General features: G+C 31.6%; 2 protein-coding genes across 2 annotated transcripts; both read left to right on the plus strand.

The window, feature by feature from the left end:
* Positions 1–2038: 2038 nt before the first annotated feature.
* On the plus strand, positions 2039–42120 carry LOC139527755 (uncharacterized). Its single transcript, XM_071323394.1, has 34 exons — positions 2039–2266; positions 4266–4572; positions 5767–5857; positions 6504–6713; positions 8957–9134; positions 10135–10238; positions 12377–12535; positions 14039–14091; positions 14689–14830; positions 15778–15884; positions 16663–16756; positions 17571–17683; positions 18279–18516; positions 19006–19040; positions 19705–19833; positions 20241–20325; positions 21745–21845; positions 22732–22835; positions 23522–23792; positions 25490–25575; positions 26434–26482; positions 26824–26952; positions 27297–27542; positions 28106–28280; positions 29677–29836; positions 31058–31311; positions 32568–32649; positions 34266–34299; positions 37213–37290; positions 37538–37615; positions 37970–38047; positions 39124–39177; positions 40309–40390; positions 41928–42120. The coding sequence occupies exons 2-34, from the start codon at positions 4270–4272 to the stop codon at positions 41981–41983; spliced, it is 4158 nt and encodes a 1385-aa protein (XP_071179495.1). The 5' UTR covers positions 2039–2266; positions 4266–4269; the 3' UTR covers positions 41984–42120.
* Positions 42121–53136: 11016 nt separating this feature from the next.
* Positions 53137–56563, plus strand: LOC139526421 (flavin-containing monooxygenase 5-like). Its single transcript, XM_071321568.1, has 6 exons — positions 53137–53707; positions 54047–54102; positions 54390–54577; positions 54837–55189; positions 55559–55659; positions 56210–56563. Exons 1-6 carry the CDS (start codon positions 53140–53142, stop codon positions 56561–56563), a joined length of 1620 nt encoding a protein of 539 aa, XP_071177669.1. The 5' UTR covers positions 53137–53139.
* Positions 56564–72089: the final 15526 nt, after the last annotated feature.

The following is a 72089-nucleotide window of genomic DNA, read 5'->3' on the forward strand; positions in this document are numbered from 1 at the left end:
AACGCTTATCTAACTGACTATCTTAGCATGTGAAATAAAGACAAGTGATCCGGCTTTTTAAGTTAGCAAGTCTTGAATATAAAGAACCCACTGATATTGGTCTATACAAAACAAACGCCAACAATTACATTTTGTTTTAACTTTAAGTGTTTTTTGCATTTACTCTTAATCGTTATCCTCAACTCCTGCGAATGTTTTCGAGTCGAAACGTTTCAAATTGTTAATGTTATTTTACACGTATTTTATAAAAGGACGTACTACTGCTATAAAACGTGTATCAAAATACTTAAATACCCACTTTTAAATATACCCGGTCTCACCGTGTTCGCTTTTAAAAAATGAATATCCTATAAATTATAAGAGACAAGATAAAACTAAATAACTTGTTAACTTTAAATCATTAGATAAAAGAAGATGTGGTGTGAGTGCCTATGAGACAACTCTCCATCCAAGTCACAATCTGCACAAGCAACCCTTTATAAGTCAAAGTACGACCTTTAACACGGAGCCTTGGCCCACACCGAACAGCGAGATACAAAGGGCACATAAAATGACCAGTGCAAAACCATGCTAACAGGAAAATCAACGTTCAAATTTATACAAAAAAAAACAAGAAACACCTATGAACAACAAATACAGACGACACCCACTGCATGAACATTGGGCTCTCTACCCAGGACAAATGCAAACAAATGCGACGGGTCTTGACACCTCAATAGGCTCCGATCTTCTACCCGACCCGAAACAACAGTGTAACAACACAACATAGAAAGACACACTATAAAACACCGATTGAAATGGCTGAACCCAATAAAAATCTTAGCAAAAATCTATCGTAAATTCGTCGTGACCACTCTGTTTCTTTTAGATGAAAAGACGAATGCTTCTTTTTTGAAAATTTATTGGAGTTTAAAAGTATACCGGAGTACATTTTGTATGAAACGTGGAAGTGCTTTTTTCGAAAAATGAGCGCATGCACATGATCAACGCTTTTATAACCCTATAAAAGAAACATTCATTACTTATAATAACATTTTTGCTAGGATAATTAAAACACGATTTCAATCAAGTTTTTGTTATATTTACTTGTGCACTGTCTTTTTGTGGAAGCTCTTGTCGTCAAGAATGTTAAATTTACAGAAGGTTAATTTCAGAATGACGCGAGCTTACTGTTAGCCAATCAACATAACGTATTATGATGAAACATATATATGCAATGTAATTATTTAATGAATGGCTTTTATCTATTTTGAATTTATTGAACTATAAAACTAATTTTTGACTCTTCACATTGAATAATCCGCGAAGCGGATTATGTAAAATGAGAAGAATCAAAAATTAGTTTTATGGTTCAATAAAATCGAAATAAATTATTGCTATTCATTATAAATAAATTTCTATCAAAAATAAGGCGCAAAGAACTTTTTATATAATTTAAATTAACAAAAAACATTGTACACACATGTTGGCGTATGAATACTCAACGTCAGAGTGGGCGTGTCGCCATCAAAATTGACAACATTCAAAAATAAAACTAATAATTTTAACCAATTAGAAGACAGTAAATACACCAAATTTATGTATATAGTTATATTCGATATTTGGTTTTTCTTGTTAAAGCAAGTGACTGTATCAGGTCAGAATAGGATATGGGTACTTTTAATCCCTTTTAGTGTATTTTTCATTGATACATCATTTTAATGCGATTTGAATATTCTTTATGTGACTTACATCAATGAAAGGAAGTATCTTCATAGGTTGCCATATTCAATATGTATCTTATTTATGACAGAGGTATTTCTTTTTTTGGCAATGTAGTGAAGTCATTCTAAAGTCATTTAATACATTACTGGTATTACAATGACAACAACCCTATATCATAGATAGATAAAACATAAGATAACAAGTCGAAATATTAATTGAACGGTAATTATTTCATTATAACAATTCTTTAATTCAACCTATTAGACCATTGTATTTGATATATTGAGTCAATGGTTTTTAAAGGTACTGTTTAAATTATTAGTCATGCTACATATGTTAATAGCTGATAAAGTAAAAATTGCTCGCAGCTATAATGAATTATACACAACTTTAAAAAATGTTCAAATATAATATCAAAAGTGATATTTAGTTTTTAAATTTTGTTGTAAGAAACATTCTCGGGGAAGTCTGTATGCAAATGTGATATACTCAGTAGCCTAGTGCTAGTGTTATTCCATATCATACGTCCATCACGAGGAGATACTGATTAAGGTCGCATAAAGTAAGTTACTTTCAAATAATGTATTAGTATATTAAGTTCAGCTTTACAAGAGAGTGTGGATAGGGTTTACAGATTAGAGAATAATTGGCAAAAGATACATGTATAAAAAATAAGGAAAAATAGACCATAAAATAAAGAATAGTGAGGTGTTAAAACATAAAGATTAGAGAATGATTGGGAAAAGATATAAAGAATAAGAAAAATCGGACCATAAATTAAAGAATAGAAAATAATGAGGTGTTAAAACATAAAGATAAGAGAAAAATGACTTCAAACATTGAGAATACAGAAATGAAGGACCCCCCCCCCCCTAAACCATTACAGACCCTCATTCAAATTAAGACGCACGATATATTGATTGCTCTTGATGATAATCGATGAAATATAAAACAGTCTCATGTAACGAAATAAAAACGAACTAAAATTATAAAAAAAACGTTCTGTTTTATATATTGTTATTTGGAACCCTTATTGAAAATCCGAATAAAATTTCCGTTTTCCATTTCATTTTTTTTAGAATATCGAATTTCCTTAAAGGAGAGACGAAAGATACCAGAGGGACAGTCAAACTCATAAATCGAAAATAAATTTACAACGCCATGGCTAAAAATTAAAAAAAGACAAACAGACAAACAAAAGTACACATGACACAACATAGAAAACTAAAGAATAAACAACAAGAACCACACCATTATGGCACGCCGTTATCATGGTTATTATATTTTAAATTATTCAATTTCGAGATATCTTGTTTAGTTAAATAAGATATCTTATAAACTAGTTGAGATATCTTAATAATAAAATAAGATATCTTATATATTAATTGAGATATCTGATTTATTAAATAAGATATCTTATATATTAAATAAGATATCTTATTAAAATGTTTATACTTTGGACAAAATCATGGAAATTTTTATTGTTGAAATCATCAACTTATAAAGACAAAATAAGAAAGTTTCCAAATTTTATATAATTTTTTTTATTAGGAATTGTTTGGTAAATATATACACTTATCCGACAAAAACCTTAACATCTTTAAAATAACCTGCATAAATAAGGCCGATAGTTTTCTCGTTTGAATTGTTTTACATTATGTATATACGTATGCTGTACCAACTCGAATCATCAACATCATGAAATTAATTTAACTGACATTATCAAATATATATTACAGTACCTCAATATGAAATTTCACCCAAATGACTCTGATCATATTTGTAATAAATTGTAAAAAAGCCGGAAATGACATATCTTGATTCATTTCCCTAGTGGGTACAATTTGTTGCTGTTATTTGTTCTGAAAATCATTGATTGATTGATTGATTTGTGTTTAATGTCGCTTTCGGCACAAACACTACTTCATGGCGGTCAATTTTTATCGAAGGTGGAAGCCGGAGAGCCTCAAGATAAATTCGACCTTTCGTAGGAAAACTATAATGGGTAAAGTCTGTAGGGAAAAACGAACAAAAAATAAAGAAAACATACTTCTAAATTTGTAATCACTTGACACGTGCAGGATCCGAACTCACAACTGAAGTGCTGTTAAGCTAGTGATACAGAGTTCGACTTCTTGAATAAAATCAAATTGGCATATTATTTTCTACAATCTATCATAGAAAATATATATAGTCCTATACTATTGGGTTATTTCATTTACACAACTACCTTTCATATCAGTACATTGTACTATCATTTACTGGAAAATTCCACAGAAAGACTACTTGGTCACCGAGTACCCTTCTAAAAAAATCGGAAAACTAATGTTGCACATATTAAATTCAAGCCAAAATTATTATGAAAGTTATTTATAACTCGGATTATTGGTATCGTACACGGATGTAACATACTATGTGATGTATAGTTTTTTGTTTGTGTGCATGTTGTTTAGTAGTCATATCATTGTTTTATCACTACTAAATATTAAAAAGTTGGATGGTTTTACAATGCACAAATTGTAATCTGTATATTATTTTTATTTCTATTCCATTTTGGTTAGAAAGATGACTGCTGTGTCACCTGACAAATTAACCCTTAAGAAAGCTGGAGAGTTAGTTATACTTGCTAGACGCTCTCTTCCGGAGACACGTTCGTCGTCACCTGATTTTTCAGACCATGAAAGTTCCTCAGATGAAAGTTTAAATAACGATCAGGAAAGAGATTTGTTTCGACATAAAAGTGTACTAGTGTCACAACCCCCAATAAAACACAGAGAATTGAGCAATTCAATTAAAAGTAAACCTACGCAGGATAAACAGACTGTTGAAAACATAGAAGATAGTAGGAATGAATGCAACGACGTAGAGGTAGGGAACAATACCTGGTATTCTAGGTAGCTCATACAAATGATAAAACGACTGATACTCACATGACACGTGTTTCCATAATAACTTATGCTAGATAATAAATTGTCCTTTCTTAAAATAATCAATACAACTGCGGTATACACAAACATTGTAAAAGAGGGGCGCAATATACCAGAGGGGCAGTCAAACTCAGAAATCAAAAAACAAACTGACAACGCCATGGCTTAAAATGAAAGAGACAAACAGACAAACAATAGTACACATGACACAACATAGAAAACTAAAGAATAAGATAGAGAATAAGCAACACGAACCCCACCAAAAACTTGGGCAGATCTCAGGTGCTTTGGAAAGGTATGCAGATCCTGCTCCATATGTGGCACCCGTCGTGTTGCTCATGTTATAACAAATCTGGTAAATAGTCTTATTCGGTAGGTCACATTCATGAAAGGAAAGGTGATTGCAGTTACGACGTAAGGAACATATCCGATATCATCTGTGAAACGGTTATTCCATAACGGCCAACCAATCCCTGATGGCGTCTATAAAATTTACGAAGGGATGATTTCAAACTTGTAAATCAACGACCACGAACCAGTCTAACTTAACATTTTGAAAGCAAAACGTTTTAAATTCTAAATCTCTTGATCATGAAATTACTGAATTGTATCCGAAACTATCTTTGTAATGATCAATGAAAACTATGCAAACTTGATGAATATTAAGCATTTAAAGGGTTTATGTCCATGGATCGACAGATGTCTTAATGGCAACTGTCGTACTCAACATACGAGAATTGCATGGCTTCGACGCCCTTTAAGGATTTCCTTTCGTCATTATACTCAAAGGTGAATATTTATAGGCCAATGTATTTAAGAACCAAAAAATGTTGCAGAGCTGAGAAGAGTTTCAGAAGGTTTGTATAAATTATTTACTACAAAAATATGTATGCTAATGTTGTTTCTACTCTTGATGTTAATGTGTTTCGGTTGCCTTCTTTTTATTTAGGTCGGGGTAATGACGTAAACAAACTCCTAGTTCATTGGCTATACAATGTACTATCGAACTCTGGTTTGTATTTTTAAAAACATGTATATGTAGTTGTTTGACTTCTGTATACGTATTTGTTCTATTCTGTTCATGTTTTTATTTAATAAAGTGTCGTATCACATATATTTTTTTATCTGTTTGCAGGCGGATATTCAAGGTCATTCATCCGTGAAGGATGAGTTAAAAAGGTTTAAAACCTTTGCAGGTCATGAAATAATTAAGCGTTATGCTGGAGGTCAGTCATTTATTTTTGATTCTACTTTTTAATGTCACACCGTGCATGAACTGCATACTATAATTCATATGTTAATTTTCATCACAGTCATATTTAAACGTTGTTTTATCAGTCATATCAGCGAAAACAAATATCATATGTTTGTAAATAGCAAGGTTGGTATAAATGTATGCCAATGAAACATAAAGATATGTTGAATATTTTGAAGTACAGAAACAAACACATAATTTCAAACTACAACTCGTGTAACGACTCCAAATTAATGAACATATTTCATGCAATTTCAATAAAATGAATTCAGTATACAAAATATAGATGTCACTAATTAGAAACCAGATGATATTAAACATCGGTTCATCTTCGTTTTATAATCTTGTCACTATCTTAAACTCAGGAAAGAATGCGAAAGGAAACTAAAAAGGGAAAACTATCAGATCGTTAATTGATAAATATAACAAAATATGTTTATATAATAAAACATTTATTCAATAATTTCCACTTTTTGTTTGCTCTATAGAACATGACCCATTCAAAATATTTCATATGCTAGTTTTTGTTCTTTGTATTTCAAGATGCCTGTTATGATTTGTTCTATAAGTGTTTGCAATTCTACCATTTTTATTTTCTTTTATGTTTGGTGTATTAGAGAAGATAAAAGCTGGGTTACGTGTAGTGAGAAATGACAAGAAAGGTGGAAGTTCAAAAGATGAGCCTAATATCTTAGGAACGATTAAAGCGGTAGAGATATCAGGCAAAAAAGTCGATGTTTTATGGGATGATGCTGATGGTATTGTAAAATGTAAAACGGGAAGGGAAGATGCATTTGAACTACTTTTATTCGATAATTCACTAGCAGGTATATAAGTTATATAAATATATGCATCCAAATGTTTTCTATAAGTTATATAAAGATACGCATCTGATAAACAACACTGATGTAACGCTTGTAGACTCGTAGGTCTAAATAAAATGGAACTAAAAAATGGAAAAAATATACAATACTTAAAAATCTATCGGTCTATTTATTTTACAGAAGAAACGAATAAGCCATGTAATTCATATTTAGCAGTATGATCTCTTTGTATATTTTTCGATTTTGTATGTCAATTGGTTCATTTTGTAGAGGCAAATGCAATTGGTCCACTTGTAAGATATACCGGATATGTAAAGTTTCAGACCATTATTAAACAATTTAGAGTATCTAAAGAGCATGTGTCACTCACATTGGTCTATTTGCTGCACTGCATTTTAAACAAAGGACACTCTTCAACATAAAAGACAAGAATAAAATTCATGACACAATTCTCTGTTTTGGTGATTGTGATTTGTTTGTAGATCTTACTTTCCTGAAAATTCTTGCAGTTATCTCTATCAATAATGAACTTGGTCAAGTAAGAAGATTTTGTAAAAGTAAATGGACGACGAGACAACGACGAACACTAAGTGATGAGAAAACCTCACTTCAGTCTTGACCCTTTTTGGCCAGTTGAGCTAAATCTATATTTCAATATAATAATAGACGAGCCTGTGGCGAGTTTATTATTACTATTTGAATTAAATAACGAGAGTTGATATCAAGCGATATCCCATTCTCACAAGTTATTAAACCTAGTTGTCTTAAAATAGTCAATACTTTCCCGCGAATCGTTGTTCTAGTATTTTGCTCACGAAATGACCTAACGAATACCCAGTGGAAATGCCATGAAATCGTCTTATGATGATGTATAAGCAGATCAAATTAACGCAGATTTTCGTATCACACTCCTTGTAGTTTGATACGATAAATTTCTATTCATGCAAGAAACAGATTATAAGATACAACTATGTATTAGAGAAATGAACTTTCAAAACGTGGAAGGTGCATCATGCGACCATGGCAGTGGCGGATACCGGGGGGGGGGGGGGGGGAGGGGGGGTCCGTTAGTTGGAAACCCTTTATTGGCTGATCAATGTATTTGAATGGAAACATATGATTTTAACCCCCTTACCCCACCCCCCTTTTTTTCTATGTGGGAATTGACAAAAAACATTTGAATTAGATTTTATACATAATTAACAATGAAATGAATAGCTCATCAGGAATACAAACTATCTGTATGCAAGTTTCAATCCAAATTATCTATGCTTTCAGAATAAAATTGACATCACGAGTATATACTGCACATGTACTAAATTATAAGATATGACAAAAACAATATATATACAAATGGACGAATGTTTATATCATTTAAGTGTTAGAACACCATAATCAATCTGACGAATGCATTGGCTCGTGCCTGGAAACGTACTTAATTTGAAGCTTTGTTTATTCTTTTGAACGTAAATACACTGACAAATAGCATTTTAAGCTATAGAATATTTTTATAATCACTCGAAAAAATTCGGACACATTCGAAAAAGCCCGGGCCGTCTCGAAAAAACCCGAACATGAAGAAATGTATTTAGTCTCAAAATGTCGTTTTCAATGCAAAAACAAGAATATTTGTAAAGTGTCTGTATTTATAAGGATAAATAGATTCCATGTATGCAATTCCGTCAACATTATCAATGTATATGTGTACAAAAATTGCTTTATTCTGTATTTTGGTATAAAAGCATTTTAAGGCTTATTTAAACTTTTTTAAACGAAAAATATTGTCGGATTAGTAATATCTTTTTATATCAAATACTTGCAAACCTAATATAACTTTGTATATATTAAACTTAAGCGTCTATATCACGTCTTGTTAGAAAGGAAGTCTGTTTGTTTACATTTTTGTTCACATTCACTCGAAAAAAAGTGGTCACACTAGAAAAAGCCCGATCAAATCACTCGGAAAACCACGATCCCAGCCGGACACTATATCTACCGTGAGAAGGGTGATGTATAATATATATATATATATATATATATATATGTGTGTGTGTGTGTAATTTGCAATGACCTTAACTGTATTTAATCATATTGTTCCCATATCGTAGTCACAAAAGATAAGTTGAAAAACCGTTAATACCAAATAGTAAAAGAAAAAAAGGGTAAAAAGTAGCGATACATGGAATTCTTATTTTCGACCAACATGAAATCCGTAATATTGTTTATAACTTTCATGTATTATAAAGGTTCGAAACATACCCTACCTGGTGTTTTATGTGAATCGTGTCAAGCAAATCCACTTCGAGGAATAAGGTGGAAATGTTTAAATTGTGACTTCTACAATCTGTGCACTGTTTGTTATATGAAAGATAAACATGACATCAGTCATATCTTCAGACGGATTCAAAATGAGGATGCCAAAGGGTAAGACATTTATAATTTTCACTATAAGAATCGTATGCTGGTCATTTCCTCTTTGAATTTATATACATAAGACGTTCGGCTCTAAACAAAACTTTTTGTTCAATTTTTCTTTCATTCAACTCACAGACTCGTATTTCACTTTAGTAGACGAAACGCACGTCTGGCGTGCCAAATTTCAATCCGGATATCTATGATGAGTTTATCCAATGGTGGCATAGAGTGACAATAATAACTTAACAAATCGGTCTTATTGAAACAAATACCTTTTTGAGTTTATCCAATGGTGGCATAGAAGGACAATAATAACTTAACAAAGCGGTCTTATTGAAACAAATACCTTTGATATTCTAAATCCTTTCACGTAAGTTTTGGAAACAAACTAGACTATCTTCGTGTTACCTTTGACTCCAGAGTATTATATATATTTTTATGACAGGCAACATTCTCCTTGGTCGAACATCCTGTGACTCGACCAAGTAAGGACAACGTCAAACAATTTTAATAAAGATTTTAATCGGTACAACCTTTTTGGGAATCTAAACTGTTGTATGTTTTCTTTACTCGACAAAGTAATTGAAAGACTGTAAAAAGTTTATAATTTAATACGCCAGACGCGCGTTTCGTCTATATAAGACTTATCAGTAAGGCTTAGATCAAAATAATTATAAAGCCAAACAAGTACAAAGTTGAGGAGCATTGAGTACCGTAAATTCCAAAAAGTTGTGCCAAAAGACGGCTAAGGTAATCTTTACCACCAAATTGCACAGCTTATATGTTTGATTTTACGTCTTTTGTTTGCCATTACTGAGTACCATGGTGTCTAACCACATATAAGGTAACGTATGAAAAATATATAATCCGGAGTCAGAAGTCGATAATATATAAAACATAGTTTGTATCTGTTGTAAATTTTAATATGAAAAATATATTACAATATAATCGAATGCAACAGAAATCAAAACTGTGTCTATAAAAAAAAAATAGAATACATTTATTACAGCGTTGAAATGCCCCCACGATTAGATATTCAAAAGACAGGCAAGAGGTATGCCAAAGGTATATTACCTAAAGCACTTGTTAGATTGAGAGGAAAACATAAGAAAGGTAAGGAAGTGAAAAAAATAATAATGTCGAAATAAAGGTATATATAAATTAACATTTTTAATGATGTAAGAAGTATTAATAAACAAAAAAATAAACTTCGTACATTACGTTTATTCAAAACATTTTAATTTTGAACCGTATTTAAACCTGCTAAACTCTAAACAAAGGCAGACATTAACAAAACTAAGAATTAGGGACCATGAACTTGAAACAGGGAGGCACAAAAACATCCCAGCTCATGAGCGTATTTGTAAACTTTGTGAGGAGGAGGTGGAAGATGATTTCCACTTTCTCCTACGAGCAAACAATTAGAAACGTATAGAATAACATTTATTAAAGAGGTTTGTATTTATTATCATAATCTAAAGAAATGTAACAATGAAAATATGTTTATATGGGTAATGGGTTGTGAGAATCTAGAAGTTCTAAAACACCTATGTAATATGATAATCTGTCTCCGGACTGAGAGGGATAATTTGATAAAAAAATGTAAATGATGTCAATGTAGTTGCCCAGTGAATCATTTATAGGCCAAATTTGAATTTTATGACACTAATGGTATCCGTAAACAGTTGAATAACATTTTTATATGTTTAATATATATAAATATCTTGGATTTTAATTTTTCTTTTGTGTTTATTTGCTCTGTTCTATATTTTGTCATTATATACCATTAAGAATTAATAATCATTGTGATAACATTGTTTGTCATCATACTGCTCTCTTAGGGCGTCCTTGATTGATACTAAAATATTGTATTGTATTGTATATAAGATATACTAATACATTCTTGAAAAATAAAAATGATAATAGTTTTAATTTAAAATGTGTGACTTGCTTTTTTCAAAGGTTATTGTTTAATTGCATGAGTCGATTATATAGTATCAGTCGATAGTAACCCCTTCCCCCATAAGAACTATTAATTATATGTGTTCACTTGTATAAGATGATAAAAATAGCTAACGAAAAATGCATAACACATTTAAATGAATGAGTACCAATTTACAAATGAAATGCCTGCAAAATTTTTGAAAGTTCTATTAATTAAAAAAATCATCATAAGTTTTACTCACAATGATGCATTGTACCTATGATATTGTCGATCAGATATTGTATATTTTTTTTAAATAAAGGCAACAGTAGTATACCGCTGTTCAAAACTCATAAATCCATGGACAAAAAACAAAATCGGGGTAACAAACTAAAACTGAGGGAAATGCATTAAATATAAGAGGAAAACAACGACACAACATTAAAATGTAACACACACAGAAACGGACTAAATCCTATCAGAATAACAAATATAACATTAAAACCAAATACATGAATTTGCGATAGATAAGTACCGTGACACGTCTTATAGTAATGTGAATTCACACTAAAAAATAAGAGAAAACAAACGACACAACGGAAACACACATTAAAATGTAACACACACAGAAACAAACTATAATATAACAATGGCCATATTAAAACATTCAATATTATTATTTTACTGATGATATTTTTAATAAGCAATTGTACTAGATATTTATCATGCCTGAAGAAATATGATTAATATGATTAAATGGACCAATCATCGTCTTTCCTACACTTATGTATATATATGTCTAGCGGGACGGCTACAGTACAGGCGATTTGGTGTCATGCTATCTCAGTAGCATGGGTTCGAATCCCGGCGAGGGAAGAACAAAAGATCTAACATTGTTGGGTTGATGTTTAGGCGAGTTGTATATATTGGACAATAAACAGTTATTGACTACTTGCCAAAGCATTACCAGGGTTGCTTTCAATATCGCAGCAGCTATATAGATCTACATAGATTTTTTACTACTGAACGTGTAGCTAGCCTAGCTACTATCTAGATCTATTTAGCAAGTAGGCTAGTTACGCGTTCGGTAGCCAAAAATCTACGTATCCCTATGAAGCTACTACAATATTGAACGCAACCCAACTCGTTATCGACATATGGTTTCAACTATCCCTTTGGTATTTTCCATATCTTATTAGCATTAATTGGTGTTCGCTTAACGCTGCATGAGCACGAGCAGTCTATTTTGCTGCCACCTCTCTTTTATTTTATATATTATGTTTGTATGTATTACTTTGTAATATGCATAACATAATGTGTGTTTTAGTTTGGAAGGTAGCAGGGTACTGTAAATCGGAAAATGACACACTTGAATTGAAGATCAAACGTGACGAGGCAATACTTCAAACGAAAATAAGCGAACTGATATGTAAAAAGGGGAGAACAGTTAAATATTATCCTGACCACCTTCCTACCGTCGGTAAAGGTAAGTAATAACATAAATGAAGAAAAGTCAGATTGTAGAAATGTGTACTTTCATATCAATAAATAAAAAGTATAAAACATATCGAACTCAAAGGATAATTTAAAACGGAAAGTCTCTTATCAAATGACAAAGTCAATAGCCCAAACTCATCAATCGAATGGATAACAACTGTCATATTGTATAGACATTTCTTTGTCCAGAAATCTGCTGACCAATTTGCATAATTTATATCCATGGCTTTACTTCCTCCTGAATATCGATTAAGCTTTTCATCTTACCTACTTATTTCGGATTTTGTATTCAAAAGTCATATTTGAAATACCCGGTTGCACTCTGTTTGGCCGTGTGTCATTGAAGAGATAGGGTTTCGTGTCATATATAGCTGTACACTCTGTTTGCCCGTGTGTTATTGAAGAGAGAGGGTTTCGTGTCATATATAGCTGTACACTCTGTTTGGCCGTGTCATTGAAGAGAGAGGGTTTCGTGTCATAGCTGTAACAGAAAAAACTAAGAAGCAATTTAAGAATAAAAGTAAAGCATAGATCGATTGATAATGATTGTTTATAACAATTATGATCGTGCGTCCAGTTACAACAGTAAACATCAAATGCCATTTGATAGCTTAATATACACCTATTCCACAAATATATAGTTACGACAATTTCATAAGAACGTATGGTTTCGAGAGTTCACTTTATAAAAGTAAAGTGCTTTCAATAATAGCTTTTATGGTCATATTATGTACGAGTTAGAAGTTATCGCTAATGAAACCTAGTTTTAAAATATTTAAGGGACAACAACTCCTTTAAGATGCCAATGGATAACAGAAATCAAAGTAGTTCTATCGCTTGTGGTTACAAAAATATATTCACTGCACGTACAATCTAATATAAAATGAAGACTTTGACGTTGACCTTTGAATTAAAACAAAGAACTGACATTTTCACGCTTGCTAATTATGAGCACACGGACACAACCGCTTAGTATAATATATAAAATAGTTAAGGGATCGTTTGTATTAAAAATGAATAATAAAAGAACATAGTGAAAAAACCGAGATTCCTGATTTCTTTTTTTTGTAATGCTGAAAAAGATTCGCACAAGATTAATTTATACATATATTGGTTGTGTAGTTATCTGCGTTACAACGTCCAACAAAGGGTATTTAAGTAAGGGTGATCTTAAAGACAACAAATAAACATTTTAAGAAAAATATTAACAGAAAACAGACCCAAGAGATCTTCCTCAATGAATTACAGTATCAAAATTTTATTGCTTTACCTAGCAGACGTTAAGCAATACAATCAATTCATTTATTTAACTTTTCCGCAGCTATGAATGAATATCAAAGTAAGATTCAATTTATTTCAATTTTCATTTAGATTTATTTCACAATAAAAACAGGTAGTTAATGGAAAATAAGAGATTAGAATTATCAATTTGAAATTCCGATGACTTTCTTTCAATTAAATGAATAATAACATGACACAATCTATGTTTCAGTTGCCTTTGGTCATTTAGAGGTTTATTTTAAGGACAAAAACATGAAGAAAAAGGTACCTTATTTCTCATATTTTATTCATGGAGACACATATTTTCATAATAATCATGAACATCTAGTACCGATGTTACTTATGTGTACATCTTTTGCAAATAGAAAAAGACTATTTAACAAATTGTAGATTCAAACAACAGTTGACCTAACTGATTTAGCTTTAAGATATGATGATGAAATGGTGAGAAATGTCTGCAAAATCATAATTGCTCCAATGTTCTTTCTAAATATTATCCGTGTTTTACACAAAACAAAAAAAAATATAAAGAAGAACTAAAGTTAACTTCACAAATGGTGAGTCTATAAACCAGAAGATATCATAGGCTCTACTTTATCAATCGACGGGAGAAATACAGTTACGCTGTCGACGTCATCTGTTTTAGCAGTTCATGAGAATTCCTCTATTTTGTATATCGCCTTCAATTGTAACTTTGTTATGAATTTCCAAGATATGAACATAGGTAAACAACTAAAGCACCTCATTGACTTAGGTAACTATAAAACAAGTATGTCTGTCTTTTTATGTAACTGTGTATTGCTTTTTTGATCGAATTATGTGTTTGTAAATCATGTATCATCAAAGATTTACAATTCTCAGATTCAGGTTGATATATGGTGTATGACAAAAAGAGAGGAGAAGAAATTTTACACACCAAGTCTGTTTCTGATTTTTGCCAACCACGAAGGATACAACGAAGAAGACAACACAGTTCTTTTAGAAGATGTCATTGAGTTTTCAAGTGGGTACCTAAACAATTCTAAATGTGAAATATCAATGTACTCTAATTCAGTGGTTGTCGTTTGTTACTGTATACTATATTTGTTTTTGGTTTTTTTTCGACACAAATCTATGCGAACCGATGTATGTATAATTTGTTAGGTAAACAAGTTTTATAGAACAGTTACGCAAACTAGCATGGAACCTAAAGGTCGAGCTGTTATCGAAACTCTGCAGCAAAATAATAGACCCATAAGAATATTTACTTTTTTTTGGATTCGAGCGTCACTGATGAGTCTTTTGTAGACGAAACGCGCGTCTGGCGTATATATAAAATTTAGTCCTGGTATCTATGATGAGTTTATTTATTCAAAATTTCAACTACAAAACATATATTTACTATAAATCTTGATTTTCATTCTTTATCTGTATGACCTTTATTGGCTGATAAAAGTGAATTAAAAAGGACGATGTAATAAGACATTAAAAAGGGACGAAAGATACCAGAGGGGCAATCAAACTCAGAAATCGAAAATAAACTGACAACGCCATGGCTATAAAAGAAAAAGACAAACAGACAACAGTTCAACTTAAATGATAAATCTCGGGTTTTAACTTCAATAAATGACCTTATTGAGTTTTTATCCTAATAATAATAGGAAATTATACTTCATTAATTGCATTGAGGACCACATTCCCCTTTTCAATTCTCAATTTTATGCATTAGGCTATAATATGAGATTAGAAGAAGAAAAAACGAATTTAAAGTCTTGTATTAATCCTTAAATTCACCATTTTAGGTGAGCAAGCACCCATGACACCTTTTATTTGCTTAATGTTTTCCAGACTTATGTTTAGATATTTATTTTAAAAGATGAAATAGATACCTACATGCAAACCGAATTTATGAGACTTGCTATTTAAGTTATGATCAGGATATTATAGCATTATATCACCTTTTTTTTTTAGAGAAAACATTGCTACCTTGCTATATTGTTCATCAAAGACTGCTGTTTTATCGTGGATCAACAACTGCTGTAGTAATACATTATAAAACTGGATATGATATTATAAAGGTACATTATTAATAGTTATCGATATTTTACGAAATTTTCCTTTGATCTTGATGACTGATAATTTCCTTTCTCAGCGGAGTCGACTGATATGAAAAGTTATCGATAATAACTAAAGGGCACGTGGCGTTGCTAATAAAATTAACATGAAATTGACAACGTCGTCATGGGTAAAATAGCGAAAACAGATAATCATTGGTCATCTCAACTCGGTTGCTTTTCTCATTTTCACCGTACCGACTCAAGCTAGAAAATCAATTTTTATTTTATCATATTGCCAGACATATATTCCTATTTTTACTCTGACGACAATACTATCAACATTACCTGACTATTAACAACATGAACGCTTTCGAAAGCCAGGGTTAATAAAAAAAAATGTTTTTACTAATGTCGGATGGAGATTGAAATTGAAACATAACAGTGTGTCTGTTTGTCTTGACAGTTTGTTTGTCTGTCTGCCTGTATTTGTTTATGTTTTTAATGTGTCTCCATTAAGTAAAAATGAACTGTTTATTTTGTTTTAAATTCACATAATATGTTTATTCTTACCATTGTGTTACTCTTCCGGTTTTTATTATATGTAACACATGCATTTGGTTTGACAAGCTGCCAAGTAACCCCTGTGTTCCTCGGCAGTTTTTCACAATTTTCGTCAAAATCACACATGACATCTAGTTATGTTTTATTGTATATTTGTTTTTCGCTTGTATTTTGGCATTTTGATTTAAAACCGAATAATTTTAATATGTTACATTGGTGTATGTGTGTTAATTAACAGGAATTGGTGAAGAGGGGATACTCGAACTTTGAGAGAGGAGAAATGATAAGTGAAGACGAAAGTGAAATTGATTATTTCAAAAGAATGGCCGAAAGTAAGCTTGACTTTTTGTCTAAGTATTACTTGTTATTTATTACTGTGATATAACTAGATTAGATTATGCACGTCCCATTTCAGCAAAACGAGAATAAACTTTTAACATTTGTTGTATACTGGGGTTACCTTTCAATGTTCATTAGAAACTCCTGTTTCAAAAATGTGAAACCCCTGGATTCATAAGTTCATAAACATATGACCCAAAGTTCGAGTAGCGAATACAATACTTTAGTATAACCATATTGTGTTAATACCTTAGTTTAGATACGACTTCAATTAATCAACAAAAAAATGTAGGTGCTACAGTAGATAACTCATAACCATATCTCTAAGGATACTTCAAAAGTCAATTGAATAAAATATGCTTCATTTATGTAGCCATTCAAATTGCCATTCAAAAAGCCATTTTGAGTATAACAAAGATATGTTTGAAGAGTAAATGACAGTGATAAAACAGGCAGTTGGCACTAATCTTCTGAATATTTAATTAAAGAAAACACGAGCCTTGCCTGCGTTTACACTTTTTATAAATTTTGGTCCTCAATGCATTTTATGGAATGCAGATTATTATCCGTGTTTAAGACCACTTTTTTGGCAGCTGTTTTTAAATATCCGAGGTTGATCAAGTACCAATTGAAACTAATTACCCTTGAACATCTTACGACTTTTCTGCTGAGCATTTATTTAGTCCCCGAGTTAATCACCAGGCTTATACTTTGCATTCCTGTCTTGAAATCTGTTGTGAATGGGATTACAGTCACTACCTTTACAATGTATTTATTCAGGATTCTTTTTATTTCTATTTTCATTAGATGTCTTGGGTGAGAAAGTTTTGCCTGTGGTCATATCTTTAAGGAACGGTGGATTTATTGAAACTGTCTTGTCTAGCGCAGAGAAAATGCAGTTTCCAATTGTACAAATTGAGGTAAATGACATTAATAAGAACAGAATTATAAAAAAAACCAAATCTATATACATAAATAAATCAGATGATTTTAGGGGAAGAGAATAAAAGGAAATAAAATTAGTAAAAACAATACCACTTTACTTTTTGCAATGTTAACTGTATACATTTTATGACAACTCTTTAACATTCTGTAATCATATCAAAATAATGTTGCATTGGTTTTATTATTTAAAAACGAAAAGAATGTGATTATTATGACATCAATGAAATTGACTTATTAAAAAAAGTTTTAAAATATTTGACCCCAACTCCAGTCTAATTTTTGAAATTTCGTATCGTCAAATATTCGCTTTAAAAATACTTTATTGTGATTGAGCTTTACAAATATTTTATTGTGATTGAGCTTTAAATTTAGAAACGAAGTTGTCTTTTGCCGAATAATAATTTTAACCTAGTAAGCAGTGATGCGTTGAGATCATGAAAAGTCATCTTCCATATTAATAAAGACCTCTCTATGTATTCTTCTTCTTTTAACATGTTTAATGTCTTGAAATACAATACCATTGTTTTTAATGATAAGCTTCATTTTTTTATACATTTTTTTTTATTTCAGAAAACCAGTAAGGCTGTTAGTGTGTTAACTTCTTTAACATTCGAAGAAGATGAATCACAATATAAGGCAACGACGCATATAACGACTCTGAATAAACCATGGAGCGCAAAAAAATCTAAATCATTTTATATACAGTTAAAGAAGGAAAATACGGACAATCTGGATGAAATCTCAACAATAGCAGATATCCCCAGTCAGATAGATTTAGATATTTTAGTATGTTACTTACTAATTGGAGGTAAAGTAATTTACACTGTTGTACTAGCGTCTTAATTTGACTGAAACAGTGTAAAACAAGTGGTGTTTTGACTTCTTAAAAAAGCAAATCTTTTTAATTTAACTAATATAAACTCACATTTTAGAAACAAATATTCCGTTGGCATAAATATATTTTCAATTATATATAATAAATACATCACTGATGAGTCTTTTGTAGACGAAACGCGCGTCTGGCGTATATACAAAATTTAGTCCTGGTATCTATGATGAGTTTATACACATGCAGATACCATAGAATCAATTACCAATAGTATGGTTATATATCCTATCGTACATGTTGTCGAAAATTATAGTTTGGCAATGTATACGATTATGAACGGTGGGGGGTGAAATATATTATCACATTTTCTATACGATAAATGTATGGTGTGTCAGATTTTTTTTTTTTTTTTTTTTTTTTTTTTTTTTTTTTTTTTTTTTTATAGTTTTAGCTCTTTATATGTTTTAGCATCAATGGCAAGCCACGATGATGCTGACATGTATGTAAGTATGATAGAAAAAAACCAGGAGGGATTAAGATTGAAAAAAAAACAATATTGTATTATAGGGCATTGACATGTTTTACATTGTAATACACTACGAGAATCTTAGCAATCACTTTAGAGTATAGTGAGATACAGAATGTGTAACTATACTGATTAATGATTCTTTGATTTTAAATTATGTACGTACCGGAAAATTAATAGTAAGAAAAAAATATACCGAACTTCAAAGAAATTTCAAATCGGAAAGCCTTTTATCAAATGGCAAAATAAAATACAATAAACAAAGGAAAGCAACTGTCTTATTTTTGACTTGGTACAGGCATTTCCTTCAGTATCAAATGGTACATTAAACCCGGTTTTATATCTAGCTAAATCACTCACTTTGATATTTTTTTTTATATTATGAGGGTAAGACAGAACGTAACCACAGGCTAGAGTGTCATAGTGCTTTCAGGATTTTTAAAATAATTTAAATACAAAGACCTTCGGCCAATACGACACGACATATTTAGAAACACTATCTTAGTTTTTGAAAATGAATTGGTTCATTTTGTTTTTTTTTTATTCTTTACATTCACAAGAATGGCTGATTACACAGAAATTTTATGCTAAAGCAATATCATAGACATTTCATGTAATGTGTACCGTGTTCAAAATACTAGGGAGAAGACACTGATATGTATGACAATGCACTGGCAATGTATCTACTGAAAAAGGGACAGTGGAGAATTCCAAAGGAGTTCATCAACAAGTACTTTGGTCTCCAGTCTTTCAGATATATTTACGAAGATGTAAGTACTTACCTAAAATATATGCTAATTATTTTCACTCATCTCATTCGTGACTAGTAATGGTATATCACAGTTCGTCCGTCATTCTATCCGTCAGTATACCAACAGTTCTTGCAATAATTCAAGTTTCAATGAGTTTCCATTAACCAATTATCATGAAATTTTATCACAGCATTGAGATCGAATGATTATTGTTGCTGTGTGGTTCCACAGTTTAAAGTTTGTGTGAAGAGAAAACAAAATGAAGCATATACAAACAAAATGACAGTTCATAACAATTGCATTACAGCAACAAATTTGCAATTTGCAAAAACATCTAAGCAATTCTAAAAACTTATGTTTCCACAAATTAAATTGTTAGTATACATATATTTAGTTTTGTGATTATACACTTTTTTTAATACCAGAATGTTACAACAGAAATGGGAATATTGTCCGAACTGAGAAAAATACCTTGTTTGGTTGATGTCCCATCTAAATGGATTACAGAAGGTAACACGTTATGCATTTTTTATTTCAATATTAAAATTAAACGTTTTAACACCTTTTACCCGAACTGTATGCATTTACATGTACAAACAATAAATTAAGGTCTGACGATTGTTCTTTCAAAAACCAAGATAATCGAAAATTGAAAACATATCATGATAATTTAATTTATTTCTTAATGCTACTGTCATACAAGTGAGAAGTTGAGCGCAATAAAACCACGTTCAATCCACCATTTTCTACAATTGAAAATGCCTATATCAAGTCAGGAATATGACAGATGTTGTTCATTCGTCTGATGTTTTATCATTTGATTTTGCCATTTGATTAGGGACTTCCCGTTATGAATTTTCCTCGGAGTTCAGCATTTTTGTGATTTTACTTTTAAACCTGAATAACCTGATAACCTGAAACCTGATAATGTTAAGCACGAATTTTCGTCGTTTTGTTTTACGTTTCCCTGCCAACGTGTTAACCCACAGACGATTCATTGTACAAAATTACTCGGTGTTAGGTAAGGAAAACAGATGAAAAAATAATTTGTGAGACACATTGTAACTATGTTGCCGTTTATAAAAATGTATAATATCTTTGTTTATTTGTTTCTAATCCTCAAGTACCTTCAAATGATTTAAAAAAAAGACTAAACATTTGTAAACAATTACCGAATAATTCTGATGATAAAATATGAAGATTTGGTATGAATACCAATAAAACAACTATCCATCATAGTTGATGTAAACAAATGCAGGCAACCGTATAAAAACGAGAAAAACCCATACCAAACAGTCAGCTATCAAAGGCCCCGACATGAAAAATATGACACGATTCAATTAAGAAAAGAAACTACCTAATGTATAACAAGACAATATACGAAAACACAAACGGTGATAGACATGAACCAACGACAACATCAAAACTAACGGCTGCTGACTTGGGATAGGTGTGTTCATAATGTAGCATGCTTAAACATATCAGAAGGCGCCGAACCAACGACAACATCAAAACTACCGGCTGCTGACTTGGGATAGGTGTGTTCAGAATGTAGCGTGCTTAAACATATCAGAAGGCTCCTACCCAACGACAGCATCAAAACTAGCGGCTGCTGACTTGGGATAGTTGTGTTCATAATGTAGCATGCTTAAACATATCAGAAGGTGCCGAACCAACGACAACATCAAAACTACCGGCTGCTGACTTGGGATAGGTGTGTTCAGAATGTAGCGTGCTTAAACATATCAGAAGGCGCCTAACAGTACAACATAAGAACATACTTTACAATCAACTGAGAAGAGCTTAACGAATCGACACAAACACTTATAACGCATCCAACATCAAAAGTTGTTAGTGTAAAGACGTCACTAATCTGCACACCTAAAATGTAATTATGTTTAAAATTAGTTTTTTTTTTTTCATTTTTAGAAAGAAAAAGGGCAGGTTTCAGGTTATACGGGCTCATTTTTTATGCCTTACTGCAGAACAAATATTACACTGGTGCCAAGCAGTTTATCGAAACTGGATTTGTATGTTTTACAATAATATAAAAATGGCTTCAAAGTTATAAGAATTAAAATTGTGTACATAACTTACGCGTTTCTTCTCCAAAAAATCACCAGTCACGCTTGAACCAAAAAGTTGAAGAGCCATCTCAAGTTGAAGAGCAAATATAACAAATATTCTTAAATACATTTAAACTTACTCTATACTTATTCATTCCTCATCGCGTTTTTGTTCTAATAGTTCTTGTATTTTTGTCTTTAAATTTAGCTCATATGCTTTGTCTGTATGCCGTTTTGTGTTTCCTTGATATATATTGTGTGGCGTATATTTATGTAATGGACATTTTGCAGTGTTTGGTTGTTATCTTGCATATCATTATAAATATAGTTGTTCAGCAAAGTAAGATCTACAAATAAAGCAACATGGCCTAAATGATTAATTGACCTCATAAGGAGTTATTGCCCTTTAAAGTAAATTTTTAATAAAAATAAATATTTTGTTTTCAATCTTTCACAAAATTCCTACTCTTTCAAACAACTGTGACGAATTTAAGCAAACTTGGTCATAATCATTATTATGTTATCTAGTATAAAAATGTGTCCGATGAACCCAACCAATATGACAAAACTGGCAAAAATAGATCATAGGGGTAACAAACAGTTATTTTGAAACTAAAGTATACGTTATACGGTTGCATTGATATATATATATGGATCACTTGTAAATAAAAATTTCAGGTGAGCGACACAGGCTTATTAAAGTTCTCTAATTTCACATGCACTCATTTGATAATATCCGCATATTTAACATAACATAACATAATACATTCAATTTCGTTCTGTTTCACCCAAATCAATTAATGTATTTAATAACCTCTCATATATCAGTCTTTATTTTCTTTTTGAATAGGTACGAATTCATCAGATCTTAGTTGGCTCAGCAATTTTGGAAGATGTGGCGAACGATTGGAGAACGAGTCATTTTCAGAGAAAAACATTACAGAAACTACAAAAGTAATAATAAAATCATCTGAACAAAACCTAAAATCATACAAACACTTTGATTGCAGACAGTATCAAAACATTATCTGTGCAGTGATTTTTTATAGAGCCGTATATCTTTTCTTTTTGATCAAAGTGTTTCTGGATTTTTTTTTTGTCCTGTTGGTACATTTTATTTCTGTTTATGTAGTCATATATTATCCGTACTCTCGATATTTGCAACGAAAGATATCTCAGAGTATCAGCTGCATCATTCACCTTGTGATATTATTTAAAATGTATAATAGCTATATGTGACTAGCTAGCACATTTTACTGAATTATCACTTTTAAAAACCATGAGTCAGATCAAAACCATTAATGTTTGCATCCTGAGGATTAGGACAAAAAGAATCACCGAAATTATTATAAGAGAAAATAACGTTGTTTGTGCTAAGACCATTCAACACTATTATATGTACATTTGCAGTCACAGTTGTTAAACCCAATTGAAGCAGGAATTTGTGGAACAAACATCTATATATTCAATAATACCGCGTCATTATTGCCCATACTGAAAGTTAAGGATCAATAATTCTTGAGACAAACACTGCCACCTAATAAAAGGGGGTTTATTTTAAATTATTTAAATTGTGCATCAATTCTAACAAAATTTAACAACGGTTAATTTTTAAATGTTTAATTCAAATTTTTCATCAGGGCTTTTACAGAGCGTGCAATTCAAATTACTGGCTGTATGTATGATGAACGAAAGAAAAAAGAACAAAAAGCAACGGTCGACAATAACAATAAAGAGAAAGCGGTAAAAGAACTTGGAGACCCAGTTTTCCATGTAGGTAGAATTCTGTTGAATCATGGGTGTCTAGGCGATGCCATACAACATGAAAATAAAACATTCATGAATAGCAGGACTGTTGTAAAGATTCTGAATAGGATGTGGTATGGAAAACCAGAACTATCTTTTAAACAGGTAATTCTAAGGTATTTCTTGTATAACTAGTAACAGCATTTTGTATAGCACTAAGTGTTATAGCTGCTGGAGAACAATTAGTCCCCAAGTGTATCAGTGCAGAAATCGGTACCCAATATGATTCCTAACATACCGTTTTCAAAATGTAATATATTTCTTGTAAATATAAATGGTATTCAATACTAGACTAGAGGCTCTAAAGAGCCTGTGTCGCTCACTTTGGTTTATGTGCATATTAAACAAAGGATACAGATGGATTCATGACAAAAAATTTCATGTTTTTGTGATGGTGATGTGTTTGTAGATCTTACTTAATTAAATGAACATTCTTGATATATACAATTATCTATAATGAACTTTGCCCAGTAGTTTCAGTAGAAATTATTTTGTAAAAAATTACAAAATTTATGAAAATTGTTATTAAAAATTGATTATAAAGGGCAATAACTCCTTAAGGGGTCAACTGACCATTTTGGTCATGAAACTAATTTGTAGGTCTTACTTTGCTGAACATTCATGCTGTTTACAGTTTATCTCTATCTATAATGATATTCAAGATTATAACCAAAAGCTGAAATTTTTTCTTAAAATTACCGATTCAGGGGCAGCAACCAAACAACGGGTTGCCTTAATGGTCTGGAAAATTCAGGACAGATAGATCTTGACCTAATGAACAATTATTTTTTTTGAAAGATTTGCTCGAAATGCTTTGGGTTTAGTTTATATGAGTCAAAAACTACATTTTACCCTATGCTCTATTATAAGCCATGTCGGCCATCTTTGTTTGCGGGCGGGGTCATCAGACACAATGTTTAAAACTACATACTCTAATAATAATTGATTACAACTCTGGTTAAATTCATCTTAGAAGTTTCATAGGAGAAGATTTCTGTAAAAGATAACAAAAAAATTACAATTTTTTTTTTAAAATGACTTTAAAAGAGCAAGAACTCCTTAAGGGGTCAACTGACCATTTTGGTCATGTTGACTTATTGTCGAACTTACTTTGCTAAACATTATTGCTGTTGACAGTTCATCTCTATCTATGATAATATTCAAGACAATAACCAAAAACGGCAAAATTGCCTTAAAATTACCAATTAAGGGTTAGCAACCCAACAACCGGTTGTCCGATTCATCTAAATATTTCAGGGCAGATATATTTTGACTTGATTAACAATTTTACCCCATGTCATATTTGCTCTTAATGCTCTGGTTTCAGAGTTATAAGCCAAAATATATATTTTACCCCTATGTTTTATTTTTAGCCATGACGGCCATCTTGGTTGGCTGGCCGGGTCACCGGACACATGTTTAAATAAGACACCCCAATGATGATTGTGGCCAAGTTTGGTTAAATTTGGCCCAATAGTTTCAGAGGAGAAGATTTTTGTAAAAGTTAACAGACGACGCCGGACGACGACGACGACAACGGACGACGGACGCCAAATGATGAGAAAAGCTCACTTTGCCCTTCGGGCCAGGTGAGCTAAAAATCAAAACAGCTAGCATATATTTAGAACTGTTTGTTTGAGTTCATTGCTACTTTCACCGACTTTAAATAAGCATATCATGTCATGAAGCTTTTTCATTGACACTCGGTCCGCCTCCTTTTTTTTTTTTTATTAAAATAAAACTTATCGGACACTTGAAGTTGATAAAATGTTATTTGTATGGCGTTTTTTATCGTTAAAAAGGTTGCACTGTTCATCTTGTTAGCCCTGTCTCACATATTTATTATGCCATTGTTGATGGTTACCATGGAAAAGAAACCACTACGATGGTAAGTGCATTAATGACAAAATAAATAATAATAAAATCAAAAGCATTACATAGTGTTAGAATGTATTCAAGAAAAGTTTGCAGACCTTCTTCTATCTATCATTTAACACACCAAATACCTAAATATGAAAAAGAGATATATGACACATATATATAAGACAGCAACTCAAAGACAAAACCAAGAGATATAATTTCTATCAATAATTTTCATTAAGCTTGGAAATATATTAATGTGAATAGGATTACTTTCATGCATTATTTTGTTTCTGAAACAATTATCAGTTTTTTCACCATGCACGGTTAATAAAAATGAGTGAACAATTTTTTTAACTGTAGCATTTCTGGATTTATGTCTTTGTACTTGTTTTTAATCTTCAAAATCTCTTCAGTAAATTTTTTATGTTTTTATTATATATATACCTACAATGTTTCTCTTTCAAGACGACGTGCAGTTAGAAACATATATTGTCGTTTGTGGATCCTGTGGATTAACGTTAATCACGCATTTGTTTATACATTCCCGTACGGTTGTTTGTAAACTTTGCAAAACGTCAACATAGAGTATCCATGCAAATAAAATGATTCTCTTTCCACAAAAATGATACTCCTGAAAATAAATACATCCGCAGTATATTGATGGCAATGCATTCTAATCACGTGTACTTCCATAATATTTGCTCACTTGACAGTACAAATATAGAAATAATTTAACTTTTTTATGAATGAGAATTGTGTGTGATAACAAAGGAAACAATAGTTCAAAATGTAATTAAATGTAAGTTGTGTCTTAGCAAATTTTGGGAAGTTCTTGCTAAAATGATATTTTTTATTAATATAAAACTGTTATTCTTTATTTCAGGTTTTACAAAAAATACAAGTTACCTTTCATGAAAGTATTAATACAAATGGTATGTTTTATATCTTATAATATAACAATTTACGTATCATATAGAATTAATGTTGCTATTCATAGTGTTCATTGTTCACTTTTGTGGATGTCAAACTGCTGATTTGATAAAAACGAAGTTTTTAGATGTTATTCATTTGACCATAAAAAAGGAAAATCACAAAAAAGTAAACTCCGAGGAAAATTTAAAAAGGTAAGTCCCTAAACTAACGCAAAAACATTTTTTTCATACTCCTAAACATACGTCAAAGCGAACTCACATCAATCTTTAAAGTTATCTTATAAAGTGCATGTGAGCTTAAAATTCAAAGCCATTCAATCTACGTTTATTCTTTTTTGTAGATTGGATACTTAAGTCTATTGACAGGATATGCATACATGCTGCTGTTTAACATAGGAGAGGACTTCTCGTATACAGATTACTTTCTAATAGGATGGATGGCAAATTTTTGTCTTCATGAAACAAAGCAGGTAAAGTATAATACAATTTCAGTGCATTTGAACAACAGTATCGTCCACCTGGTTTAACATTTATAGTACCTTTGAATTTTTACAAAACAAAACGTTTAAATTCAATCTTGTCATTGATTCAGGACGGCAAAATTATTGTATTATAAAAAAATCAATTTGTAAACAAAATTTGGTGTTTAAACTCAAATATGTGTTACAAACAATCGTCAATACAGTAGCATTACCACACAGGTACCATTGTTACTCTTTCAACAGTGAAATAGAAATTAATTCGAAATGAAAAGTGCAAGAACTGTTTGTCTTCAGGACGCCATTGTTTATTGAGTATGTATTGTGTATTTTAGGTACTTGTTTCTGTTGCAAGAAAGAGATTTGAAAACTATGCCAATGATTGGTGGAATCGTCTGGACTGGGTTTTGATGATTACTTTTACGTGTGGAATGTTATTAAAATTTGGGGAAAATTCTATTTCCAACGATGCAGGCAAAATATTCCTGGTCGTTACTTTCATCTTATTGTGTATCCGAATTTTGAATATGTTTTCAATGTCAGAATTCGTTGGACCGAAGCTGATAATTATACAGAAGATGGTAAGAAAAATATAGATGTTAAGGATTTCAATAAAACTGTAGTCCAGTAAATAGAAAGGACTTAATGGTGATATAAATAGTACACTCTTAGCTCAAACTTGGACATATTTGATTTTTCATACGCGCACTTAAGACAGTGCTGCACGCGGCTGTTTGAAAATTACATTAGTATCCACCACGTGTATCTTAAATCTAACGTTAAGCTATATGTATATATATATAAAAAAAATCTATTTCTTTTTCCATTTCTTGTCTGGTATAAATTTTCTGTCGTTTTTCTCGCAATATGTGTACTGTTGCAATTACTTCGATAAATAGTTATTAAACATGCATAAAGTGAACGTTTTACTCTTTTGTGTCGATGTAATTGCTTCAAACAATGTGTTTACTCACTTGACTTTGATATATACGTGTTGTGTGATTTAGACAGGCACGGTATAGGGTATCCATTTTTTTTTTAATTATCGTATACAAGAGACACGTTTTAATAAGACACTAGTATGCACTAAATATTTCTTAAATCTTAACTTAAGCTATGTGTATATCAAATTTATTTATTTCAGTTTAAGGACACGTATGCCTTTATGACTATAATGATTGTTATAATGATCAGCTTCAATGTGTCATATTACTCACTATTGTACCCAAACTCTGAGTTGAGTTGGTCAGGGATAGAAAATATCATGAAGAATGGTTTTTGGATGTTGTTTGGTGAATTCGACCCTGAGAGTGATACATGTATGTTAATGTAAAAATCATATTGGTAATGAATATATGCTTTGAATCACTCATCAGAAATTCTTGATGTCTAAGTTATAAAAATATCAAAAGTCTTTATCAATACTAAAGGATTTTACTTATAAGAATGGGATACCAGTATAAAAGTTCATTTAATATTCATTATCAACCAAAAATATTTTAAACCGTAAGTGTATAGTATTTGTTTAACAAACCAAGCAGTTATCAGAAAAACGGCAGTGACAGTCAATTTGCCTCTAAATAAACATCATTCAATACGATTTGCATTGTTCATTGTTCGTAGGATTGTTTCTTTCTTTAAATTAAACGATAACTTACCAAAAGTACAGGACAAATTACAAGAATTCATGAATCTTATAAATTAGCCTATCTGTATTGACTTTTACCAAGCGCAACTACTTGATTCAACCGATTTTATTATCGTTAAAGAATCAATAACAGATCAAATAAGATAAAACACGAGATGTTTAAAGTTTCATTGTTTTTTTAAGTAATGATTTATAACGATCACTTACCAAAAGTACAAGTCAAATTACAAAAATTTAGGAATCTTGATAAATTAGCCAATCTATATTAATTTTTACCCTAGCGCAACTTATTATCTATGATTCAACCGATTTTATAATCGTTAACGACTTTTTTCAAAAAGTTGTGTACCTTTTCATCGGGGCTGAAATTGGATTATGGGTCTACATAATATATTTTTTTATTATGCTAGAACTCATTGCTACAATATTGGATTTTATGTTTGAATTATTTGTCCATCTATTTTGATTAACATAATAGACAAAATGTTTCAAATTTTGTTTGGATATTGGGTAAAATAATAATCAAACTTTTCAATACATGTTGTCGGAGCTATAGTTGCGAAACAATCAGTTTAGGAAAAGACTCAAAAGCTTTATTGAAATTACTGTTAACGCAGAATCAGTAAAGAGCAAATGGTCAAAAATTATTCTTTTGAGCTAATTTTTGACCATTTTGCTCTTTACTAATTCTGCGTTAACAGTAATTTCAATAAAGCTTTTGAGTCTTTTCCTCAATTATAGAATTGGCTACACCATCTTATTTATGGACGAATAGTATTAACAAAGTGATTTCCGTTGTTTAAACGATAGGATACGACCACAGGTTTTAATTTCAGCTTCCACTATTTTAATGACATATCTAATTTGAAAAAAAACGTTTCAGAGAGAGAAACTGACTGAAAATTCAATTGACTTAGAGAAATATACCAATGTTTGGTTAAAAAGATGTCCATACTTGTTACAAATAACTTTTGATTTCCAGGTTAAAACGACATTCTACAACCACAGGTTACAATTTCAGCATTCATGTAGTTTTGTTTTAATCAATACTTAACAAATTATTTTAGTGAGAGAACCTGATTGTACTTTTGATAAAACAGCATATACCAATGGTGTGTTGGAGAGATGCCCCGAAACGCTTGGTGTATACCTATCACCGTATGTAAGGGCTATTTATGGACTGATTGCTATTGTTTTGATGTTAAATTTACTGATAGCCATCTACAGGCAAGTGTTTAAATCTTAAAATCGTAAAATCGTAAAATAACATTTACAGTTCCCTACATCACAACACATGGAATCGGAATGTAAAATCATGAAATAACATATTTTAGACGGACATCAACAGACAACCACTGTTTTTCATATCCTGGCTGGACATGGAAAAAAATTTATTACAAGAAGAAGACAAAACCGTACAAAAAAGATAAATGCATAGATTCATAATTTTTATAAAAAGATGTATCATAGACATCAACGTCAGCTTTGCTAGGATATTCAAACACTATTTAAGCTTTTCTAGTTTATCTGGCAAATGATAGTGGCAAAAGATGAGAACCCTTTTTTGTATTGCCGTGACTTTTCCTTCTTAGAAACAAAAAATGCATACTTATAAAATAAGTTTGATCTGATCATGTTTACTATGAGATGCCATATTTGTTATTATTTACTGTTAAATAGAAAATAATTGGTAAATTTGGATAACACTATATCAGGCGTGGGTAGCGAAAAACTAAGACAGACATCGAATGAGTGGTTTCCTCTTTGTATTTCTAAATATGATTGTCAAATAAAAAAAAAATTGAATACATATATTTTTTACTAATCTTTTATCAATTCCGATACAACGTATCTAGACCAGCTCTTCAAAATATGTAAAAGCTTTACATATTGCTTGATTGCCATTCCATCTACTTCTTTATATGTGTTCTGCGACAATGTACAAAAGTTTGAAAAGCAAAGAAAAGCTATATTGTGGTCTATGTTATACAATATCCCATCTGTTGACTATTTTGGCATCAACTATAATCTAACTCGCATCAAACTAATAATAAGTACGAGAAGCAATATACGAAATTATAGCTCAACTAGTGGGTCTTCATCCTGTTTAAATATGTTGATATTTCTCTTATTTAACATTAAAACATTACCATTATTCAAATACCTGTCGATGGATTAATATTCTTCATCCCTTATACGTTTACAGAACCCAATAGTTTGCAAGAAAATGTGTTTTGGATGTAGGAAAGACAAACGCGTTTACTATGAAACGAAAAATGTAACAGTGCAATAAATGTAACAACTAATATCACATAAGAAAAGGCACTCGATTTTAGACATTATTTTTTAACTTTTATATCTTTATTTTCTTTGGTTTTCTATAAATTTTCAATTTTTATATTCTTTTACTTGATTGTTTTTAGTTCTATTTTATTTTCATCATTTCAGTGATACATTCTCTAAAGTTCACGAGGAGTCAGAATTTTACTGGTCACAGCTTCAGAATGATTTCCTGGAAGAATACATGCTTAAGACAATATTTCCTGTCCATCTGCAAATTTTTGCAATTCCTGCATTTTTACTTCATTTAATTGGTTGGATGTGCTTTTATTCCTACAATAGAATACGAGGCAAACACATTAAAGAAACCAATGACGGCAACTATGTTGGCAAGCTGAATGCAAGTCCAATGTTTGTACGAGGTAATTTGTTGAGTTTACAGGGTTAATCTCTAAAAAAACAAATACCAGTTTGTTATCTTTGAATCGATATTAGTTCATTTTTTGTTTTTTTTGTTTTTGTTTTGAATTTTAACAAATATGCTTCGTTATCCATCTTTATCGAATTTTTAAACCAATACATTAAGACAAAGAAAAGTGGACGATACCAAAATGAAAAACTTATAAGCCAGAAGACCAACAAAGTCATGACAAAAAAATGACAAAAAGGAAAGAGTAAAAACACAAAAATACTGAACTCCGAGGAAAATTCAAAAAAGAAAATCAAAAATCAAAAGGCAAAATCAAAAGTCCAAACACATCAAACGAATGGATAACAACTGTCATATTCCTGACTTGGTACAGGCATTTTTTAATGTAGAAAATAGTGGATTGAACCTGGTTTTATAGCTAGCTAAACCTCTCACTTGTATGACAACAACAGCATATTGAACACTACACGATTAAAGAGAGAGCAACTTGGATAAAATGAACCTTCCTTTTGATTTAAAAACAAGTCTGGTTCCAGAGTTACTGTACTTGAACTGTAAGATCTAAGTATTTTTTCACATGTTGTAATATAACCTTAGTATGTTTTGCATGATTGAATGAAAACTTTACATAATTCTTGAATTCCTAAGAATTTTTTTTATCCCAGTAATAGATTACCATAACTGTATTTGGCACATCTTTTTGGAAGTTTGGGTCCTCAATGCTCTTCAACTTTGTACTTGTTTTGCTTTATAACTGTTTTGATTTGGGCGTCACTTATGAGCCTTATGTAGACGAAACGCGCGTCGGGCGGACTAAGTTATAATCCTGGTAACTATTTGAAAGAAGTCAGATAACACTCGATTATGACAGATAATGTGCACACTTTTTCTGCTCTCGTCATATCTCTAAACAAATCCGACCTGGTTTTCTGACAACAACCGGATACAACATGTGACATATACATTTTTTGTAAAATTGTTATCGATATCTGATTCGACCTGGAATTTGTAAATCATTGATAATATAGTATGATAATATTAAAAGGGCATGCAACAGTGTAATTTCAAAAATGTTATGTATGGTTTATATATAAAGTTGAATTGTTTTATTTGTTGTATTTACATCATGCCGGCTAACAAATTGGACCCTGTTATTTCAGTAGTATAGCTGATGGTTTGCATAATTTTGTCTAAACAAATTATTTTCAGACTAAGCTTCACAACTGTTTCTCTCATTTTCAATTTCAGTATTTATATACAATACAAATTTTGACCTTTTACTTGCTGCAACAAAAGAAGTAGAGCAACGCTGTGTAATGAAATCAAGAGGGTAATATATATTTTTTTTCATTTATGAGAAATGTGTTTTCTAATTGTATTTTGTTCAGAGAACAGTTTATGATGTCACACCGCAACAAGATGTTTCCTTGCCATATCAAAAGTACGTCTTTAAAATGTATCCTCCGTTTTGTTCTAGGGCAAATGAAAAATCGTTTCATAATTTACATTTCGTAGTTACTGGAATGTTTACACAATCTTTATTCAAGATGAAATGGTTTGATGCTTTAAGGTGGTACATAACACTACAGGGAGATAACTCTGTAAAATCAGCTAAACGTTTTAATTACGTTGCGTTGTTAAGGGAATATTAAGCTTCTCAGTGAACAAAATAAGTGTTTGTCAAACTGCTATATAACTAGTGTATTTTTTCTGATATATTGGTTGGTTCAAATATTTTGAAATTTTTATATTTTTGTCAAAGGAGGGTCAAAGTGAATACTTTGCCAAAATTTTATGAAAATTAAACGAGCCAAATTAATTTAAGTGAAGGTGTTGGGTACCACCTTAATGTTGGAAAAACGGAGAGACGGATTATCAGGTTCAGTTGAAAACTGTTACAAAAAGAAAAAATCCAGCTTGGCAAACAATTCCTTCATCTTAACTTTACATGTTTAATGCGACATACGCTCCATATGTTATGGTGTACTAATCTGACGCCAAATAACAATACTCTTATATCTAACAGTCTTAACAGGTGTTTAAAAATCAGGAATCGATTGGGTCAAAATAAATCCGAGGTAAACACATCAATTGTATGAGAAAAATAAAGGGACAACATGAAAACCGAAGTGCAACAAAATCAAACTGTGCATTTCAATATCATATATAAGTCGTGTGAAGCAATATCTGAAATTGAAAACTCAAACGGCGGCTAGCTTATTACAAGTGATTTGAAATATGCATTCTCGTTTGCAGTCAATTCATAGTATTTGCACCACAACAACATTCATGAGGTGAAGAAGCAAAATACGAAACATGCACACTCAAAAAAAAAAAATTCCTGCTTAATCATCAATAATTATGCAGCACTAAATTAACTGTGAAATCGCAAAAATTCAAGATTTTAAGTACACAAACTGGACACAAACCTAGCGCATATTTATGCACTACAAATCAGGACTTTTGTTTTCTCGCGCAGAAAAGAAAATATTTTTAAACGTGTGTGCTCTTATTCTTGGAAAGAATCTTCCTGAAAAAAATTGTAACGTAAACGAATCAGAAATAATCAAACTGTTGACATAACGTAAGCTTACATCACAATTCGAAACCATACAATTGAGACACAAATGCAATATCTTTATCATAATAAGTTTCTTTCAGTCAGCTCCGAAACTTTTTTTCCAAATCGAGTCTTCCGTTTTAAACAAAATGTTTCGTCATTTAAATGAATAACAAGAATCAATCGCTCTGCACAAGATGTGCATTTTGACAATATATAAGTTTTCATAGAAGCTCGAAGCAAACCTATTTTAAAAAAATCTAAATACTGACTTCAAATGTCTTAGAGCTGATTAAACTGTGACGGACAAAAATTCAAATCAAATATGTGTACGTTTTTGGAATTAGCGTGAAGTACATTAAATGGTGATTGTTTTTCATTCATAGGAAAATAAATGTTATGGAAGAAGATAAAATGGAGGTGAGTTTTATTGACGATGTAGATACACATGTACAACCTAAATATGGTATCATTGTATTTACATTATTTCTATAATCAGTAACGAAAAAAGTCAAATGTTACAGAGCAGTAAACGGCTACAACCTAATTAAAGCTTGGTGAATTTTGACAGATTCGTATACGACAGGGTTAATAATGTTTAGCCTGTCCTGTGACCCCTACCTTGGAAAGTGGTGTAATAATACAGCATAGGAAAGCAAATGTTAACATCAGATACAAAAGAATCGACGTAACAGAATGACACAAAACAAAAAGAAAATTTTAATAAAAAGACGAAATCAAAGTACAAAAAGCCATTTATTAATCCAGTAACAACTGATAAATATATCATGTTTTCCCAACTTGAATATCACTCAATCAACAACAACAAGACTTTTTGTATTGCTGCCAATTCATACGATTCAATCATTCAAAGGTTTCTGGTTCATACCTTTTTTACATTACAATGTTATCCTTTTTTTTTCTAAATATTTTTTTTAAGAAGCATTACTAAATTTTGATTAGGCACTGAGAGTAACTATGATATTGACCTGAACACAATACAATAACTTTCTTCAACCTTCAATAACAGGTTTAATGTATTTAATAATTCTAACTGATCAGCATGGAACAATTTGATAAAACAAGACAATGCACCATTAAACAAGTGTTAGTAGTTTTAATACGCATCTTTAGTTAATCAGACCATTTAGTACAATAACCATGTTTAATCAACTGTTACCAAATTATATAAACATATAATACTTATGTAAACATAAAATAGATATAAATTAACAAATACATATAATAGATATAAATTAACAAATAAATAACAAAGCCACTACCATCATTAACACTTATTTAAGTTCATTATAGACAAATGGTAAAATGCTTCAGTTAAAAGCATAGCCAGTTGTATATTTCTAACCTCTAAATTTCTTTTATAAATTGTGACTTGGATAGAGAGATGTCTCATGGACTCTCATATCACATCTTCCTATATCTCTCTAAATGTTCACCAAATGTCTCAAGATAGTTTATTTATTAAGCTGAGGTCTAATCAACTAGAAACTTAAAAATGTAGTAGACATGTTTCTTATGATATGAGTTTTGACCCAAATTTCACGGTCCACAGAACATAGAAAAAGATAGTGCAAGCGGGGCATCCGTGTACTATGGTCATATTCTTGTTCATTTCAGTTATCATAACTATATTTACATTCAACCAAAATCTGGAATTTTTTATTTTTTTTTTAGATTATGCTTATTTCATTAGGTTCATTTACAATATAATTGTTTGGATGCAATAGCGTGATTATTAATTCGTTTATAACATAATGTTGATCTAACTTTATCTAAAATGTCATTGTCCTCTATTCAAGGCAAGTACGAACGCATTATCCGTACCATTACCGCTACAGAGTTTTTTCCGCTGTCTATGTAAATCTTTAATACGATCGCGCGACTACAACATACGAATAACAAAGTTAACCATACATAACAAGAGGTAACAAACGAATGAGTTAAAAGAACATATAAATAGTTGCATATTAATAAACTAAAACTTCGCACAAAATATAGAGATATATAATGTGTAATGATTCAATATGATAACATGTTACTTGTACTTGATCTCAGGTTAACAGATTTCATAAAACCATTAACTACTGAATAACGTATTTATCATATAAAAATTATGTTCTATTTCTCTATATTATCAGATTATTACATGGCATTTTTTCTATGGCATGTATTGTCAGTCCTGGGTTCAATATCAGCCCAAGAGCCGTATGGCTCGAGGGCTGATACTACATGCGATATGAAGACTGACATGTTATGATCTTTTTGTCTTATGCTTCAACAATCGAGAAAAATAAAAGACTATTTTATTGATCCTTTTACGTGGTTCTCAAATAGAAGTTCAAAGAGTGAAAAGTTCACGGATGTCGGACCCCAAATGCAGTTAAATTCGATAAGAAATCTTTCTAGTATTTATGCCTCACCAGACACGAACAACAGCAGTATGATATATTCGAATATGGACGATAAAAACAAATCAACAATATACATAATTAAAGTAAACATTTTTAAAGTACCTTTCTAAAATAATAATGCTTGAAACCTTCAAAATGCATTTATTTTATAATGTGTTTGTTGGGTTTTTTCTTCTCATTTTACACAGTATTCAAATAATTGTTTTGTACCCTACTTTGTAATGTTTGTCACTGAAAACGTACCATTAAGGTGTATTTTCCTGATTTTGCCGAGTATCACCGGACTGCCATGTGATAACGTTACGGAAAGGCATGTGATAAAAATCGAAGTATGTGATAAATATTTCATATCACCCCGCCAAGCACCATTTCGAAAATATTTGGAATTCACGTTTATTTAATGCTATTCTCATAGGTTAAAAAATCGTATGTTATTTAGAATAAGTATATGATAAATGCTTTTAACTGATATGTGTATAAGACATTATAATCAAATACTTTTTGCTAATTGGAAAGACTTACAGATACGTATAAAACTTACCCAATCTTTTTATTTTCATGTTATCGTATTGAATTCTTTTGCGCTTCATATTGTAAAATCATTTTAGACACAATATCATAAATATGACACATTAGATTATTCTAAATGTGTAATCTAGTTAAACAGTACTCGTACAGAACTTTATTTTAAAAACAATGAAATGCATATAATTTCCTGATAGTAATGTATAAATTGTATGCTAATTTGAAATTTTTACCTAATAAAAAAAGTATATCTATGAATAGATATTTTATTTGAATTATCATCTAAAGTATGGCCAAAGATCACTATAATTGCATATTTTTTCAGGTCTGCAAAGAATAAGTATCTAAACTAATTTGTGTTTTTTTATTTACATAGGATCTACAGAAACAAATTGCAAACATGAGCAGAAAGTTAGAAAAGTTAAATGAGAAGACAAATAGAAAGAATGGAAAGGTATAGCTGTTTATTATAGGGTTGTTTTTATTTTTAAACACCAATTCCGGTTATTTATAGATTTGAGCAAGTTATGAATAATGTAACCAGTGACTTGTAGGTGGAATAGGTATTTATACCGCAGTGTGGTTTGAAAGTATGGCGACTTCTAAATTGATCTTTGCATATTTGGTAAGTATTGTTATGTATCTTGTCTATTCTTATAGCATTTAAGTAAGATTCCTTCAATATCATCTTTTTTAAACAGGAAGAACAAAAGCCAGTTGAAAACGAAGACAAGAATTTTGGAGAAACTAGCAACAAGATTAAAAAGACATATGAAAAGGTAAACATTTCAGATATATTCTTGATAATTTAGAAGCAAAAAATAATACTGTCTTTACTTGTCCTCCTTGAGCAGATGTATTAGGATGTAAATATAAATAACCAATGTATTGATATGAGCATCGCAATAAATTAATACAACACATTTAATTTTCATCCTTCCGAAGGACTTTTCTTGATTAATCTGCATCAAGAGAATGTAAATAAGTTGTTGTTTTTAATAAATTGTTTTAATAATTTTTGAACTACGAGGAAAATTCAATAGATTATTATACTATTAGTTTTCTCTACAATGCTATAAATACACATAGAATAAAGGGAGAATATAATTATATTGTTTTATTTTTTTATACAGGAGCAAAAGGATCAGATAGAAAATTTAAATAAGAATTTTAGAGCGTTAAAAGACGAAACAACCCAGGAGAATGTCAAGGTAATGCATTCTTTTTTTCTTATTGCAACATTGTGCAACAATAACCGTTAAATCAAATTGCATACTACAATCAGTCTCACTCATTTAATGAATTATTTCACTCCCTGTGAGTATCATCGTTTCTGGTGTTACACCGAAGCACATTTTCTTTTTATAAAATAGAGTTGTTTCTCATTATTTAAAGAATATAATTTGTTTGAATCGGTTAAATGATTAATCTTTGACATACAATTGTTAGCATGTATCCTTATTATCTAAACCAACGTTCAGCGAATTGTCTTCTCAACGTTTAACACCGTTGCCAAAAATGTCGTTAGTCTCAATAACTACTAATTTAAAATTATAATCATTTTTGCCGCTTTTACGCAAATACTTTTTATTCGGAATTGGATATTATCAACGTCATATTTTATCCATATGAAATGCTTCTCAAACCAGTTATAACACTTCTTTCCATTTGAATTCAAAATAGTATCATACAGCTGTTTTTAGTGGGTGTGCCAAGCGTACGGGAGATCGTTCGATTTATCTCCAGCTTGAAAACTGTATTGGTATCTGCAGCTTTTCCTCTTAGCAAGTATCGTTTACGGCGTTGGTACATGTAGACCAATAGAATTTTCCGATCTGTGTCGAAAAAAAATGACTTTAACCTTTATTAACTATCACGATATAAAAATATCAAGATGTTGATATAGTACAAAGTCGGGATCGTTATCTGATAATATTGAGATGCTCTCGTCCGGATTTGCATTTTACATACGTGTTTAAAACTTTATACACCAATCGGTCAATCACTTGAAGATGTTAGATGAAAATCTTGAATTACTATGACTTTACCTATAAGTAATCTATTACAGCACATATTTGCATTTTGACCAAGGAGATACATTTTTGGGGTAAAATTATTTTGATCAACACCTCAAGTCATTTCCCATATGTTTAAAATCAAGTTGAGTAGACTAGCCCAATATGTACATGTATTGCTCGAAAATTTATTTTTGTAAAGCAATATTAAGTTTTAAAATATTGGCTGATGAATGAATATTAAACGTGACATTTTGTACTTTGTTTTACAGATGATGAAAAGGCTTACACAAATCGATGATAGTTTAAATAGAATAGAGCAAATGGTATGTCTCCTGTATTAGTGTTATGCTACTCAAACTCTTTCTTATGCAGTCAATCTTTGTTTATTAAATCTTTTGTAATCTTTTGTTTTTCTGTACTTCATAATATTTCATGATATTAAGAAGCCTGCAACGTGAAAGGTAATTATTTATAAAAACAAATATGTCATTTGTGCAACCTGAAACTATTATTTTGCTAAAACGCCGGCATCCTATCTCAATTGTAAAGAAGGGAAATGCAAATTTGACGTCGTAAATTTGTTTGATTTAAAAACATTTCTTCATTTTGAGTCTGCTTATGTGTTCTTGCGAATCCAAATTATAGTGATCTATAATATTAAAGCAACTTTTGTATTTCCTATTTCTAAACAGATTTTTTGAAACATGTCATGAATATAACAACTGAGTTGTAGTTGTTCAGTTAGTTAACATAGTCTAGTCTAGTCAGCTGTAATGGAATTCCTTTTGTAAATTTACGTTGGAATAAGTTCTTTATTTTTAGTTACTTTCAGTAATTGTATGTAGTTTTGCACAGATCATCTTGTAAATTGTTTTTAACCATACAAATTCTAGAAATGTCATTACAAAGAAATCCGAAAATACAATGATGAAATAACCCAAACTGTCTTAATATCTAATCTTATTAAAATACTGTGAATAAAATATTACAAAGTACAAATACTCCAAAAGCCGGAAAATAAATGTTTACTGTCGTTCATTCCTATTCTTATTATATAATGAATCCAATTTGAATGTAAATCATTTATGGCTCTACGAAAAAAAAACTATATCCTAATGAAACGATGAACTGATGAAACAAAAAGAATATTATATTGCATGTACAGGTCAAACTCAGCGGTATGAATTCTTTGTTGTTATATGAAATTTGCATAAATTAAATGTTTATTAGTGATGTAATATTCTGTAAAAAAGTAAATACCGAACTGTAATGAAAATTCAAAACGGAAAGTCCTTTTCCAATGCAAAATCAACAGCTTAAACACATCAAACGAATGGAAAATAACTTTCAGATTCCTGACTTTGAACAGGAATATCCTTATGTAGACAACATAGTAAACCTCTATCTTACACTTTGGTCTTTTGAATCATTCCATCCTTTTTTGTTTATTGTAGATCCAGCGACTTAGTCCAGATGAAAAGTTTCAATACCAAGAACCAATGTTCGAAAAAGATGATAACGCTGAAACTGAAGACGGTAAAAATGATAAGAAAAGAGTTGCAATTTAACTTTGTCTCCTTTATCTTGTTTTTTATATATTTTTTTAGCATCAACTTTCCTCATTATGTAAGTAGAAGTCACACAAGAGCAGGCTGTATAGTAGTGACGAAAATGTCATAGAAGTTAATTTACTGTAGCCTTTCCATACTAAACTTGTGAATTTCAATCCCGCATGTAGCAGATGTTTCGACTCTACCATAATTGCCAGATTTCTTGTCAAATGTCGAAACAATCAATTAATCAAGTAAACTGCATACCACATACATATCGAAAATAAAAGTCATGTATATATTATGAAAGATTTTAAACTTCGCTTATCTCCCGTTCAACGACAATGAGAACATTCATAAAAACTTATTTGAATATTTGTAACATGTATTTATCTTCATCTTCTCTGTAAGATTTGTGTTGTTATTTCAACGCGCAGTGTTTTTTCAGCATAGTTGCTGTGTTCTCCATTAAAAACGTGACATTATTATTATTGTCAAATTAGTTAAAGCTGTGCGATCGTCTCTATTTGAACGAAGCAGACGTAAAACTGGAGATTCCTATGATAAGAAAGGATTAATGAAACAGGAATTGTTTTCATTTTACATTTTGCTATTAAGTCCTCCCCACGATTTTAGATTTCCAATGGTGAATTTTTCCATTCCTGTGTAGAAGCATTCCAATAGCACAACCATGATGAGTATAAATCCCCATGTTATTACATTACTTCAAATAACCAAAGGGTTTCACGTGGTGAAACAGTAATGGACGCCATCACAATTTCGTTTGTCGTTATGAAATACCTGTTTCTTAGATGATGAACGATATGTTTCAATTGTGGTAACCACAATGCCGACTAAGTCTCCTTAACTCTAACATGACATCCCCGAATGTATTCTTACACCTGTAATGCAAAAAGACACATGAGTAGCAAATAGATATATGAAGATGTGGTATGAGTGTCAATGAGACATCTCTCCATGAAAATCACAATTTGTAAAAGTAAATCATTATATGTCAAAGTTCGGTCTTCAGCACAGAGCATTGCCTCACACTAAACAGCAAGGTATAAACGGCCCAAACAAATGACTAGTGTAATTCAAATAAACAAAAAAACTAACGGTATAAACGTCTTGTATAAAAATCAAAAAAAAATCACTCAAGAACCACACCAACAAACGACAATCACTGTGCATAGATTCTGCTTAATCTTCCTCGGAGCACACGAAAGAATGCCTATTTTTAACCAGGGATCGTGTTGCTCAATTATTAGTGTTCTAAACTTGTTTTGTCTCTTGGTGGTTTTGTTTTTGGATTGGCGTTGTCAGTTATCTTCGAATGACAATAAGAAAAAAAATCAAATCGATTTGTGTTTGTGTTGGTCATTGGAACTATACGTATCAAAATTTACGGGTAAATTTCCAAAACAATTCTGCTTCTTTTGTTAAGCCATATTAATGTTTAATATTTGAATTAATCCAGTACATTTTAACTCGATTCTTCTATTTTGTTTTTGTTTTTGTAGCAATCCTTATGATTCCTGAGCGAACCTTGATTCGTAATGATACAAAAGAAGATTGATATACACAATTCTATTTTATTTGCTTTAAATTGTACAGTCGCAAGGACAATAATTGTTATTCACTGCATAGTCAGAAATAATATAAAATGTATCTCAAAGATTACTATGTAATAAAGTTTAACATTGCATATCGGCATTTAATTGTTTTATTTTAATTTCATTGATATATTCTTATATTTCAAATGTTTGATGAAGGTGAAGAAGGTAAGAGTTGATTTGTGTTCTTTTTTCATTGATGTTGAAGGTTCTGTTTTAACAAAAATAGAAAAAGAACAATCCTTAGTTATAAGGTTTAAAAAAGAGGGACGAAAGATACCAAAGGGACAGTCAAACTCAAAAACCTAAAATAAACTGACAACGCCATGGCTAAAAATGAAAAAGACAAAAGAAAAATCCTTAGTTATAAGGTTAAAGAGGCGCATTAACGGATTTATATGTTGCTAAACAAAACATAAATAAGTATGATTGAACACGTACACGTGATTGTTCAAAATGAAGGGGAAATAGAAGACTAGGTTAAATTGCCAATGCAATTACGCTCCTCTAGAGTAAATGATGACCTGAAGGTTGGTAACTGTAATAGTCCAACACTACGCATGTGGTGAACAATGTTGGGCTGGCTAAATACTCAATCAATTATCAAACTAGAAATCTTATATTATGCTGAGTGTTTGTACAATGGCACGCACGTTGACACATTGTCTTTATATTTTACACATCATGTCACTAGAAGTAGTATCACAAAATGCAAAATCGTCCGGAATACTTGAGAACATGAAGACAGATATTGAGGATATACAGCAAACACTGCAAAAAATGAAACAAAACAGAAATGACAATTTCAGAAGTGTACGCACACAAATAAAAGACATTCAAAAGGAAATATCAAGGTTTCGATCACAGCTTAACAAAACGTTGGATAAAATGGAAAGGAGTTAATGGAGGATTTGGAAAAAGTTAAAAACAAGACAAAACGTCACATGACAATCCTATTTAAAGACCTACAAAAACACGAACAAAAAATTGACGAAATAAAAAGAGGCATTGAAGGACTAGAAAAATACGGTACAGACGTTCAGACTTTTATGGCGGGAAATCAGGTGGGAAATATAGTGCATAAAGAAAGAGAATAAATGCAATCATTAATAGAGGAGAAGGGTTTTGAAAACATGATCATTAAATATAACACGGATAGTAATTTACAAACGTTAGTGAGGGGAAGTGTGAACTTTGGACATATTTCTGTAGCAACTATCCCATCTGACATTTCAGTATTCAGAGAAAATTTTAGAGAAATTCAGCTACCAATGACTAGTCATTTTTTACACTTACAAATAGCACACAAATTTCGAGTGGGGACAACGAAACCAACGTCTTTCAACGTTACAGCTATGTGCTTGTTACCAAATATGGGCATGGTATTCATTGGAAGATACTTACTGGATAACATGTCTGCATTTTGTTTAACAGTTCATGATGTGGAAGGAATATTGAAATATTCGTTTCCACTCGAAAAAGTACAGAATGTTAAAGACGTAACATCGGTTGACGATCGAACTGTTGCAATCCTAAATTGTACAAGTGAGTCCGAAATTAAGTTCATTGACATTTTGGAGAAAAAATGTATCAAAATATTGGACGCAAAGTATTATGCAAGAAGTATCTCAAGATCAAATGATGTACTATATTACACTTCATATGGATATGGCATAGACAAAGTTAATTTTCTAAATAATTGTGTACCACCGTTTTATTTTTCCAACAACATGACAAGTATTTACTATGTCTCGACATTTGGAGACAAAATATGTTTGTCTGACAGTACTCAGAGGTTGACAAACGAAGTAACATTTACGTCGTTAGCGGGAGCACGTACAATGTAGTATTCATTTCACATGACGGAAAACAAAGCAGACAGGTACTTTCTAAAGAAGACGGAATAATGAATACGATGAGTATTGACATCGATTTAAAAAGAAATCGTATGATTGTTGTTTCTCTTCTAAGAGATGTTGTTGTTTATAACTGCTTTAATCTTTTTGTTTATATATTTTAAAACTAGAAATTTTATCACAATTTACAATTGATAGAATGAAGTTAAATTAAAAAGTGCATTATTTTGTTGAATTATCAAAATGCATTGCTAGGCAACAAATAGAGGACTGAAACTCAAGGAATAATATAAAAACATGAAAAGGCTTTCGATAGCCATAGGTAAATTGTACGAAACCGTTTACTTCAAATTGTCGAACAAATTATACATTTAAATGTATTCTGTCCTTCCCTGTTTTATTCAAATGTTTCAATATGAAACAATTTTTCTGTTGAAGATGAGGTGTCGGATTTACATTTATTGATAATGATCATGACCAAGACCTAATAGTGAAAAACAAAAGTGATACAAAGTATATATAAGTTATTGCTCAAATACGACAAAACCAAGTATAAAGTATCCAATGTTTGTTTTATGGACATCAATGTCAGGTTTGCCTGGTGGTAGTTATCTGACCAACTGGTGCTTTAAAAGACAGGCATTGTATTAAAAGTCTGCTTACATTTTTGAAGATGAATCGTCTGGCGTACAAAACTATAAGATGAGGGTTTTTTTTATTGATAAATAAAATGCAAAAGATCATACTTTTTATTATAATATTATAGCAAAATCCACAAAGCTTCCAGGCCTAAAACTTAATATCAGCGATATTAAACTCGTCCAGGCAAAACCTTTAGAAATTTTTTCAAGATGTTCGTAAAATATCTAGAAAAATACATAGGTAAGTATGATGGCAAAATGAATTAGGAAGACCTTGTGCAGTTTCTTCGTAACTAGATGTGGTATTACGTTACATAAGGTTGCATTTGGTATTTTTATGTACACATATCTTTATAATAAGATATGTGTACCACTAGGTCAGTACATAGGTATAGAGTAATAACGTCATCTTAATGAGATAAATGGTTTCAACTGTTTATACATAAAAGCTTAATACATGTTTAAAGGTACAAATACCTCCTTTTTAATGGTATTTGTGTCCATAAGTATCGTTCGCACCAACCAATTCGCACATCTTTCATTCGAGATTTGGTCTCGTATCTCATATACGTAAGTGCAAACCATTTTCTGTAATACGATATTTGTTTCACTAGGTAACTATGTCACCGTAACTTGGATATCAAATTAAGCCAACTTTGCAAAATTGAAACTAAAAATAACGATTATGAAATAGAGGCAAAGAAAAGAGGCACATGCCCATGTAATTTGGTTTGAAAAATAAACCGTACAAGTTATGAGGAAAATGCAAAAAAATTACAATTGGATGCAACACATGATCTTTTTTTTTTTGTATTTGTTTTTATCGACATGACAATGACTGTTACCTTTAGATTGTGTGTCCTTACAAAAGTTGTCATTTCGTTTAAATAAATATAAGAAGATGTAGTATGAGTGCCAATGACAATTATCCATTCAAATTACAATTTAAAAAAAAGTAAACCATTATATGTCAGAGTACGGTTTTCAATACAGAGCCTTGGATCACATCGATCAGCAAGCTGTAAAGGGCCCCAAAAATGACTTGTCTAAATAAATAGTTATCAAAGTTACCAGGTTATAATTTAATACGCCAGACGTTTGTTTTGTCTACATAAGACTTATCAGTGACGCTCAGATCGAAATAGTTGGAAAGCAAACAAGTACAAAGTTGAAAAGCATTGAGGACCCAAAATTTCTAAAAGTTGTGATAAAAACGGCTACGGTAATATGCCTGGGATAAGAAAACCCTTATTATTTCGAAAAGTTCATACATTTTCAAACAGTAAATTTATAAAAATGACCATATAATTGATATTCATGTCAATACCGAAGTTTTGACTACTTGGTTGGTGATACCTTCGGGGACGAAACTTCCACCAGCAGTGGGATCGACCAAGTGGTGTAAAGAGTTATCAAAGGTAAAAGAATTATAATTCAATACGCCAGATGCGCGTTTCGTCTCTATAAGATGCATCCGTGACGCTCAGATCAAGCTAGTTAAAAAGCAAAACAAGTACTATTTAAACAGCTTATCTATATAAAAAACGAGAAACGAGAAAATTCAACAACCAAACAATGATTAACAACAACTACTTTATAATTTTCTTTTGAACATAAGAAAGTATAAATAAAAGGTAGAGGATTATGTCACTCATATAACATAGATTGATGGTAAAGGTGTTGCGATTTATATTTTTTTTTTATATTTCTGTTCAGATAATGAAAGATCTGACAAGGAGAGACATGTAGAAAAAAATATGAAGAATCACAGTTCCTGAATGATCTTAGTATTTTTGTAGAACTATTATAGGCCTTTAACTAAAAATCTGCTGCAAGAGTTTTAAAACTTTTTTTTTTCTGTTTTTACGGGATAAGACATTGTTATATTAATTGTATTTTGGATGTTATATTAATTGTATTTTGGATGTTATATTAATTGTATTTCTAAAATGTCAAATGTATGTATGTTCGTTTAAAATATATGGACATTTGAAAAAAAGATAGACTCCAAAAGATAAGTCTGCTTTTGTATCTGGTAATTCGTCATCTTGAATAGGTACTTTTCAAATATAAATAAAGGAGTCAATTTGCGCTGAGAATATGTTCAAAGGTACAGATATATTTTTAGTATAGTATTCGTGTCCCTTAGTAACATTCGTACAAATCAGTACGCACCTGTTTCTTTTGATATTAGGTATTGTATAACATATCTGTAAGTGCAAACCATTTTCAGTTATACGATATTTGTTTCACTAGGTAACTATGTCACCGTAACTCTGATATCAAATTTAGGAAGTTTTGCAAAATGTGAACTTAAAGTAACGAGTATCAGAGTATGCAACAAAGGAGAAAGAAAAGAGGTGCATGTACATACTCATTGGTTCGAAAAATAAACAGTATATTTTATGCATAAAATTTTAATTTGCATGCAAACTTTTTTATTTGTTTTTATTGGTAGTGCATAACTTGTCTAAAGATTGTTCTTCCCTACAAGGCCTAGACTTGTCATTTCGTCATGATTAAGAACAATAACTTAATATTTATTCTTTTGAACCTTAGAAATAAATTCAACGTAATGGATTATTTTACTACATAGCATAGATTAATGGTACAGGAGTTGCAATTTATAGTGTTCAACAAATAAATGCACAAGTTCTGGTAAAATTACTGCAGGGTCTGACAAGCAGTGTGGAAAAAAATAAAGAGTCAAAGTTTTGAATGGTCTTTTTACAATTATTATAGGCCTTAAACCAAACATCTGCTGCAAAAGTTTAAAAAGTTTTTAAATTTTTAAAGGATAATAAATTGTAACATTTTTAAATTTCGAATTAATTTTTGTCCGTTACAAATATATAAACATTTGAAAATACATATGATCTCATTGGGAAGTCTGTTTTTGTATTTGGGTAGGTACAAACCATACATTCGTCATCTTATAAATGAACTTTTCAAATTTAAATAAATTTAATAAAATTATGTGAAATGTGTGATTGACAAAGGTGTGCGTATAACTTATCTTTAAGAAAAAAAAATGACATTTTAAGACAATTATCTCAATACTATCCTCATTATCAAAAATTAAATGCACAAATCTTTTTTCCTCAAAGAATAAAATTTTAATATCTACAAATGAGTTTATAGATGTATGCGCATTTATCCATTTCAGTTTTTCTAGCTGAGTATCTCAATTCGTCAATTTTTAAACATATAGGATTTGCTATTTTGAATGCACCGGTTAACATACATAACAGTACAACATTAAATTACTGGTTCTGTTTTGTTGTTTTTTTTCAGTGTGAAGACATAAATTTACAAACATAATGAGTAAATTTGTATAATTTCTACATCTTTGACACCATTTTTCTCTAATTATTTGTTTAGCACTTTTCTTAATCATATTTTACCATACCAATATTCGGCGTTCTTAACAGTTTATTAATTCTCTATATTCCTTACTTTTAATCCATTCTGCAAAGTTCTTAAACATAGTACATTAGGGTTTGGGTGAACTTAATCTTTTTATTTGAAAGTGATCACATTATACACATCAGTACGCACCTGTTTCTTCCGAGATTTGGTATCCTATAACATATATCTGTAAGTGCAAACCATTTTCAGTTATACGATATTTGTTCCACTAGGTAACTATGTCACCGTAGTTTTGATATCAAATTAGGCAACTTTGCAGAATAATAACTAAAAATAACGATGATGCAACAGAGGATAAAAAAAGAGGCACATGTACATACTCATTAGTTCGAAAAATTAATAGTTTATGTGGAAAATGGATAAAAAAAATTAGATTTGCATGCAACACTTTTTTTTATTTCTTTTTATTGGTATTCATCAACTTCCCTAAAGATTGTTTTTTCCTACAAGGCTTGTCATTTCGTCATGATTTAGACCAATAACTTAAAATTTATTCTTTTTGAACCTAAGAAATAAATTCAAGGTAGAGGATCGTTTTACCTGGATTTCCCCGCAATAGAGTTATGACTTTTGAACACCGGTATACTGCTATTGCTTTTATTTATAAATTTGTGCATATGTATCCATTTCAGCTAATCCAATGTTGCCCAATTTGTCAATTTTATAAAATATATTTATCGATATACCCTTATGAGCGAACTGCATAACATACAGTACAACATTAAATATCATTACTTCATAAGACATTGAATGTGTTAAATGGTTACATTTTCTCTTAATATTATAGCACTTTTTTCAATCGTATTTTGTCACACCCATATACGACGTTCTTGACAGTTTATCAATTTTTTATATTCTTTACTTTTAATTCATTCTGTAAACCGCATCCAAACCCTCATGACAAGTGTACTATGGTCCTATTCTACGTTTGTAAGAACTTTATCTGGTTTTTTTTTTAAAGTGATCACATTATCATTAGACATTTGATAACTGTGTCACTAGGTATGTGGGCCATTTGTAAATATCAAGTTTGTAACATTTATCATCAAAAGAAACAAAATTTGTCCTTTAATGATGTAATATAATGAGAGGGATGATGTATCGTTTTCTACATTCAATAAATCAAAACTTTGATGGGTCCAAGGACACCATAAATTATAAAATTTTAAATAAAAAAAATGTTTTTACAGATGTTTTGTTTAAAAGAATGTACTTTTTTCTAGGTATGCAAGAGTCAACACATTTGATTGATTGAGGTTTGCCTTGATCATATCAGTACACAAGGCCATATTGCGCCACTCAAAACAAAGAGCCGTGGTGTAGTGGTTAGTGCATCGGACTACTAACACAAAGGTTCCTGGTTCGATTCCCGTCTGGGATGAAAATTTCAGGGACTGAATTTTCGGCTCTCCCTTGACACCATTTGCGAGTATGGTCTTGAGGAAACGATGATAGTCCGTCGGACGGGGACGATAAATGGCTGACCCGTGTTAAGAGAGAGCCGTATCTCTTGCACGTTAAAGCCACCCTTGTAGATTTCGAAAAAGAGCAGGCTAATGCCGCTACAAGGCAGCACTCGTACCAGCAAAATGGAAAGGGATTAATATAAGTTGCAAAACTTGTTTCCCAATCCACTATAAATAAATATGTTTAAACTACTCAAAACATTTATACAGTAACAGATCAATTCCAATATTAGGTAGAGGAGCTTGATTGCATTAATCTTGTACTTCCGTCCGTCCATCAATCTTTTATTTGGTCCAACAAATATTAATTTGCCTCACACAATATCGTCGCATGGCTTCCAAAATGTGGTATATGACTTCTTTGGCTAAATTACTTTTATGACACAAATCGTCATGGCAGAAGGAAATCTTTGATATTCAAAGATAGCATATAGTTAGACCAATCAAAACGTTTGAAATATGACATGTTACAAAATTTCCAATCTCAGTTGTTTTTAAAGTTTGTTTCCAACGTGTTTTATAAAAACTGGAAAATTGTTGAGTTTGAACAGCGGTATACTACTGTAACCTTTATTGTATAATGGATGTGGGAAACGATTACTTTTACATTTCTTTATTTCCGGGAAAATAAATACAGTTTTGGAGTAATTCAGAGAAGTAAAAGTTTTTAATTCACTGCCATTTACAAAAACGTTCACATACGACATTTATTAAGCATACATTTCAACAACTTTTAAAACCCAGTTTGTAAGATTTTTGTTTTTTATGAACAATTATAAGTAATTTACAACATTTTGAAAGCACAGCGATGATATATAGAATTACTTCATCATCCGGCTTTAATGTGAGGAGATGAAACATCCGACTTTTTTCCTGGATGTCTCTCTTCTTGTTTTTCGAATTAGCATATATTTTTACAGATATTTCCATATTCTACTTACAGAATTAATTCTTATTTGGTCGAAGCTGAATATTGATATGCTGTATTGTAAAATACTACAAACAATGACTTTTGGTACGTCCTTGTTTGCAGTCTGTTTAAGAAGTAACAACACATGTAATATGCAGAAATTACTCCAATCATATATCCCTTGGTGTAACAAGGATTTATGAATATGTACTATTTCCCCTAAATACTACAATGTAGTTGTTTGTCCGCCTGTTCTCCATAGCAGACACAGTTAGCATTTAATATCTGCGTGTTTAAATTGTAGGTGGTCAATTACAAGTACAACACAAAATGTGTGCCTTTATCCAATTTTGTCAGAAGCATTAAATTTGTCATGATGTTATTCTGGTCGAACCTCGGAACCTACTTATTTTAGCAAATAACAATCAGTCAAATTGTCAAAAGCTACAAAACGATAAGCATTAAAAAATCTTACAAATATTTTACTTGGGGAAAGTCACACCAGGTTTTTCCACACAAAACATTTTTTTATTTATTTTTTTTTCATAAACCAACCGCATGTTATATTCAAAAAATTCCACAATCTTAGTTTTTCTCCTTTGGTATACATAGTATTTCTAATTTAGGATGAGATTTCGAAATCGCATTTATATGAAACATACACGAGTGACTGTTATAAGGATGATTACAATGTACTTAACTTTATTTTACGAACCTATTAATTTCCCCTATTTCAAAATTAATAGGATCCAATCTACTCATGTGATGGTGCTCCTACCTTGTAACACTCAGAAACTCCTCTTTGTCATTTAATATTTGTGTCATTGGGTTTTTAGGTCATTTTAAGATATCGAATTTTAGAAGTACTGATATTTGTCATTGATCTTATTCGGGGAGAAAACAAAATTGACCTTGAATTATGCAATGCACTCCTTAATGAAAAAAAGGGGAGCACAATTTTATATATCTGTAAAATAAAGATTATTTGGGTTCAATTGTCTGATGTTGTCACACTGCTTAACCCATTTTTGTTAATTGAGTGCACACCTACATCTCGAAATCAAACATTGTATTAAGGTTTATCATTGATGCTAATCCCAATGGACAATTGTACACTCGGACATACAATAATTCATTGGCAATCATACCACATCTCCTTGTTTTTATAAAAGGATTGATTATGAGACTGTTCAAGCCGCCAACCATTAAAAAAAAATTGGCATTGATGCAATGTTAAAACATGAAAAACAACAAGAGGTATACATAAACATTGTCTGTATCCCTCTGCGTTTGGAATCAACTCATGTTGGAGACCTCATTGTGACTTTAGACGAAGAACAGCAATATAAAAGCGCTATCGCTTTGCATTTTTTTTAAGTACGTGGGGCATTGTGTGTCATAAATTACTACATTTGCCTATTTTCAAACAGTTTATAATGAATAATGTTACCCGTTTTCCAACTCTCAACAAGTTCAAACAAATACATCACTACCAAACCCCCTTCTATGCAATTTTCGAATGCAATCTTGTGCATGTTGGTTCGCAAATAACAGAAGGGATCAAAGATTGAAGTAAATGAACCTTAATAATAAAAAAGGTTTCTAAAATCGAGATGGGCATAGAATTGTTAGCTTAACATATTATTCTACAGTGCTGTATTTTATAAATATGATTTTTCAATCGCTTCAGTCAATAGGATATCAAATGTCGACCAGTTTATGTGTGTAACAACTATAATTAACCGTAAGGACTTCAACAACGAACAAACCCTATACCACATAGTCAGCTGTAAAAAGCCAAGATATAGTGCTATATTTGCAACTTTATCACTTAAAAATGTCTGTGTCTAAAAAAAATTAGAGAAAAAAAGAGATAGCATATCTAATAATAATGTTTGTATATTCTATATTGAATTATATTACACGAAGATTTTTTTTTTTTTTTAGCTACACAAGGCTATTTCAGTAAGGCACGATTCTTCTTCGCAGTCGGTGTCCAAGTAATGACGAATTGATTAAAAAATATTTCGACCATTGGGACTTAATTGGAGTTTTTTAAGCTTCAACCTTAAATTCGAAAAAAAAATATATAATTTAGCAACCTGTGTTAAGAAAAAGTTAAAACCGATTTCGGCGTAGACACGCTTGTAAACCTACTTTTTAAGCTCGTGCAAATAAAATGTTACATTTGCCGACAGCGAACGTATATTGCCTACCAGGGAAAACAATATGGAATTAGTCTCATTTCACTTGTACTGATAAAAATTCTTGTTTTATTAGGACATGCGGTTTAAAAAAAAAAAAAGAAAGGCATCATCCCCACTTACAAAAAATACTGTTTCATATAGAAAAGTAAGTAACATATAAACACTCATTTACATAGGATGTAGGAATAAGATTTAATGATAAAATATGTTCTAAGGAATTTTGTTTACGACATGCCAAAAAGACCTGGTTTGTTGTCTTTATAAACAAAAATTGAATATTTAATGCTTACACGAAATAAAATATCATGTATGTTTTACAAACTTATTTAAATTTGTAATTGATGGTGAAAAATTGGGATGACGTTATAACCATCAGTGTAATTTTCACTTTCAAAACAATTTGAAATCGAGATATATGTATAAATTTCAAACAAACTACGTCAAAAGATATATCAAATGTTTTTGACACAATTTAAATTTGGTGACCTGGTCACAGAGATGCTATAAAAGTTCCATGCGCTAAGCAGTCCAACCATTGTCTTGTAGACACTGTAAAACAACAGCGTCAAATTTTAAAGGATAATCAAATAAGTTTCTGTTGGTTTTCAAAATGAAAAGAGTCGCAATTATCGGCGCAGGATGCAGTGGTTTAACTGCTATTAAATGTTGCTTAGACGAAGGGTTACTGCCAGTCTGCTTTGAACGTGAAGATGATATTGGTGGACTTTGGAACTATACAGACAGTGCCAAATATGGAAAAGGCAGTGTTTATAAATCGTGTGTTATCAACACCAGCAAAGAAATGATGGCTTTTAGTGACTTTCCTCCTCCGAAACATTTTCCAACGTTTTTACCACATACATACGTGTTGGAGTATTTTAGACTTTATGCAAAGAATTTTGGACTTTTGAACTATATCAACTTTAAAACTGCAATAGAGAGTATTGAGCAATGTCCAGACTTTGAACAGACCGGAAGATGGAAAGTGGCATATTATTCCGCCATAACCGGACAAACTGTCTCAGAAGTATTCGATGGTGTAATGGTCTGTTCCGGGCACCATACGCATCCGTTCCTGCCTGCGTTTGATGGTGTAGAAAAGTTCCATGGTACCACAATGCATTCTCATAGTTACCGAAGTCCTCAACAGTTTACAGACAAAAAAGTTCTAGTCGTTGGTAAGTTGAAAAAATACATATTTGCAATATTTTCAAAGTTTATTTATTATTTTGTTTAATAAAGTCTCCGTCTATTGGTCTCTGGTGGACAGTTGTCTTATTGGAAACCTACCACATTGTCTATTTTATATATATAATCTATATATTTATGCAGTTTTCTTGTTGTTTTAAATTTTATGATAGAAACTTCCATATATATTACGAGATTATTTTTTTATTGCTGAAAAAAAATTTAAAAAAAATAATGGATTCTTTCATATTTATGATTTGCTATTTTTTTATGATTCTATAATTATAAACATTTGAATAATTAAAACATTCAATTGTTTTCTCTTATAGGAATTGGAAATTCAGCCGTAGATATAGCAGTTGATTTGACCAATACAGCATCACAGGTACGTCCTAATATTTTTAATTGAAATTGAAAACACTCATATGTTGCAATTGTATATTGATAAAACCAAATTAAAAATAAATACAAAATTGAAATTTATAATAATGTCTTGTCTTATGTTATGTACTGCATAGCAATGTTGTCTTATACCAATTCAAAATAGGAATTTCTGTCCCTTTATCTTTTATTGTATTTTGATCTTTTATTAAAAATATGTTCTGATGACATTGCTTTTGAAATTGTGAATCCACATCTTCATACTGAGTTATATTTTGATTTCTGTTTTAGGTATACCTAAGTACAAGACGTGGAGCATGGGTTATAAGTCGCAAAGGATTCTGGGGACTTCCGGCAGATGCTGTTGCAAATAATCGGCTGCTGTTCCAGTTACCAAGAAATGTTTTACAATGGTCCGTGGAAAAAATGGCGAACTTCAACTTTGATCATGAAACCTATGGCGTCAAACCAACTCACAGGTACAAATATATATTTATTTATTATTCATATTTATTTCATTAATTATATTTATTATATATATTTATATTAGAAATTTCCTTAGCAACAACTCTTTTAAGCGTTATAGTATTTATTCATTTCTCGTTCTTGTCCGATATTCATAATGACATTAACTCTATGAAAAAACATGTGATGGAATATTAATTCATCAAGTATATACCTTGATTTTTTTTATCTCATATTCGAAATGTTTAACAAATTTAATTCTTCTATTTGCAGACCACTAGATGCTCATCCGACAATCAATGATGAGCTGCCAACAAAGATAATGACAGGAAAAATCAAGATCAAACCAAACGTCCATAACTTTGATGATTCCGGAGTTGTCTTTCATGACGGCAGCCATGAAAAAATTGATGCTGTCGTATTTGCCACTGGATATTCTTACAAAATCAAGTTTCTGGACGAGTCCATTGTCAATATCAATAAGAACCAGACCTGTCTCTACAAATATATGTTTCCACCACACCTACGGCACCCATCACTAGCTGTAATTGGATTGGTCCAAGCCGTTGGTGCAGTAATGCCGATTTCAGAAATGCAATGCAGATGGTACACAAGAGTTCTCAAAGGTGAGTTTGTATTTTTTATGATTAGTGCTTCTTGTTAAAAAATATCATAAATAAATGTAATATTTAAACAGATTCGTTCAATTTAAGTACAATCATACCTACCTGTTATCAGATATGTCCATGAAAATGGCGGAATTATTTTGATGATTTTGGATTCCAACGCCAAAATAAGGGGAAAATCAGCATTTTGAAATTAAACCTGCTTTACGATAAAAAAAAAAAAAAATGAAACGTTTCAATATCTTATTGACATTGTTTTACAAGCTATTCTGAATTACTCGATGTTACGTCAATCATTCAAATATGTATTCGAACATTTCCATATATATTGATTCAATTATTATATTTACAATTTATATAATATTTCAGGTTCTAGCACGCTTCCATCTGTTCCCGCAATGATGACAGATATTCAAGCCAAATCAGACCATAACAACATGTATGTCAAGTCACAAAGACACACAATTCAGGTACGTCTATAATCCATAAAATAAAATCAGTATACAACGTCCATAATTTATCCCTAAATCATTAATACGTACGTTTGTTTGTTACTGTGATTTTTTTTCCATTATGGAATCTATTATTGAGAAACATGTGGTAAACAATTTTTTCAGTGTGAATTTCTTGAACATACTAACAAAATGCTTACATGCATCAGAAAGACAATGCGGGAAATCGTTGGTTCTGAAATACCATTACCGTCGGTCATTAAAGCTCAGTTTCAATTTTTCTGCTATTTCCCCTTGAAAATCTTTACCAAGATTATTTATGCGTCTTAAACACATGACCTGATATGGATTTCATAAATTGATATATACATCTAGAAAAGGATATTCCGATCGGTCTAACAAAATATTAAATGATTAATCTTATCAAAAGAATATACACACAGGAAATGCGTGTTGTCTTCTTTGCGACAGTCAGTTAACACGGAAATATATATTTATTTTAATTCTATGTTTTCATCATGGCCTTTTTATATTTTAATATTTTATTATATTAATTTGATTATTTCAGACTTTCTGGATTGACTATATGGACGAGATTGCAGATGAGGTTGGATGTAAACCAGACTTTAAATCCTTAATCCTGCGGGACCCCAAGCTAGTTTTGCATTGTTTACTTGGGCCATGTTTTCCAGCACAATATAGACTTAATGGACCAGGAAAATGGAACGGTGCTAAAACGTCAATTTGCGGTGGTATGGAACGTTCCCTGGCACCACTAAAATCATCCAACGTTCTGCCCAAAAATGCCAAATTAGTTGACGATTGCTCACGTGACATTTGTATAACTATTCCAAAAGGGCTGACATCTTATTTCCTTTTACTTTTTGTAGTATTTCTGTTGTTTTGTGTATGTCTTGTTTGAGCAATTCAAAACATATATATGATTGTCTTTCAAAGAAACTGTGATAAAGGATTTTAAAGTTCTTATGATTTGTAGATGAAATGAATTTTCTTACTCATTTTAAATGTCTTTTTTATAATATTTTTTTTCTTGATGTAACTTCTTTGTGCCAAATATGAATTCAATAAAACCAATGTATTAACATGTGTATATTTTGTGTGTGCAACAATTCACAAACGTAGGGCGAATTATCTCTCTTTGTTCGTATTTGTTTCACTGACGTCCATTTTGTGAAATATATGTGCTATTTGATTTTTAAAATTCAGTTTTACATATTTAGTTTTATGGAATGTTTTGACAGCATATTTCGCAACTAAGCCACCTATATTTACAGCTTGAATAAGACCGGACCCAATGATTTATCAATTCGATAGTATATGGGTTCATGTATATCCGGTATGTGGGTATACATTCAATAGAAAAGAAAGGATATGGGATTACCACCATTGTCAATAAATAGGTATATGAACATCAAAACACAAAAAGCAAAGGAACAGCGCTTTTATTTCAGTCCTTCATCTTAAATCCACAGTGAAGTTTAGGACGGCCCCAGCTCCACATATTTGAAGTATAATTGTATCAGTTTTTAAGTGTTACATCTAAGTCAATCTGTAAGTTTCTATAAAGTTTGTTGTCGTTTGGTAATGGTCTTTTTGTCGTTTTCCCTTTTTGAAATAACACTGTTATCATTCGAATTGCGTTTTTCCTTCCCCCTTGTGCCTAGTGTCACTTTTTGCACTAACACACTACCAGCAAACATGAAAAATACTCTTATAGTTTATTCATAATTCTTTTCAAAAAAGATAAATGTTGATTGATTAACATCAAGTGCCTATCAGTAATTTTCTTAATCCAAGTCAACCCTTTGGAGTACAACTTCTATCAATCCTGACTATTATTTATTGAATTCCGAACTTGGATTTAGTATGGAAATGGGGAATGAGTCGGACACAACAACCCTATCAAAGAGCAGAAAACAGCCCAAGCCCATTAATGGGTCTTCAACACTGTGGGAAAAATCTCGCACTGTGAGACCCTAACCGTTCTTATTTCAACTTAATTTTTCTCGATGTGATTTAAAGCTTGACGTTTTCTCCTAATAGTGGACTGTTTTGGCTGCAATGGGTTAGGTATTTTTTTCGGCGTACCTTTATATGGAGATAATGCAATGCGAATATACAGAAGAACCCAGATCCTTAAAACCAGTATCCATGTTTTACGAAATATGTAAAATTATATTGAAATTTGATTAAATAAATAAAACGATTTGATGTTCGTGCATTACATTGGAAAAAAGCTGGATGTTATTTTTCAAGAAAAACTTTATAGTTCATTTGCTTCTTTGTTTTTTCTTGGTGTTACATGCCTTTTTCACAAAACTTTCCAGGAAAAACTGTCAATTATTGTCGATTACGAGCAGGGATCGATGTCAACAAATATAGGGCCTCGGTGACCTGGTGGTCTAGGTAACTCCGTAAGTTATTTTCAACGACCGCTATCCTGTCAACTCTGAAGATGTCATTTGGAACCCTGCTCGTGTGTGACACCGTTCTTAACTTACAATGATTGTGTACTGTTTTCCTGTTGAAGGTTGATGGTTCTCTTCGGAAACTCCAGCTTTCTTACTCCCTCTATAAAAACTGTTCGCAAAAATATAGCAAATATTTCAGAAACTATCTTTAAGAAGCAACAAACAAATAGAAAAAAAAGCATGCGCATACTGTAGGTGAATTTTTAGAACTAAAACAAACACAGATATGAAGTCCTACATAATGTATTTGATTGTACTATAAAAGTATAACTCCAAGTCATGTTTTATAATCTTAAGAAGAAATAAGAAGTTTAGTGGAACTAATGAACACATTGTACGTCTTTTGAATCACGCATGCTCGTAAAAGTCATAGAAGATAAAACAGGCTGTACGTTGGTCAGTTCACTGACCATATACCAGACAAGGTCACATTCCAAACTGACCATGTTAGAGTGAACAAATCCCAATCGACATTAACTATATAAATAATTCGGTATACGCCGTGTTTATCACGAAATGCATTCCATTTCATCAACAGAAACACGACGTGTATATATGAGGGCCCTCATGGGGTTTTTGATTATGTGATTACTTGGCCGTTTTTTTAATGATTATTTGATTATTAAGCCTAATTACACCTTATGTAAGAATCCGGGGTTTTGATTGGTTAATAGCCAGTGTATTTTTCACCAATTTACTGTTATCAAATGAATATCGTTCATTTTTAACGCCGCCGGGGTATTTGCTAAAAGGATATGCCTTTTTTACCCTCTCTGCCGTGGTATTTGCCAAAAAATACTCTATCCGACTGGACGCTTGTAACGTCACGATCATCAATGCGTTTTAGTACATTAACATTCGGTGTAATTAAACAGATATATCATGTTATTGAGGGGTATTTGCGAAAAATACCAGTCTTGAGAATGAATTTCCCTCGCCTTACGGCTCGTGAAATTTAACATTCTCTCGACTGGTATTTTTCGCAAATACCCCTCCTTAACATGATATATCTGTTCAAAATATTTCATGATTATTTGATTACCTAGGACTGTATTTTTAGTTTATGATTATTTGATTACTAAAGATAAGCAAATATTTAATGATTATGTGATTATATTGGCAAACAAATGGTGATTATGTGATTACTAGGACCCCCCCCCCCCCCCCATGAGGGGCCTCATATATGATTCGGGCATCTATATGTTAAAATGAAAGTGCAACAAAGAATACAGTCACGCATTTTAGAATATGAACAATCATAATGTCAGCTTTTTCAGTTCTTTGACATTCTTTGGTTTCAAATACTCGGCTTTCAGCGTTCTTGATGGAGTAAAATATAAACAAGCGACACGGACGCATGAAATTTGTTAGTTGTTGTTTTCTTTATTTTTAAAAGATCCTCCAGCAACCGTCAAAAGACAAATTGCGATGTTCATTAAAAAAATCGGTACTTTTTACACAAGATTCTAATCTCTGTATATAGATATGTATATCATATCTGGTCTAATCCAATATTTCAAATCTTTTCAATCGGGTACATCCAGTACAAAACATTATAAACCGCATGCATATATGCAGGTTTTGCTGCGAACTTCGTTGAGTATGCCGAATTTGCAATAATCTATATAACAGCAGCAGGTAAATTGGTATTACCCTCAGCACACAGTATTCCGGCTCCGATCTGACCATTTCTTTCGCCTTAATTTAAAAACATACTCCAGGAGCATGTCCGGAGTATAGAGGTATGGTCACCTGGTTTCAAACTACATGTATAAGGTAGAAAAACCAATGCAACCGTTTGGTTTATGTGAAATATATAAATACAGAGTTTTCTTCGGTCGAGATGGAGACACTCACTCAAAGTTCTCTAACAGGGAGTGTGACGTTCTCTCCTAGTTAAATAACAGTTACAACAGCTCCATGTGGGGGTCAATTGTTGACACGTTGCAAGGCAAAAGATCTATCTCATTCAAATATTCTGCCTTTTGCTGTTAACATCCAGATATGAAGCTCTTATCAAACATTCCCTCATTTGTCAATTGTATTCTGAGCTCTAAACCCTTCATCGGAGTGAGAGAAAGAAAAAAAACCTGAAGAATGTACCTTGTGTATCAATTATTGATAATTTGATTTTGTTTGAAATATACATGAAATATTTGCCACTGAATATTGAGTTATATACCGATCAATTCTTAATTTATTTCGATCATTATATATATGACGTCATGGTTTATGCATTAGCATATTGAATACCCTGAATAAGCTTATGGTAACCTTCGATCACACTTTCAACAAACTTTCAGTATCTTACGAGCATATTTTGAACAAACTTCCAGTATCTTACGAGCATATTCTGAACAAACTTGCAGTATCTTACGAGCATATTTTGAATAGGCGTTCATTTGCATCGGTACATTTTAGTAGTCTGTGATACCACCATTAGAGTGGCTTTTTACTGCTATAAACTGTTTGATAATTCTGTTGCTTGAGTTACAAAAATTAGTGTCAAATTGTGTGCTAGATCACAAGGAGATCTTGAATATATTTAAATATAATGATGTAAAAAACTGACATGAATATTATGCATTTTTCCATTTGTCTGTCCAAGATTGGAAACCCCTGTCAAACTGTATAGTAGGTGTTTTAAGGCTTAAATCTACAACTCGCCCGTAACACAATAATGTTTTTGTACATTTATTATACGGACGCCATCACGAGTTGGTTGACCGTTATGGAATAACCGTTTCACAAATGATATCGGATACGTTCCTTACGTCGTAACTACAATTCCCTACCCTTTCATGAATGTGACATACCGAATACGACTATTTACCGGATTTGTTATCACATAAGCAACACGACGGGTGCCACATGTGGAACAGGATCTGCTTACCCTTCCGGAGCACCTGAGATCACCCCTAGTTTTTTGTGGGGTTCGTGTTGCTTGTCCTTTAGTTTTCTACGTTGTGTCATGTGTACTATTGTTTGTCTTTTTTTTCATTTTTATCCAGGGCGTTTGTCAGTTTATTTTCGATTTATGAGTTTGACTGTCCCTCTGGTTTCTTTCGTCCCTCTTTTACTATCTATCTATAGAAAAGATCCTCATTAGGGCTTGACGTTTGTTATATCTATCTGTCTTGTATTTTTGAAAATTCGGCTCTCTGGATAGCTTTGGACAGTGAAAAATATTTTCGTATAACTCGCGGTTCTTTCATCAATTCAACTTTAATGAAGAGAAATATCCTTATCTGCCCAACTTTAAACCTTTTTTTAAACACGATTCATTTTTACATTTTTATGAATATTTAAAAAAAAAAAAAAAATCATATATAAAGGCTCCCACAAGCAATTTCTGGAATTTCCTTTAAATTTTGTAAGTATACTTTCTATCCAAATGACAAATAATATGCAAAAGTTATATTTCATTGTAACATTTATAGAATGCTGACAAAAGGGGAATTTTAATAGTATCATATTAGGAGTCTTTATCTGGAACAGACATAAAGAATGATTTCTTTATGTAACAACATTTATATTAATACTAGGCCAAGTCACGGCGACCTAACTAATACATAAGAAATGTTATACCAAGAAAAGATTGAATAAGTATGTCGCCTGACCTTGGGCCATAATGTACAAAAATCACAGTTGTATTTCTGATTAAAGGTTATTAGCTTGGATTGTGAAATAGCGTTAGTTTCTCATATCAGGTTTTTTTTTACGATTTTAAAATTGTGATTAATAATAGTTGAAGTGACAAACGAGACGATTTTAATTTTGAAATTATCAATTTCCTCCACCTTAGTAGCAATATACGAACTTCACCTGCATGTACATGTAGCATATATATTTCCCAACTTATTCGGTATTCAAGAGCTTGTAGCTGCTACTCAGACTTATATAATCTTAATAACGTGTTAAAGCATTCTTTAAATGGTCTTTAATAATATTACTTTTACTGTTTAGTCTGTTTTTTGTGATATCGGATTGACGTGGCTCTGTACTTATACATCCCATTACCGTGCTATCATGGTAAATTTATTCATTCTTGTCTTTCATTGTTGCTAATGAGCTTTGTCTATATGTCTTTTTTGAAATTCATTAACGTTATTCTTTCTTTTTTGTTTTTTCTAAGATTTGACACATTGGACTTTATTTGAAATATGACTGAATTTTCGTTGCTCGCTTAACACCCAGTGGCAACTATTTCATGTACAATATTCAGGATTAGGACACATTATAGGTTCTGAATGATAGGTCTACTTGTGGAAGGACAGAACATTTAGACAATCACTCAAAAGATTGTTTGTATAGGGACAGAAATTTGGCCCTGCAATAGCCGGTCTACGGAACTTTCACGTAAGGAAGCTCGGCAACATTCCTACACGAAGTATTTGATTTTACAGCCTAAGTCCGACCGGAGGTTGCTGTATTTTTATACATCGCACACAAGTCAATTGGCCCATCCATTAACCATGGGAGAATCAATGGCTGGCTATATATGTCTATAATCAAGGTTATTCTTTCGTTTTCAATAAAAGGATCCAAGTAATCACTGTATTAAGAACATATATACTTACCGGTCCACTGTCTTTTTTCTGTGTCAGGTCACTGACCATCCTTCAAACCAGACAAGGTCATCTCTGCTTGGCTGACCAGTGGTCACTCTAGGCTATGTTATGCTGAATAGATATGTACTGACATGTATAAAGCGAATGTCATATTTTGAGTGAAATGAAATTGTTTTGGTTTCTTGTGGAGAGCTTACGTTTCTGAACAAACATGACACAAATAGAAGTGCCAGAGTAGGAAAGCAAGCTTCTGTCATCAACAAGATTGAATCTTGTTATTGATATTTCTGACTTGTTTTGAATGTCATTTTTCTTTCTTGATTATGAGGGTTTTGATGGGGGAGGGTCCTTTGATAAAAAAATTTTAATTCTTTACTCCATTTTTCTTTATTCCTTTTAAATTTGCCAATTATTCCTATTCTTTATATCTTATATGTAGCACACCATTATTTTCTATTCTTTATATTTTTTGTCCTTTATTTTGCACATTTAGCCCAGTATTTCCTTTTCTAAAAACCTCATCCAGATCCTCGTTTGTCTGTTCGTCTGTGATGTTGCTTTTATTTCACTAGAATCTCCGTTTTTGTTTCCTTTTAGATTTATGACTTACATGTATGATGATGAATACTACTTTAATAGATTTTTTTTTTAAATTCCTGTTACGTGTTTTATTCCTGCTTTTGGCTGCCAACATTTTGACTCGGAAGAGTAGAATCAAAATTCTGATTGTCCTTCTAATTCCATTGAAATCTCTACGTCTTACTTTGGTTAAACAAATACAGCTCGTTCGACACTATTTCCCTTTTATTTTCAAATATCAGTGGTATGGTTCCATTTAATATACCATTGTGTAATGATTAACGTATATTACGTTTCTATCAAACATGATATAGCAATTTCATGAAAGTATTATGTACGTTGTTAAATTCTAGCAAGTAAAAAAAAAATGAAATAAGCTTGCCAAACTTAAAAATTATTTTGGTGTTAAATAGAGAATCAAAAAAAGTAGCTGGTAACTACGGCGTGGTCGCTTATGGTTTCAAAACTGTCGTGTTATGCAACATTGGGCCTTCTTCTTTTGAATAGAAATTGAGTTGAGGTTTTCACGACATTAAATACAAATTAAAGGCGGTCGTTAGGTTTTTGTTTTTGTTTTATCATGATGTTGAATTAATTTTTCTTTTTTTCTTTTCATGTGAAGGCAGAGTTCAACACTCTCTGCACGTTAAGGATTTTTTTTAAACATTCTCTGAGGGGTCCGTATGATGCCTGTTGCAAGGTAAATTGTCTGCATCTTTCCAGCATACCCTCAGTAGTATTTCAGTGGAGGACCAAAATACCAGCCCTTTATTCAGGTTGGCCTACCTTAATTAAAATTGAGAATAGAAATGGGGAATGTGTCAAAGAGACAACAAACCGATCATAGAGCATACAACAATCTAAGGTCACCAATGGGTCTTCAATGCAGCGAGAAACTCCCGCACCCGGAGGAGTCCTTCAGCTGGCACATAAACAAATATGTATACTAGTTAACCTTCCTATTTATTATTTTTTTTAATTTGTGCTCGTCCTAAATTTGCATACTTATAGTTATTAAAATTTCCACTTCATATTAAACAAGCATTAATCAAGCAATATTTTTTTTTAATTAAACTTTAAATATTAGCCACTGGACGTTCAGACTTCGATCGGTAAATTTACCTTCTTGAATGGAAATAAAATTTAAATTACATACTCATACTAACTATTTCATCAAAACATAATGAGAACAATGTTTGATCTATTCATTTGACAATCGAGGAAAAGTATTGACATCTCTATCTTTTCCACAACGGGTTGTTTTTTGAGATTTGCATCGCTCTGTGTCTCTCTTCTCATTGATAGGGCATCAGATGTGTTTTCCGTCTTTCCATTCTGCCACAGAATGATAAAAGAAAAAAACATACATTTTGATAGACCAATGGTGTGAAATTATACTTTGAGAAAAAACATTCTATTTACTGCTTTTTTGATATTAAGTACATAATTATTTATTTTAAAATTATAAGATATTTCAAAGTCAAATTGCAAAAAAAGGGAAAAGAAATGTCTAGATATTATGCTGACCTTCATTTTAATTCAGTACAGTTATAAAACTTTGTAAATGGGTTAGTTCATTGACCATTCTTAAAAATATGTAGACACGACAAGGTCATCTTTTCGACTGACCGCTGGTCACTTCAGGCTTTTGTATTATATATACCTTTCTATACATAACAAAGCCATCTTAAATCAAACACGGCAATTTTTTTTAATTTTCACTGGTACTAGTGTATATAATTACTGACACAATTGTCCTCTTTTTTGACCAGACACTTAAATTGTGAAATAACCAACAATATTCGATTAAGATTACTGTAGAGATTAAATTAATATATAAGTTATAAAAAAACCTTTACATTAGTGTTAAGTATACTAGTTTTATTTTTTTTGGAAAGGGAGAGGCCCCCTTTTTTGATGATCAATGCATTTGAATTGGGACATATAGTTGGAACCCCCCCCCCCCCTTTTGTCCTGGGTTGGGAACCACCCCCCCTTTTTTAAATGGCTGGATCCGCCCCTGGCCTGCCTAGTACTTTTTTTACATTTGGATATTTAAATAATATGGAGGTACATGTATGAACTTCCCCCTTAAATCCTTAACTTCACAATTGGTACATTTTCATATATAGTGGTATACATCCCCAAGACCACATGGTCACATACGTCTATCAACTAGCGCGGTTCCAATTTTTTTTTCAGGAAAGGAGAAACGAACTAACAGAGGGAGGAATGCCTAGAAAATTGAAAGAAAATTGATTGTTACTTAACTTAATCACTGCGGCCCCATAACTTCATAGGGTAAATTTTCTCAATAAGTCCATGTGAAACTAAGCAACAATTAATCAGGGAATTAATGAAATAAGTAGGGGAATGTACACATAGGGAAAGTGACTGGGTTCATATCGCCTTGTTTCAAATTCTCTTCACATATTAAAATAGTATATCTATATCTAAAATCAGAGTTGATTTGATAAATAATGAAATCAGTCTGTAGTTTTCTATTTTGATTTTTCGAACTTATGTCCGGACGGTATTTGAGTCTTTTACGTTTTTTTAGCCAAAGCGTTTTCAGTTTTCGACTTATGCATTTGGGTGTCTTTTTTCGATATCTTTCGCCTCATTTTCTCTATTACTGCTCAGATAATTAATATTGCTGTGCACAAAAATGGTATCCTAGAGCATCATTTAGAATTTTTAAAGGAAAAAAGACTTTCAGCCATGTAAAGAAATTGTTCTGAATCTTTTATAATCTTACATTTAGTAGTATTTGTAACTTTCAGACAAGAGGATCGAAGCTTGGGAGTACTGAGTCGCAATCATGAAGTTTTTTTTTGTAATTTTACAACTCATTATGAACATTAGAATGAAGCGATACATATTTTAAGCATATTTTTATTCGGTCAAATCTAGACATTTAAACAGACGTCGACATTACATTTTAATTCATAACATTGTTTTGGACTTTTAAAAAAGGGTGGAAGACTTAATAGGAGTTGCTTTGGTACTAAGTGATCATTGTTGGCGTTATGTGACAAGTTAATAGGAAGAACAGCGGTTAGTATTAAGTGCAGCCCGATCAATTACAGCTATAGGATAAAAAAAAAGGAATAATTTCAATTTCAGACTAAATAATTTATCATTTATAATTTCTGACAGGGCTGTAAATTATGATTAACGAGGATTGGTAATTCTTTTCCTAACACCATAAAGTGCACTTCCACAATTGATCCTGTGATTGTTAATGGAATATAATCTAAATGTTTTGGGATACGATAGGATCAGTTGATGCTCCAGTCCCCCTTGACACTGGTTTATACGCGTTTTAATCTTTTCTAAAATGAGCAGTATTACAGCTTCCTGCGTATACAAGTAAGATGTGAAATTATAGCCAATGAGACCACTCTAGATCCCTACAGAATAGAATATTTTTTAGAATAGAATATTTTTTAGAATATAATATTTTAATATCAAAGTGCAACCTGAATTATAACAAACAATTACATTCATATATACAAGTAATTTTCAGCCAGCCAAATAGGCTTATGATGCACTGTACATTGTGTATCATTATTGAAAATAAAATAAATAAATAAATATAGTTCAGATTTACACGCAAATTATAGCAAGGCACGTTATCAGTTGATTACAGATTGTCTGATGGTAAAACAGTTCAAAATAAAGTTAGAAACAAGCTTGCTGTAATTACAAAATAAATGTTTTAATTTGATGTTCGCTGGTAGCGTAGTCAAGTCTATGTTGTACTTATCTCGGATATCAATAAATAATGTTCGTAATTGTTCATATCGTTCACAAAACAATGTATTTAGTCATTCCTGTTGATGCAGTTCAACGAGTTTGTTCTTAACACAAGATACGATATGAGCCGTTGGTCGTCGTTCTGAGTTTTGTTTGAAATACACATCTTATTTGTATACCACATTTAGTCATTATTGTTTTTACATCATTACTCCATGTTCTTTTATATCTGTTGGAAATGTTCTAATCCCACATAATTATCCAAGGATAATATTTGGATCATTAGAATAACCCCCCTCATTTAAGACAACACAGTCAATTTTAGTGTGTTTCTTTCCAGGTCCACGTTTATAATTTCCCGCCAAAATTTGATGTGTTCATTGTTTTAATTCTATTCAGTCGTTCAGCCATGTATTTACGTTCTTCTTGTCTTAAACGCTTATCGAATTCTCTCCTTTTCAGTTTATAGTAATTTTCGAGTTGTTTCCGTATTCTCCTATCTCCTTTGAACTTTAGAAAATAAATCGATTTTGTTTGTTTCTAACAGTAGTTGCTGTAGTTCGGCATTCCAATACGGTTTTCCAATTTTACGTTTCCGTTTGTTTGTACTTTCATTAACGTCTTCGTACTCCATATATTCATCCATTTCATCATGTAAAGTTTTTACCAGGCGTTGGTATATTGTGTTTATCCTATTTTCTATGTTGTTCCTGTACATGTGTAGCATCGAATCGATTATACTTTGAAGAGATTGTACACATCTTTCACTATTGAATATATCACGAGGAATCGTTGATATATTATATTTACGGTTAAATGTATTTCCCGATATCGTATTAGAATTCCGATGACTTGTTTCTGATAACTTATTGATATCCTCATATTCTTAAAAATGTATCGTACATGTAAGAATCGCGTGATCTGATAGTCGGACGTTCGACGATAATTGAATATTGTAATCAATCACTAACTCAGATATAAGTTGTACTTTTTTTTACAAAATTTGAAACTTTGGTGAATTCTTCATAGGGTACTATCATATAGTCCACAACAGACCTTCCTTGCGGTGATACATATGTGAAGTTATCCTTATTCTTTTGTCCTCGTCCATTTAACATGCAACACTTAGCGTCTCTCAAAAAGTCGAGTAGATAGTCTCCAAAGGCATTTTTAGTTTCATCAATAGGTTGTCTAGATAGTACCATGTCTAGAGTATCGTCAAAGTCTTGTTGTAATCCTGAACGGCCGTTAAAATCACCACAAAGGAAAATCGGAACAAGTGACAAAATGAAGAAGTTTACTATATGACGCCGTGTGGCCTTTAAAAATTAGCAAACGCATAAACATACTTATATATCATGGGCGCATCAAATTCATAAGCTGAATGCTTGGTTGCTTTTAAAATGTATGGTGCTTTCTTCAAGATCTGCGTTCCTAGTATAAATAGCAGAAGGTTTAGTTTCACAAAGGGAAGTATTTGACACATTATATAGATAGGCTGAGACAGTTGGTTCGGTATAAAATATCCAAACAGATCTGTTGCTAAGGTTTTGCGTTTCACATCTCTCAGTGCGTGTTTGCGGATAAACCATTTATTAGTGCTACCCTGTTGTTTCGACAGTTAAAGACATATTTTAATAAAGTGTCATACGAAAGTACATAGTTCAAATCGGTTTCATACAATGAATATTAGATTTCTACTAAGTTCCATACATATTTAAAGTTTCAGCTTAGTCCCAAACATTTGGTTTTAATAAGTATCAGACTAAAAGTGTTTTAAACAGTTTTAATTTTCCAGGTTTGGGTTAGGTTTTTAGGTGTTGAAATTTATTTTACATAGTATTTGTTCTATATTTGGTAGTATCGCGAAAAAAATGTTTGACTTTAGAAACATGATAATCGAAAGAAGCTAACAGTGAGCCAGAAGTTTAAATTTCGTGATGTTGAGGTACACCTAGGACGGATTGTTATAGGAAAGCCTTAGTTGGTTATCTCGCATGTGTTGCCTAGTATAACCATCGGTGTGAAAACAGTTGATAGAAGGATAAAAGTTGAGGTATGAAAAGGACCTTAGTTGTGAGCTAGTATTTACGATGACGACTTAGATCGTGCTTTGATTTAGTGAGTAAAAAGATCAAACTCATGCAAGGACGCATAAAGTCAGAGGCGTGGGTAGTGTTACGAATTTACAGTTTTTATATATTATAATATTTTTAGTTATGTGTTTCCCGATTTCTCTCGGATTATCAATTTGATCTTCTTATCGTTGAAAACATTATAGAAATTCATTAACCGTATACCTGGTTACTACGAGACGCTTTACCTGTAGAATTCAAAAGTTGTTAGTGTGCTCTCTTCGAGGTCCGCGTTCCTTGTATGTATAAACTCATCATAGATACCGGGATAGAAGTGAATAGTAGGTAGCTACTCCGTTAAAATTGTCATTCATACCGATGACATTGAACGAAGAAGATCAGAAATGTTTGAAAGGAAATAGTTTAAAGAAGACAGAAGGTTTAGTTTAATCATGAGAAGTATATAAAATCTTTTGACATGATATAAATAGGCTTAGACACTTGTTTCGGAACAAATCATCCAAACTGGGCTGGTGCGAAAGTTGTGCCTTTCACATGTACATCTCTCACTATTGCAGTGAGTGTTAACTGATAAACAATGCCTTAGTTCAACCTTGTTGTTCCAACAGTTATAAACATAATTTTAACAAGGTTTCATACGAAAGTTTAGACAACTGTGTTTTGCAAAGTTAACCGATATGAATGACAGTCATTGTAAAAAAGATGATATCATGGTCAGATATGGGCAATAATCTTGTCTTAAACAGGCTTTCTACAGCACATTAAGGAACTGTAACAAGGATTCATAAACATGTCATGCGGAACTACAGGTACACAAGGTATCAAAAATAACGTCTCTACTAGACATGGAAGTATAGTAGCTGCATCCTTCACAGTAGAAAGGACGCCGCTATCTAACATGGCAACGTTCCTAGTATCAAGGGGGAAAATACAAAACGTTAATACCAAATGAAAAGTACTTTTGTAGGCTAACTTAGAATATAAGCTGCGACGGACAGAAATCGACCTTATGCAAGTCCAAGACAACATGTACATGTATAATTAGTTATCAAAAGTACCAGGATTATAATTAAATACGTCAGACGCGCGTTTCGCCTACATAAAAAGTAAAATCACAAAAATACTGAACTTAGAGGAAAATCAATTCGGAAATTCCATAATCACATGGCAAAATCAAATAACAAAACGCATCAAAAACGAATGGACAATAACTGTCATATTCCTGACTTGGTACAGGCATTTTCAAATGTAGAAAATGGTGGATTAAACCTGGTTTTATAGCGCTAACCCTCTCACTCATCAGTGACGCTTATATCAAAATAGTTTTAAAACCAAACAAGTTCAAAGTTGAAGAGCATATATTGAGGATCCAAAATTCATAGTATTGATGGATTTTGGAATATTCAGATGCGAATTAAAAGATGATTTTTTGTCTGTTTTGTAGGGTTCTTAAATCAATTCAATTTCGAAATGATTACAGGCTTTGCATAAAAATATTTCAACCCTAAATAACTAAACATATGTTATGATATTCATGTACATACGGGTGATTTCTATCCGACGCAGCTTATATATAATGATTCACAAATGACCGGTGCACAAATGTTGTATTAAAATTTAATATTTCGTCAGTAGTTTCATGATCTTTTAATAACAACAACAACAACAACAACAACAACAACAACAACAACAACAACAACAATACTTTATTTAAATATACGGGAAAGTAAAAAATTCGAAAGTTATAATTAGTTAATAACCAATAGCAATAACCAAAAAATACCGTATATTAGGACATCGTAACCAGCAAATATTGTCATTAAACATTCTTTGATTTGGAGATAAATATGCTTCACGAAAAAAAAAATTCAAGGGCAAATGTATATACCTCATGTTTCAATCGGTGAAGCCATTCCGAATAAACTATAACAATGGATTTATTTTGTCAGACTATATCAATGTTGAATGTAAATTTTCAATTTTTCAAGTTTATTGTTAGTTAACTCGCCCTTGCAAAGACGACCTTGAACGATTTAATTTGTCGACGATTGTGATCTTTACCTATAGTATTTTTTATCATATACAAGTCATTTCAGTCAAGGATATAACGTACGTGTAACCGATTTTAATATTTTTAATGGCAATATACATTTTAACTTACTTTATACTTTATTAAAGTACAACTTACATTTTTACACCCATAAGAGGGCCAAAGGCATTATAATTACATATAATAACAACAATGTAATGACGACATTAAAACTTAACCCCTTTGAAGGACATAGTTTAAACCAAAAGTACATCGTGACATTTTAGAACACAGATTCAAAGTTTGATTCTTTAGGTGTATACATTTTCTATAAATTTAGTTGATTAATCCAAATAGTACCTTCTCCAATACAGAACATTAAAGTTGTACATTTGTTTTTAATATTCAAGACGCTTTATCCTATCAACTATTTTTGAGAGAGGTATCATCGTTTTTTGAAAGAAGTTTTCAAATGTTCTGAATATAACGTTTTAGCTAACCTTCTATTTTTGCATATGGATTTTTCCAAGCCCGTATACAACTTAATGCGAAAGAAAGCAAAGCTTTGTCTATAAACATGTGAGTTTCATTGAGTTTAAAATCGCAATTCCTCCAAAAATACTTTTTGTTCTATGCTGATACAATATTATAACAGGCACACGTATCAATCTTTGAACCTGTGCGTATGTAAAGTGCAACCGAGCAGAGGTGCTTTAATACGTTTATCCTCGGGTTCGTACCAGTTTCCTAAGATTTGAAGAGCAATGAAAAATTTCTAAAGTCAAACAGTTTACGCTTTACAACCACATGGAACCTAGTTGAAAACTAATGTATGAAACAAGTTTGAACTATGTGTTCTCGTAATGATAATGCAGATAACGATTGTCATCGGACGTTAATTATCAAACAATGAAACGATTTT

The sequence above is a fragment of the Mytilus edulis genome, chromosome 6, assembly GCF_963676685.1.
Source record: "Mytilus edulis chromosome 6, xbMytEdul2.2, whole genome shotgun sequence".
NCBI lineage: Eukaryota > Metazoa > Mollusca > Bivalvia > Mytilida > Mytilidae > Mytilus > Mytilus edulis.

What these genes read in the sequence shown, in the direction of transcription:
- LOC139527755 (XM_071323394.1), top strand. Translation starts at nt 4,270, where the DNA reads ATGACTGCTGTGTCACCTGACAAATTAACCCTTAAGAAAGCTGGAGAG. An exon ending in AATTAAGCGTTATGCTGGAG is followed by an intron (nt 5,858 to 6,503) that starts GTCAGTCATTTA and finishes TTGGTGTATTAG; the next exon opens with AGAAGATAAAAGCTGGGTTA. An exon ending in CAAATAGAAAGAATGGAAAG is followed by an intron (nt 37,291 to 37,537) that starts GTATAGCTGTTT and finishes TTTTTTAAACAG; the next exon opens with GAAGAACAAAAGCCAGTTGA.
- LOC139526421 (XM_071321568.1), top strand. Translation starts at nt 53,140, where the DNA reads ATGAAAAGAGTCGCAATTATCGGCGCAGGATGCAGTGGTTTAACTGCT. An exon ending in TGACCAATACAGCATCACAG is followed by an intron (nt 54,103 to 54,389) that starts GTACGTCCTAAT and finishes TTTCTGTTTTAG; the next exon opens with GTATACCTAAGTACAAGACG. An exon ending in GTACACAAGAGTTCTCAAAG is followed by an intron (nt 55,190 to 55,558) that starts GTGAGTTTGTAT and finishes ATAATATTTCAG; the next exon opens with GTTCTAGCACGCTTCCATCT.